This window comes from Trachurus japonicus, chromosome 6 (assembly GCF_045865225.1).
Source record: "Trachurus japonicus isolate A0001 chromosome 6, Traja_1.0".
Classification (NCBI taxonomy): domain Eukaryota; kingdom Metazoa; phylum Chordata; class Actinopteri; order Carangiformes; family Carangidae; genus Trachurus; species Trachurus japonicus.
Genome location: NC_140912.1, coordinates 27,228,303 through 27,296,454, shown reverse-complemented (window position 1 = coordinate 27,296,454; position 68,152 = coordinate 27,228,303). Strand labels below are relative to the sequence as shown.

The 68,152-nt window shown below is 40.5% G+C and overlaps 2 protein-coding genes and 1 non-coding gene across 3 annotated transcripts in view; all 3 read left to right on the top strand.

The window, feature by feature from the left end:
• The first annotated feature begins 7,545 nt into the window (after positions 1 to 7,545).
• Positions 7,546 to 57,974, top strand: tead1a (TEA domain family member 1a). The gene is made up of 12 exons (XM_085780079.1): positions 7,546 to 7,814; positions 25,760 to 26,093; positions 35,942 to 36,006; positions 37,395 to 37,457; positions 43,007 to 43,138; positions 43,377 to 43,426; positions 45,143 to 45,204; positions 47,193 to 47,320; positions 48,969 to 49,142; positions 54,321 to 54,461; positions 55,063 to 55,215; positions 56,347 to 57,974. Exons 2-12 carry the CDS (start codon positions 25,889 to 25,891, stop codon positions 56,458 to 56,460), a joined length of 1,287 nt encoding a protein of 428 aa, XP_085636205.1. The 5' UTR covers positions 7,546 to 7,814; positions 25,760 to 25,888; the 3' UTR covers positions 56,461 to 57,974.
• LOC146986315 (small nucleolar RNA SNORA35) lies at positions 53,436 to 53,565 on the top strand. The gene has a single exon (XR_015036095.1). It is a non-coding gene; the product is annotated as a small nucleolar RNA SNORA35 (small nucleolar RNA).
• A 10,091-nt stretch (positions 57,975 to 68,065) lies between the features above and the next one.
• Positions 68,066 to 68,152, top strand: part of rassf10a (Ras association domain family member 10a) — a 1,832-nt gene continuing 1,745 nt past the window's right edge. The window contains exon 1 of the mRNA XM_085780078.1: positions 68,066 to 68,152. This exon is cut by the window's right edge and continues 1,745 nt beyond it. Coding sequence (XP_085636204.1) covers positions 68,147 to 68,152 — 6 coding nt within the window. The 5' untranslated portion in view covers positions 68,066 to 68,146.

Below are 68,152 nucleotides of genomic sequence, written 5' to 3'. Positions count from 1 at the left end.
AACTCTTTGTATGAGCTTAGGGTTAGGGTTGATTAATTGTGATATAAAGATATGGACCGCCGCCGCTGCTTTGACGTTTTATACAAACCAAATGAGAAATATGTGAAGGACACAACTTTCAACACAGCACTGAGAGAAAGCTTATTGAATTTTTACACATTGAGTGGAAAATGGTAAAAGAAATTGGTCCGATATTGTTAAAACTGGAATAAATCCATAAGAAATTATATATTTTTAGAGTGTATGTTGTCCTACAGCTATAGGATTGCATTATCTCGTTGTATTTGTTGTGTACTTGTTGATATGCAAACAGAAGAAGGTTCAAAGAGGCAATCAGCAGCAACAAGCTGATCATCTCAAAGGTCTTCATCACACCGTGTCATATCAGCTCCACCGGCCTGATTAGGCTGATGAGGTGGAGCGTGACTCTAGTGAAACAAGTTTACATCTTCAACATGAGAACTCGAGTCCTCACCAGACGGCAATGGTAACGAACAGAGAGCATTAAGAGGATAAAAATGGAGAGAGAAAGGGAAACGTGGCCAAAGGAGATAAAACTGATTTGGAAATAAATAAATAAAAAAGAAGCAATAAATAATCATAAAGTAAAATAACATGTACTGCTTTTCAGACATCCATGGAGTTGTTTTTCCACTCAAGACGTTTTCAGAATACAGTAATCATAAATGAACATTTTTATAAAGCCGTGCGGTGGATGCATTCATCCTTGGTCCTCTTGTATAAGAGAAGGGGGGCCTTTCACAAACACAAAAATGTACACATACACACACTCGACTGAAGGTTACATTGAAAAACACACACAAACAAACTTTTCTGAATATGGCTGCTAATTTGAAGAAGGACGGAGGTGAGCAACAATCATAAAGCTCAAGGTTTTAGAGTGAGAATACATCGCTATAACACAACTGAACGCTGCTGCTGCTGCTGCTGCTGCTGCTGCTGCTGCTGCTGCTCCCCCTCTCTCTGTCTACCAGACTCATCTTGTATAAAGGAATAAATTCCATCAGGTTAAAGTTTTAATTAATTTACGCTCAAGTGTTGCTTAAATTGTGCATTTTCTTTATTTAAGGTTAAGGTTAAGGTTAAGGTTACTTTATTGGTCTTCACCAGGGAGAAATTTGTCATATTTTTGTCATAATTTGACATATAGGCTACATACAGTATATGTTTGTATACAGTACATATAGAAACGTCACATTAGCAGTTTGGTTGATAGAGGCACAAAGAAATGTTTGTTTGAGCCTGCACAGAGGATTATTTCAGATCCACTAGCTGGGTTTGGTTTTCTAGAGATGTCAAAGTTTGGTAGATTTTTAATTCTTAATCAGGTCATCAACTTGTAACACGTTCACTCTTCTTCTTCCTGTTCTTCTCCTTTATGCTTTCCACGAACAACACAAACATCATAGAGAGAGACAATGAGCATCCTTGTCTAAGTCACCTTTTAACAAGCTTGATTACGAGCCAAGACTGTGAACGCAGCTTTGATCTGAGAACACAGCGACACACTTGGCAACGTTTTGTCCAGCGATACGTCCCACAGGACCCGTCAGAGGGGACACACACACACACACACACACACACACAACAGCACAGGACAGGACACTCATGGGCTTGTTTCAGATCTACAGCTCATTTGTTTTCATATATTTATCAAATTTAGTGGATTTCTGAAAATATGATGGTAATTTGTCATTTCTTTAGGTCCCCTTTTGGTGTCCCCATCCCATAATGCCCCACACCTGTGCTCATAGTGTAGGTGGTGTTTATCATTTAATTTCAAGTGAACAGTCTATTTTAGCAATTAGCACTATGTTAGTCTACGTTATTGCTAGCGTGCACTTGCTCACGTTATCATTGGATAACTTTTTTTAGTGTAAGTCATTGTTTTCCTGCATTATTGTTAGCTTATGTTAGCATTAGCTTACATTATAATTAACTTTTGTAATTATTATCTTACAATAGTGTTTCCTTATGTTACTACACAGAGGCCGTGTCGTGTTTACATTCATGTTAACAAAACACGCATAGCTTACATTAGCGATTATATTTTAGCTTAAATTAGTTTATGTTAGTTAACATTATCATTAGCCCATGTTAGCTTATTATCAATAGTTTACTTCATGGTAGCTCATATTATTGTTATTATTAGCCTATGTGAGCATTAGCTTAACATTAACTTTTGTAACTTATTATTATTTATTTTTTGGTTATGTTACTACACAGAGGTCGTGTTGTGTTTACATCTACATTTATGTTAACAAAACACACATAGCTTACATTAGCTTAGTTTACATTATCATTAGCCCATGTTAGCTTATAATATCATTAGTTTACTCTATCTTTGGCACATGGTAGCTTACATTATTGTTCATTTATTAGCTAATGTTATTATTAGCCTATGTTAGCATTAGCTTAACATTATTGTAAACATGTTAAGATCTTACATTATCGTTTAAAACTTCCTTTGCCTGCACTACTACATTTGACTTCATATGGTTTTAAAAGTGCATTCATATTCAAATCACATACGATTTTGTGTTAGCCTTCATAAAACATTTTAAAAAGCCAATTTATTCAGATATCTTATATTCTACATTGTTTACATCCTCTTTATCTGATGTATCTGCATCATCTTTTATTCTTTGCTTGCTTGCAGACCTGTTCTTGATGGATTTTGCTGGTTCATTGTTATATTAGAAAACCATTGACTAGAGCTCCACCTGTTGCATGTGCATCTATTCTCATTTATACATGATACAAAACATTTAGATTGAATAAGAAAAAAAAAACTTTCTTTCTCCTTCATGCTAATTTAATATAACTTGATTTTCTTAGGGCGCAAGAAATGATTCTCTCACTCTGTGTACTTAACCTTGTGCTAATGTAGCCTTTAATTCTTCCACTGTGCTAAAGAAATCTGAGGTCGCCAGTTTCACTTTATGGACTAATAAGTGACTCTGGGGCTCATTCAAACTCGAGGCCAGCATGTAAAAATTGATGTAATACCTGTAAACACTTCTCTTCAGAACGGTAGCTATTAAATGCATGTCTGGGAGGATTTTTTAAAGATGTATTAGGCTACATTCAAGCTATTCAAAGAGCTGCTCAATGACTAAGCAAGGAGGTCTGGTGTCTGCCTGCCTGGGTGCGCTGCATTTCTGCGCCTCTACATAAAATGTCATCCTAAACTCGGCTCAGATGGATCTGGTCAAACCCATGTGCAGAGAGTCCACACCCTGATTGTTTAGATTGCTCCACAGACCACAAGAGGGCTCTTACTGACATTTTTGCATCCGTGAACACTGACATGCTGCGCTCCATCTTTATTTTCTCCTCTGTCATTTCAGGCGGAGAAGAGACCAAAATATTAAATTATACACAGATTGAGATAGATGCAAAGATTAGAAGGTTCCAGTTAAAGCTGCGTTGCCCAAAGTAGAGCTCGCTGGACGGATCCGTCCTCTCCACAGAATTATTTCTGGCACATTAGAGGGAGCGACAGCAGTGTTTTTGATCTTTTTATGTCACACAGACACACGCACTAATGTTATGTTTTTAAGTATCTAAGTAAGCTAATGGTACTTTTGATACATTTCCAATTTACAGTTAAATGGCGTTTTTTTTCTTTATATATAATAATAATAATAACAACTTTTATTTATATAGCGCTTTTCATACATGGCCATGCAACTCAAAGTGCTTTACATTTAGAGACAATAAAAAAGAAAGAAAAGAAGATAAATAAATAAAAATAAATGAGAACAAACAATACAAGTCAATTTTTATAAGTCAAGAAGGATATGTTTATATGCACATATATTGACTATCTATGTAGGACTGTATGTACATATTAAACAAAATCATAAAATTATGAATGAAACATTTCAGAGGATGGAACAATTTTATATATTAACATTTATACTTATTGTAGATATATGTTACATTGACCCATGTCAAAGCCTGTTGATATTATACAATAGAGAGTGTTGTAAGTCTAATAAGAAAAACATATTCACACCACATGGAGTCCAGTGTGTGTGTGTTTGTGTGTGTGTGTGTGTGGGCAGTGGTGGACAGTAACGGAGTAAATTTACTTGAGTACTGTACTTAAGTACATATCCAGAGGATTTGTACTTTACTTGAGTATTAGATTTCTTTGGTATTTATTACTCTTACTTGAATACATTTCCAAGACAAATATTTTTACTTTTACTCAAGTTAATTTCTGGGAAGGCTGAAAAGTACTCGTTACTTTCAGGTCTCCTCTTTTTTTTTTTTTCCTAAAATCCTCTTGGACACAAGCTGTGTTTGTCAAAGAAGGAAACTCTAACCCCTAAAAGCAGCACATCAGTGCAGGTGGTTTTTAATTCTGAGAAACAAGAGTTAAAAGGTCCTTAAATTAATTTAGAAGAAAAAATTATAGTCGTTAATTGATGTGAAAAATAAGACATTTACTCTTACTTTTACTTGAAGTAAATTTAAAAGCATGAACCTTTAAAAGCAAGTACTTTTTTTACTCTTACTCGAGTAACATGTCGACTGAGCTACTTTTACTTGTAACAGAGTAAATTTTGACCAGTAGGCCTAGTATTTGTACTCTTACTCAAGTACTGGGGTCGAATACTCTGTCCGTCTCTGTGTGTGGGTATGTTTGTACACATCTGCGAGAATTTTTACCTGACACACACACAAAACACAGACACAGCTGCTGCCATGTGGAGTGCAGCAGTCTGCAGACTCGGCCCGGGCTGCGCTGAGCTGCGTTGAGCTGTGGTGTCGGGTTGCAGGAGGTGTTCCTGCTGCCTGTGACCTGGGCATATCTGTGTGTTTGCTTTATGTCACAGCCCCTCCCTCCAGAGAGATGTCAGTCCAGCAGTGCCTGCCTGAGGGGGATGAAACCTGAGATAGGCAGAGGTTAGTAGTAAACAACAACTCCTTTGTGAAGCGGCGGTGGAGGGCTGCTGCACTGCTGCTTTCAAAGATCTGAGACACAGACAAAGATTTTCTGGTTAGGGCAGCGGCTGTGACGAGACCCACCACCACCTCCTCCTCCTGAGTGTTTTACCCCTCGAGGGTCAGTCTGGGCGGAGGTCCACGACAGAATAAGTTAAATCCCACTGCCTCTTCATTTAGAGCAGATGAACAGAGTCAGATCAAATTAAAAAATACACAATTAGAAGATTTAGATGATTTCCAATAAGCTATAAACACAAATAATAGCTAACTGATATTATTTTTAGCTCACATTATCATTATCTTATGTATTCTTTAACTTGTGTTATTATTGTATGTTATAATCGGCTTATCATTACATTTTCATTCGCTTTCATTGCCAATAGCTTATGATATAAATAGCTTATATTGTCATTATATTATGTTATTGTTAGCTTATGTTACTGTTATCATAAATTATCATTAGGCTTACATTAAAGCAGAAGTAAGCGATCCGGTCGTTTTGGCTAATGCTGCGTTCCAGGCAGGCTTTTGAAACCGTAAGTTACAGCTTCAAGTCACGACTTATGACTTTGTAGCGTTCCAGGCAACCAGCAACTCGTGTTTCTCCGACCTGTTGCCTGTGAAAGTCACTATAACGGCCACTCGTAACTTCCGACCCGTGAACTCGCACCAGATCGAACTGGTACCACTTCACAGGTCGGAAAAACACGAGTTACGGGTTGCCTTGAACGCACCATAACGTCTTGTCAGCCGATGGAGTTAGCAGCCCCCGCCCTCGTCATGGATCTATTGGTCCTCATCCCTACGTCACCACATTCACGCGCATCCCTTGGCTGCACACACAGCCCTTCATGCCGTTCTCTCTCCTCATTGGATAAAAATTGTAGGATACGAGAAAAGTTTTCTCCTCAGCTCAGAGCAGAGCAGAGTGACTGAGAGACCCGTGTTTCGGTCCAAACACTCTATGTAAGTGATTGCTGTCGGAAGATATAACTATTTAAGACTTATATTAACACAAAAATATCGCTTACTTCTGCTTTAATGTCAGTGTACATTATTGTTATGACACAATCATTAGCCATAGTTGTTAGCTTGCATGTGATTATGTTATCAATTTTCCCGCTGACGTTAAAATGTACATATTTTATGTTATTATTAGCTTTTGTTATCATAAGTTTATGCTATCTTCTTCTTTTTGAACATTTTGTTTATTTATATATATGTATATACTTTAATATGTACAGTATGTAAGTATATTTCTGTGTATATATACTATATATATCAGATTTATACTTACATACAGAATATACTTACATACATATTAAAGTACAGTAAGATCATAACATAAAATAGAAAAATAAATAATAAAATAGCACAGTGCATAGTGAAAATACCTTGACAAACTGATAAAAGGAAAAATCAAATAAAATACAAATAGATTTCTTTAGTCATCAGCTACATCTTGCAGTTTTGGTGCGACTCTTCTATCATCAATGTCTGTTGTGTTCAGATGCTCAATCAGATTACCTCATATTCTATCTGGCCTTTATTTTAGATTGTACATTATTTTCTCGTTGGTGATACAAGAGGTCAGTTCGATGCTATGTCTTATTTTATAATTTGCTTTTGTTTACTTCATTACATTATCATCAGCTTAGCAACATGTTGTTGTGTTACGATTTCTCCAAGTCACTGAAATATAGAATACTAGCCACTTAGCAGGCTAATAGTTGTACTTTGCTCTGATGAATCTCTGAAAGAAATCAATACAGTCCTCTGAACTGGGTTTATAATAAGGACATGAGTTGTAGTTGAACTATTCTTTGGAAAATATTGAAGACTTTAAGTAAAAATCTGTGAATTTTCACTTCGATTCACATCTTGAAACGTCTGAGTTCAGATAAAACATTGTGTTTAAAGTGAGATTATCACTTGTGTAACAGTAACACAGGCAGATAAGAGCTGGTATAGGAACAACAATAGTTTGCAAACAGCTGCGACTGCAAACGTGAGTGTATTGAATTGTGCAAAGGTTGTTTTTATTGCTCATGATTGATTGACTTTCTATTTGTGGAGGGGGGAGATGTGCTGTTGTGTTTTTTCTTTCAAAATTCAAATACTTTGCTAGGGGCTTATTCTTTATTTTAATAATTTAAAATACAATCAAATGTATTCCTATTTTATTATCTCTTTATTTATTTTTTTCATTTATTTTTTTCAACATTACCTATTTGTGGATTCACTTTGTCCCACATTGTGTTTGTTTGTAGCTGTAAAACTTTTCCATGCACCTCGGACAAAGCCTTTGTCACTGTATATTCTGTGTAAACTTTATTTGATTCGTTGCCAGCTGCTCCTCCGTGCACAGCAGACTGTTTTCACCCCCCACCACCCTCCCTCCCTCCCTCCCCTCCACCACTGAATAGAGTTTGGGCGCTCCACTCTTTTCTTTTGTTGTTAAACGCAGGGCCATACAGTCCAGCCCCCTTCCCCCTCGCTCTCCTTCTCTTTCTTTTTTTTTTTTTTCCACCACCACCCATCCTCCCATCTCTCACTCACTCTATTTCATCCATCCAGGGTGACGCCAGCCCCTCTCACCCCGCCCCGTTCAACTCAGTCCACTGCGTTCATTTCATTCCTGCTCCCATTCCGCGCATATTTCGCATCCTTGGAGAGACGCTGCGCATTTTACGCACTCAGCGCGCCGCGATTCTTCCATCAAAACCCAAACCCGAGCGGAGCCTGGAGTTGGCGGAGGGCTTCCCGATGCTGTGGCGACTTCGATCCGGGGAAAAGTGCGGGAATTAATCCATAAAACAGGCGTGCGAATCGAGGTAAGTTCCTAAAGGAGGAATCCCCCCCTCACTCTCTTCTCTCTCGCTCTTTCCCTTCCTCCTCCTCCTCCTCCTCCTTCTTCTCCCTTCAAGCCGGAGACCTCCGCGTCTGCTTTAAAAGCCTCCGGACGTTTCTCTCTTTTTTTAAAGAAAACCCCCCGAAGTGATCACTGAAGCTCAAATTAAAACAATTTTACGAGCGAAATCGACACACGGATCCCTCTTAAACAAGTCCAACAAGCTGAGTGTCGCTTCGCTTCGCCGTGTGGAGTGAGTGAGTGTGTATGTGTGAGTGTGAGTGTGTGTGAGAGCTCCAGAGCCGGGGGGATGTCGCTTTCACTACAGTTTTTATTTCCCTTCCTCCCGACACCACCAAAAACAAAACCAGGGTTTCTGTCCACTTGCGCACTCAGGAGGCTCAGGTTTTAGTCCAGCGAGGGCTTCACGTCCTGGATCTGAATGTTAGAAAGAAGATAGAATAAAAAATTAAAAAGAAAGCCGAAACAGGGATGAAAACAATTGCGGCTGCAGCGCTGGGAGGCAGCTTAACAAAGCTGGGAGTGAATGGGGGACTTGTTGCATCGGCGGGGTTTTCTCTTCCTCCACGGCCAGGCCCCAGTCACAGGAGCAGGCCACGGGCTGATGACACACACGGTGCTGCTGCTGCTGGTTGTTGTGGTGTTTACTCACCCACTGCACGGGTTTAGCTGATTATAATAAGCTCAATAAGGACGCGATCATACCGGCTGCAGCTGCTGATTTGTCAATGTGGAAAAAATATACATCCAGTCATTTTTTTTAGAAGCAGTTTAATGTGAGAAATCAGATTATAAATCAATGCAAAATCCCACATCCTACACGTTTTTAAGTTAGTGGTGACTTATTTGTTTATTTATTATATATTATCACTATTATTATTAGTATAATGTGCCACATATGGGCTCATCATCATCATTATCATATTGCTTCTTAGCGTGCATTTCCTTTTCCTTTTATATATTGATTAAAGGGCAGCTCTTGTCCTTTCATAACAAGAGATATGAGGCAATGCAGGACTCAAAAAAAAAAAAAAACAACCCACAATGTAATTAGTGGAGAAAATTACAGCCTTTAGGAATAAACGTAGCTAGTAGCCTAGATCCATCTGTCAGATGATGATGATGATGGGGAGGGAGGGGTGTGTTAGAGATGCACTGAGCAGTCCTCTTTTTGATGTGGCTTAATTAAATAGTTAAATGGAGATAAATGTTTTGCTAATGAGATGCTGCTCTCCCAGGGAAGTAATTACAATCTCAGGGAGTTTAAGACTTTAAAAAACCCCAAAACAAAACAACTAACTGTTGTTTTATGATGTTTTTGATTATCGTCTCAGTTGCTCTGTTTTTGTGAATAGAAACAGAGTCTTTGTCACTCAGGTGCCTTGTTGTGTTTTGTCTTGTAGCTTAAATTTTCAGGCTTTTATATTTACTGTATATATGTGAGAAATGACTGAAATGATTCATGATGATCAGAGTCGTTGCTTTGCCACAGTAGCAGTGAAATCAATCACAATGCGATTTAACTGTCTTTTATAATAACAGGAAAAAATGTCACATTGATTTTTCTTTTTTCTTTCTTTTGAACGTGTCTGAAGTGTTTCATTATATGTCTGACTTAAGAAAGGTGCTTGTATGAAGGAGTTTTTGGTTTGTGTGTGTCAGCTACACACACACGTTGTCATTTTCATTTTTGTAGATTTAAAGAAGTGACACAATCGAGTTTTTAATGTTAAAAAGGTTTTGAGATGGTTTCACTTCAGTCGTGATTTGGGAGCAAATCGCTTCTTTTTTTCTTTTTTTTGTTTTGTTTTGTTATTCTCACTCTCTGCTCCAGTGTCGGATAAATCAGGCAAGTCCTTAAAAGTGTATAGCACTGTGTGTCTGTGTGTGTGTGTCTGTGTGTGTGTGTGTGTCATTGTCTTTGCTGTGTCTCGGCCGGTGAGCGTACAAAGCTTTGTCAGTCACTCTGGGCAAACAGCCCCCCATCGTCCCCTCTCCCACCCCCAGAGTCTCTGCCTCTCCAGTCCGTTGACATCTGTTTTGAGTGTTTCATGCACCTGTAGAGACTGGGGAAGTGTGTGTGTGTGTGTGTGTGTGTGTGTGTGTGTGTGTGTGTGTGTGTGTGTCAGAGAGAGAGAGAGGGGAGAGAGAGGAGGAGATGAAGGGAGGTGCAGAATGCAAATCCAGGCGTTTGTTCTGGCCTAAGCAACGCAGACTGACTGACTAACGACCATTTGGTTGGTGTGTGTGTGTGTGTGTGTGTGTGTGTGTCTTTGCCTCTTGCTGTCCAGGCCAGGCAGGCCCATTGTTGCGGCAGCAACAGGCGTCGGTGGATGAGGACGCACCATATGGCCTCTGTGTGCTTTAGTCACAACCGCTGTGTATGTGCACAAGTGTGTGTGTGTTAGTGTGTGTGTGTGTTTTTGTGTGTGTGTGTGTGTGTTCATGTACTTCACCAATGCTGCTACAATATGGTGGAGTTTGGAGCGACCGCCTTCCTCCTTGTTGTTTCATCTGTCGTCTCATTTCTAGACAGGAGGGAAAAATCCGGCACACAGATTTTTAAGGGAGTGGATTAGCAGGAGTCTAATCTTCTTCTTCCCGGCATGAAATGATGTCTTGTGACGTCCAGATGTGGTTTCTCTCTCTCTCTCTCTCTCTCTTTCTATTTTTTATTTTAATCTTTATTAAAAAATATTGTTTTTTTTGTTTGTTTTTGTATTTTTTTTAAAGGAAGCTAAATGTGCTGAGAGTGGTAGAGAGAGGAAACATCGGCTCAGAGTTTGGATGAATCAACAGGTGATACAGTGAGTCCTGGAAATGAAGGGATGCTTCAGGCTGCGTGTGTGTGTGTGTGTCTCTCTGTGTGTGTGTTCTCACTGATATCACAGAATAATCTATTTTAAAACACACTTCCCTTTTTTTTCTCCCCATTTTTAGATTTTTAAACCGGCTCCTACAGCGTCTCTGCAGTCCGGGTTTGATTCCTTGTGTTTTGTTTTTTTGTTTTTTTTTACACATTCAAGCTTGTGCAGTTTGTTAAGATTTTGTTGCTCACAAACACACACACACACACACACACATACACGTGTTGATTTCTCCCCCTGCGTCGGGGGCCGTAGCCGAGGGGCAGGAGGAGAAATCAGCATTAATGTGATTGTTGTTATTTTCTGTTTTAAATGTGTAAAAAGAAGAAAAGGAGCTCGTTGTGTGTAATGAAATTTTAGGAGGCAGAGCCGGTTTATTAGAGCAACAATGCTGAGTGTGTGTGTGTGTGTGTGAGGGGTGAGTAGGTGGGTGGGTGGGTTTGGGAGGGCAGGGGGGCATTAGGGAGGGGTGGAGGAGGAGGAGGAGGAGGAGGGAGGTGAGGTGGGGTGGGGTGGGGTAGGCTTTGTTTAGGTGATGGGGGAACAATAGGCATCCTCTTGGGTGGGGTGGGGTAGAGTGGTGGTGGTTGGGAGGAGGAGGGGGGGGGGGTAGTTGTTGTGCAGGGGAGCTGAGGGGGGGGGGGGCAGTTCTGTGGCTGCAGGAGGCCAGTGGAGCCTGTGCTGGCTTGTCTCCGTCCGTCTGTCTCCCTCTCTCCCTCTCTTGTGTCCACACTAATGCAGCTCGGTCCCTGAACGCACCGTCCTCATATGTGAGCAGAGATCACATGACTCACTCTGTGTGTGTGTGTGTGTGTGTGTGTGTGTGTGTCACAGTGTGTGTGTGTGACTCATTATCATACAGGTGATTCTGCAACATGTCGTGTAAAGCAGCAGTGATGCATCCTGATGTGTGAGTGTGTGAAGAGAAAGAGACACGGCTGTAAGAAAAGACTAGATCAATATAATCTGCTAACCATGATAAATGACATGTTGCTTTTTCCTATAGAGACGTGGTGTCAGTTTAAATAGAGCGTGGACGTAGTGGTGGTGGAGGTGAGACTGTGTGTGTGTGTGTGTGTGTGTGTATGTGCATGTGTGTGTATGAGGACATTCAAATGTTAAAGAGCCGTAAACTGTCAGTTTCAGTTTCTCTTAAAGTAAGAAACTCCCTCAGCACCACAATGAAACAAACAAGCTGCGATGACACATCCAGGACAGTGTCACTGTCTAATGTTCATTTTAAAGGGATGATGTCATGTAACGTGTGTCAGAGCCTGATCAATGTATCGGCCTGGTCAGAGTATCAGCTGATATTAGTCGTTATTGGTGAGTCAGCCGATACACGAGACTGAAACAAAGCACAGAAATACACAAGTTATGTATTGAAACTGTGTTAAAACTCCATAAATTGTAGTTGTCAAGCCCTCACTGTGTATCCAGTTTGCAGTAAAGAAATAAACAAAAGTAAAGGAACCGTAAGAAATTAAAATTCTGAAAATACTTCATCTCATTTCATCCAACGTCCTGTCTCTTTCAGGCCGTAATGTGAATAGTTAATGGAACAACACTGGACCGGAGATGAACTCTTTAGAAACACTGATGTGTTTGCCAGATCCGCGACCTCTTACAAACATGGCCGCCATTTTTTCTCTTTCCTTAAAATCAGTCTTAGATCTTTTCTTTTTCTTTTTCTTTTTCTTCTGTTTCTCTGCCAGAACGAATGAAAGAGATTAAAACACCTGTGGAGTTTCTGTTACTCTACACAAATCACAATTGTTTAGTGTTTTTTTGTTGTGTTAAATTCAGTTTTTTTCAAACATGGAGATAAAAAGCCACTTTTTCTAGGAGAGAAAAACAAACAAATGAAAACAATATAAAGCATTAACGGTTTCCGCACTTTTCTCTGATAAGCTACAGTTGTTATGTTTTTTTTGTTTTTTTCAATTCCACGTTTCCCCAGATTTTTGGTGAGTGAATAGTGAAATACTTTTTCTTATATAGCACAGAGAAGCTAAATGAAGGCCTCAGCTATACTCTACCTAACCTGCAGTATTATCTTTCTTTTTACATTTCTATATGGTCCAATTGGAGAAATATTGATGCCCCTGTCAAATTTATTAATCTACTCTTGTATGGGGTAACACCAACTTTAGCCAACCGTCGTATACACGAGTTGTTTTTGGCACAATGTACACACAACATGACCATGGCCCTCATTTATGCTGAACTAAAAGCTTAAACAGCTGGGTTACATAAAAATTCAGCCAATTCACACTAAAAGCATATTTTGCACTTGGCCGGTCATGTTTATTCTGGATGTAGAGTTAGACATTTTAACATGGAAGTCTATGGGAATTGACTCACTTTTGGAGCCACGCCCTAGTGGTCATTTGAGGAACTGCAGTTGTTGAGCTAACGTCGTCCACGTTGGCTTACTTTTTTTTTAGCCCCTGAAGTTGCCGCTTGGTAGGCTACTAACGGATGTGGACACGAGCTCGACCCTCCATGGGAAGTGTGTGAATCGACCTTATGTTTCCTGATCTCAGCAGGAAGGGAGCGGGGAGTCTAGGTTTCAACTACTTCCTGCTTACGCTCCTGGTCGGAGAGGAATCGGCATTATAAACACTGTGCTGAGCAGGACAACAGCTGACTCCGCTCTATGATTATTACTGTGGAAAAATGTTTTATTAGTCACTAACCTCAGTTTTTGCCTGACCTGGTGATGATTCATTGTGTGCTGTGTAGTTCTCTGATAACCTTTCTGAGCTCGAACTCAAAAACTAAAAAAAAAAGCAAATGATCATGTAGGCCAAGTTACAAAATCATTTTTAACGATTGAACAGCTTGTACTTTTCCTACAGCTGGTAATCGTTGACACTGCCCTTTTTGTCTTTTTTAGATGCTATTTGTAACTGTGACTGATAGGATACCAAAAAATAACACAAAAATAATCCGGTCTACAATTAGTTGGTGAGACAATTTAACATTTAAAACACAAAATAACACATCTTATTTGTTAGCAGATAAACAACACCCCAACTAAATTCATTATACCAATAGTTGCCCTAATACTGTACAGTCTTATTTAGCAAATTAGCTAACGAGCTAACATTAATCAACATTAAATCAAATCAAATCAAAGTTTATTTATATAGCATTTTACAGCATCTAAATGATGATAAAGTGCTTTAGGCTACATACAGGGGTGCAAACTTGTCACCTTTCGGCGAAATTCGCCGTTTTGGATCCCAAATTGGTCATTTGTGTGATTCGTGTAAATCCGCAATAAAAAAAAAATTGAGAGGGGGGGGGGGGGTCCGGCGAGGCGAGGCAAGCCCAGCCGAGCCGAGCCAATGCACCTGTCTCTTTAAGGCGCATGCACCTTCTCTGGATGACAACGAGTGGTGGCAGCGCTCCTCTTCTGTCCGGCAATACACACCTGAAGCTTCACTTTTAATACAGACTAACTAACGCGACTTTTTGAGCATGGCGAGTGAAAGAGTCGGAGCTAGAAGATGCGCCAGCAGCGTTGTGTAGGTGCTGTATGGGACCGCGTGTGTGTGATGATCGCTTCCAATTAGCGATTAGCGCGTTTAGCTTTTATTAGCGCTGCAGCGCGACCTCAGCAGCAGTAGGAGGAGGAGGAGGTTGCCTGACTGTGGCAGGACTCCTCTGCCTCTGTTTCACTTTATGTTGCTGGTAAATAATGTGGTTGTAAAAGTAGGCTAGTAGGCTAAAGTTAAATTATTTAGTATGCACTAATTAAAGGGGCAGAGCTTTAAGAGATATTTTAGCTTTTATATTTTATAAGATATATTTTTTGTAAGAACCACAATTAATAAATATAGGTTATATATTTCAGTGAATATCTAATTGTTCTTAGCATTTGTTAGATAACTTTATTTGCCCAATAAATTAAAACATGTTGGAACTATCGATGTCTCCTCTCTTGCCACCAGAATCTCATCTACTTTTAACCTCAGACTGTCACAATGATGTATCAGATGTCAGACTGCCTCATTCTTTAAGTTTTAACCTGAATATAGAGACATGATTGATTTTCCCAACGATCAAAGTATACGAAACCGAACCGAAAACCATGACCACAAAACCGTGAACCGAACCGTTTGCTTGAACATCTTTTAATATTGCCGCTTAATATGTTTTATGTACTAGTCTATGGCATTTTTAAGCTTCATGTGTGTTATTGGACAGAAAGAGCAGCGCTACCTCGGAGCATAGCCTACGTACAGAAAACACATTACATCAATAAATAAATGTTTCACAATGAACCAATCAGTCTGTATTAAATTTTATTTAGTTTGAAGGCAAGGTTTGCAAGGTTCATCTGATGGACATCGAGGGACAGATTCTCCAAGTTTTGCACAGCTTTTGCTCATGCTAAACCTGCATAGGCTGAAGACCCCCTTCACATGTTTCAAAACCAAACACAGAGAGACAGGTTGTGCAGGTTTAACAGGAGCAAAAGCTGTGCAAACCTGAGTAAATCTGGACCCTAGTCTCATGCTAAAATTGACTGTAAATTCACCTTTAAAGTTGGTTTTTAAAAACATTTCCCCGGGGGAGCATGCCCCCGGACCCCCCTAGGGGGTCGGTATCTTGTCACCTTTTTTACCCCTGATGAGTTTGCACCCCTGTACATAAAAGAAGAATTAAAACTTACACACAGCAAGAATTAGCTAGACAAAGCCTAACTCTAATGTCATGTTCTTGTTTCTTTTTTATTTGTGCTAACTGCTAATAGGCCTACATTTTAATGTTCATTACTAGCATCTAAGTTAAACTTGCCAATAATAAAGTATCAATGTCTGTTGTTTTGTGCTACAACCTTATTTTGCCTTCTGGCTAATAAAGCCTATAGCTAACGTAAACAAACATTAGCTCGTCTTCTTAGTGCCAGAAAATTGATTTGACTTATTTACTTGTATCATTAGGTTTACATATTAACACTTATCACTAGCTCACAATATTGAATAGCTTAAGATCACTTAGCCTAGATAGATAGATAGATAGATAGATAGATAGATAGATAGATAGATAGATAGATAGATAGATAGATAGATAGATAGATAGATTTAAACAATAAATAAGTAAAACATGAATTAATAAAAACAACAGATAAAAATGGTCAATGAATAAAGGAGAATAAAATTAAAATAGGTTAGGGAGGATGTTTGTTGAGTTGGATTGAGATGCTAGTTTACTGAGCTAAAAGGCAACAGGTTTGTTGCTATGGAGTTGGCTACATCCCATGTTAACCTCTTGTGTTTGCTAATAAGTTGGTAGTGAAACCAGCTAATGCTTCATAGCCTGCTCGTCTTCTGTAATAGTAAACTCTATCAGTGATTATGTGATTTGAATTGAGGGGATATAGCTATGTCCAACATTCATTGAGGTTCATTGACGTTCAGTTTCACCTTGGAGTAACTCGGTGTCGGTGATCTTATAGTAGCTACGAGTGCTTTTGCTTCTTGGCTTGTTAGACTTTATTGTAGGTTGTCACTGTGTTCTCGGATCTCAGCACTTTTGTTGTCAGTGCTCTGTTATCAGCCAAACCACAGAAATAGGACCCAAGTGGTAATAAAACGGAAATATCCTTTAATCCTCCATTCTGGTGGATTTTTTCCCCCCCCTGCTGTCGTAGGACTACACACTTTCAACTGTAAATCTTTGGATAACTACACAAAACACTGACTGTTTTATCCCACTTTTTGTTTTCTGTCTCAGAGTCAATCCCAACTGTGCTTTGTCCCAGTCTGTGATATAAAGCCGAGTTATGTCAGAGGCCTACGTTTTTTTTTTGTTTTGTTTTTTGGCAGAGGAACAGGAAATAATCAGACTGTTCTGTGGTTAAATCCAGATCCATCCCTTAAGAAGCAGCACGTTTTTTAGAGGATGCACGGCTGCTGTAACCTCTCTGTCTCCGTTAACCTGCATCTGTCTAAATAAAACAGTACCCAAGTTCTAATGGACCGCAGATGGTAAAACACAGTTCAGGGGCTAATTCATTTTCTCAGAGCCTGTACAGAGTGTAACTGTAGTAGTAGAGAGAGAGAGAGGCTGTTCAGCGTTATACAGCGAATAGAGCAGAATATCTTTATTGGCATTGTCAACTCGAGTAGCTACAAGAAATTGGGTGCAAACCTCACTGCTGCAAGGAAACATGAAAGTAAGGGCACATATGTAGGTATGTGTGTGTGTTTGTAAAAAAAAAAATTAAAAAAATAGTATAAAAGAGCTATAAAAGGAAAATGAGACATCCCACATTCAGCCGGTGGGTTATTATTGCATTATATAGTGATATTGAACATTTTTCTGTGTGGAATAGGACTCTCTCTCTCACACACACACACACACACGCACACACACACTCGTACATAATGCACATGTGGTTTATGTTTCCGCACAATGATCCTGAGTTCACACTTATTAAATGGTGTTGGTATTGCTGTAACCTCCCCAGGCCTCTCTTTCCACTGGTGTGCGTGCATGTGTGTGTGTGTGTGTCTGTGTGTGTATATGTATGTGCATGCGTGTGTGTGTGTGTGTCTCTGTGTGTGTATATGTATATGCATGTGCATGTGTGTGTGTGTGTGTGACAGTGTACTTGTGACAGTAAACCCTCCCAGGAAGAGGCCAGATAATGGCTCGGTCTGACTCTGCAAAAAAAAAAAAAAAAGAAAAACTAGTGGAAGTGGAATAAGAGATAGAGAGAGAGAGAGGGATGTGGAGCAGGGAGAAGAGCTGCTATAGCTAAACCTTTTACCGTCACATTTCCAGGAGGAAATAAGCACTTCAGTGTATCAGTGTGCAATCTGTGACCAATTACTGTGTGTGTGCATAAATGGTAATGCCTCTGTGAGAAGAGATGGTGAAATAATGAGGAGTGCACACTGTGAATCACAGCCTCTTCACCACTCATAAAGCAAATCTCTCCCTCACTTTCTCTGTCTTTCTCAAGTACGTATTAGCGCGGAGAAAGAGTAAAAGACGCTTTTGCTGGTTTTCTTTTCACTGATGCTGCTTTTTTTCACGAGGCGCCATGAATATCTGCCTTTGTTTTTTTTTTTGAAGAACATGAAATCGGGTCAGAACTAATCAAACCAACTCGAGACTTTCATAAAGGTGATTATTTGTTGTTTCTTTCTTCCCCACCATTGAATTATGCAAGATGAACTAATCAGTAATGGATTAATTGAAATCGTGATCATCAGATCCAGAAAGAGTGAATGCAGCGAGGAGACGTGCGTCAGAGCCGAGACAAAAACCACAAGTAGTAATGGAGTACGACAGGACAAAGACGGCATTGGAAACGGGAGATCCACTCAGTCTGCACGGGAAGTTTTTGTGCCGTCCGACTCGAGTGATCGTATCGATATAATCCATGTGAGGCTGCAGAGGCCAGTTACAAAATAAACTCGACACTAGTGAGCAGAAACTACTTCTGATTCAGTTTCAACAAACATCGTCTCCAGTTCGTCTGTAAAAATGAAAAGTGAAGCTTGTTTTTCTCCCCAACCGTCCGTGTGGTCGTGGATTGTTTAAAGTGTCACAGTTCAGGTAATGATTCGGTAAAAACACAATAATGACTTTGGAGTTTTTGTCACGTGGTTGTGAAGTCGTGTTACTTAGAAAAACTCAAACACACAACTCGTGTGTGAAGAGACAGAGGTGGTCGAGTTATCGTATCCTCGTACGACCTCGTGTCTGATCGACCCAGTGAAGAGAGTTTGGATCCAGATGAGGACAAACGAAGTTTCACAAAGTTTTGTGGAGTCGGCTCCCATAGCAACATATTGAATGGATAGATGGATGGATAGACGGATCTATGGATGGATGGATGGACGAATGGATGGATAAATAGATGTATGAATGGATAGATAGATGTATGGATGGATGGATGGATGGGTAGATGGATGGATGGCTGCTCATCTGAGGTTTTTTTTATTCATTTATTGATGTGTTTAACAGTGTTTGGTGTTAATGAGAATTAAATATGAGTGAAAAACCTGGAAGTGATGATTTTTAAGATCAGATTGAATCCAGTTCTTCTACGGCTACGAAACTGGGTCTAATTATTATTATTATTAAGAATAACAATGATAATATACAATCTGACCAAAAGATCACATGACTATCTTTTCACAACAGTAATTGTGCGTCAGGTTTCCTGTCACTTCACCTTTTTAAAAAATGGCAAATTTCTGAGTCGTTTTTCTGCTTTTATCCTGAAAGTTTGTGTCTTTTTTCCACCTCTTTGACACTTGCGCTGTTTGATGTTTGTACACAATGCTGTTTTGAGTGTTTCTATATTTCTGATGTAGTATTTTAATTATGATGATGGATGTGAAAGATGATGGTTGTTGTCTTCATTTTTAGGGATTTAGAAACAATAGAAACAATAATATTAACATAGATGAATTAGATTTGTTTATTTGAAATTGTGAAGAACACTAAACTTTAACTTGTCGGCTTATAACATATATACATTGAAATAGTGTTTCTGCACTATAATATCTACAGTAATAAGCTGATCTGGATCAATACATACGGAGTTAACCAAACTCTACTGGTCACATGACTGAATGTTTTAAAAGCAGTCGTCCATCACTGTATGTGCAGCACTTGAGAGCTCTCCTACTATATTATTAATCTCATTCATCACTATACAGTTCAGTTTTGAAGCTCACAAAAACATCACATGTAAAAGCATTTAATGTCCCCAAAACACAGTTAGTTTGAAGTGAGGACTTCAGGGACAGACAGCAGATCAGCTCTTAAATACACCGACTGTTTGAATAACATGAGGCGTACTTGAATGGTTTTACCTTGCAAGAAGTGATGTGTGTCCGTGGCGGCGGCGGCGGCTGTTAAAGAGGTGATGATAAATGAAGCACCCCTGAATCTGCTCACATATTGAATACTCATGAGTAAAAGATGAGCTCAGATGAGTCTTATGGTCCTTGATGGAAAAATAATAATAATAAAAAAGGGGGAAAAAAAGTCTTCAGATGGAGAATAAATCTGTTTGTGTCGTAAAGAACCATAAAGTGGAACAATGTTTACTTTGTGGATTATCAGAAAATCCTCTTGTATAAAAACCTGCATGTGTGTGTGTGTGTGTGTGTGTGTGTGTGTGTTGGAAATGGATAAAACAGATGCCGTTGAATGGTCCAACAGAAGAGAGAGTGACTGGGCTGAGATAACAGTCAACTTGTCCACCAGCAGGACCCCCCGCTGTCACACACACACACACACACACACACACACACACATAAGAGTCCAGGTCGCCTCCCTCTTTCCCTTCCTCCCTTCCCCCGTTAAGTAACGTTTACATTTCATGGAGCCCTGTGTGTTGCATGCATGTAACACAAACAACAAACATGCATGTAGTTGGCGTGTGCGGCGGCGGCGGCGGCGAGGAGCTGCAGGAGGGAGGACGAGCAGCGAGCGGCTCAGAGGGAGAGAGAGCGTCAGAGTCCAAGGCAGCTGCAGGATTGTGGCCGTCTGCCCTGTGTGTTTTCTCCTGAGGGCTGGCACTGACACCATGAAGCCTGCTGTCCTGGCTGGAGTGGCCCGGGCGCCGTGTGTGCGTGTGCGTGTGTGTGTGTGCACTGATGGTGCAGAGGAGTCACCCAGTAGTTGTATAGTCAGTTGATTGTTGTGCGACTAATGTATCTCTCCAGTGTCCATCTGCTGCTGGGCCCCTCGCTCACTTCTACCTCACTGTACTGACCGAGGCCCCATGCAGGAAATAGTCCGACCCATTTACATCTTGCATTTAACATTATTGTGTTTTTAGTTTGTAGTTTTTTGATATACGTTGCAACTGTTCAAAAATATTTACTTTTAAAGAGGCCCCGAGGAGTTTGCGTTTGGTCTCACATAATAAGAGTCTCATATTAATGTGGATGAATCTACGTTACCCACTTGTTAATGGGTCCATTTTCCTTAAATATATCGTTTTGTCTTTATAGTTATTTTGTTATTATTACTTAGTGGTCGACTCCCCCAGTATTTCCTGGTTTCCTGGTTTCCCGGACGGTCATGGGAATAACTAGCCTCGTAAACCAGCCTCTCGCGGAAGTGCATTTCATTTCATTCCGTGGGAGAGTCTGGCCTCATCCCCATTCTAAGCGTTTGGACTGAAACCCTCAGAAGGCCGAGCCAATCAGCGTCGTCGCTGTGATTGACACAGCACGTTGGCCAATCAGGGACCAACTGGTGCAAAGCCCCGTCACTACACCAACTTGCTGATTGGCTGAATGGGGTTGTCTGTCAACGCTACTACCAAAGATATTAAACCGCTAAATTGCTACTACTCCCGCCCAGCTCCCACCCACCCCAAACGCTTACAGGGGGGATGAGGCCAGACTCTCCCGAGAAATGAAATGAAATGCATTTCCGCGAGAGGCTGGTTTACGAGGCTAAGGAATAACGCCGCCGAATCGCTAGTTTGCATCGTTTATGGCCGGAACTACGACGGTATCTGATCGTCTTCTAACCTCCAACTTTCGTTCTTGATTAATGAAAACATTCTTGGCAAATGTTTTCGCTTTCGTCCGTCTTGTGCCGGTCCAATAATTTCACCGTGCACGCAGAGGCTCATGGGAAATGTAGTGTGAAAACACTTTGCTTTCCAAAACTCCTCTTTGTCACTTTAATGAGGACGCGATGAGGAAACAGCGATGGAAGTTTGACGTTTCTGTTTGTTTCATCTGGCTGTTTTTACAAAGATGAATGGTAATTTGCGATCAGGCGATTGTGTCATAATAATTGTGACAAGTCTAGTCGCCGGTCTATTGAATATAGAGATGAACAGGACTTCAGAAACCAGAGTCCATCTGTGGCAAATTGAATTACTAATTGGAAAGACAGTGAATCTGTGGATCAGATCTAAGGTTTTAAAACTCCTGAAGCTCCGACTGCTTCCGGCAAAACAACGACCTGGATAAATATAAAGTTTGGAGTGTGAAGTTTGGTTGAGCGGTGAGAGAACCTGCCTGAGGGACGACACGACCATCTCATGCAGCGCTCTCCGCCATCTATCAGGCCTTTATGATGGAGCGGCTTGAACAGAAGCCACTTTGACTAAAAGGCATATGACAGGCTGCTGTTTGCCAAATGATATTTAGAGGACTCTGAGAGCATGAGGACGGGAAAAAAATCTGATGAGACAAAAATTGAATTCCTCGAGCAAAGAAGAAATCCAAACAGGACGTCTGGAAAACATCATCCATCCTGCACGGTGAAGGACGGCGGTGGTGGCGGCTGCTTTTTATGTCCTGAAGGTTGGAGGACGAATGAATGTAGGAGAGACACGGTCGAGACAAGACTGACTGACTGAAACCTCTGGGAACATCTGTGCAGAGATCTGGAGATTGACAGGCAGAATTTGGACATTCATCCATTCATAATCAAACCTACAAATCACTTAAGTGTACAAAACAAAATCAAAGGGATCAGAAAACGTCCTGAAGACAATGTAGTTGTTCTGGTACGGGGACGGTTTTGGGTTATTTCCTCCTCCGGGGTCGTGTGAGGTCGTTACGAATGAATGGACGGGACATTCCCAGAGCTGTGTGTGAATCTGCCACTGAGACAAACCAATATCTGTTTTGATCTTTACAGCACTTTGCTTTGGCACTACATCTCTGTCGACCGCTGGACGACACCATATCCCTACGCACCGGTAGTGCACCGGTGGAGCTCAGTGTGTTACGCTGCGAATTCATTATAGTCTCAAGGTGAAATCGTGGCAGTGACATTTCAGTCTGATTAATAATCAGCTCTTAGTACCAGTTAGAGTTGGTTCAGTATGAGGACTACATCATCTTAAAGGGATAGTACATTTTGGCAACTTCTCCTATCACCATAATTCCTATAGTCATAGCAGTAGGTTCATACCTTTAATTATCGGTGCTATTTCGAGCTATTTTTACAATGGAGGTGAACGGTACAGGTCCCCTGTCCCTCATCAAACTCATCAAATACACAATCCAACAACTCCAAAACGCTCTGGTGGACAAGTTGTGACCTGTACATTCACCACGCTATGACATAATCATGTATAATTATGTAACATTACGATACATGATGATACACTCTGAACTACTTATCTCTCCGCCCAGCAGCCGTGTCTGGAATGTAGTTCCAGCTACATTTGCCTCTAAAACAACTCTGTCTCGTAACGTTACATGATTATCTCATAGCGTGGTGAATGTGCAGGTCACAACTTGTCCACCAGAGCGTTTTGGAGTTGTTGGATTGTGTATTTGATGAGTTTGATGAGGGACAGGGGACCTGTACCGTTCACCTCCATTGTGTTCACTGAGCAGCTCATGTCTCTGCCCCGCTGATCTCAAAACAACATGCACCGATAATTAAAGGTACTATCCCTTTAAAGCTCCTCCTTTCCTCTTATGGCTTTATTCAGCTCAGTGTTTTGGACGGTGGCCCAGAGGGCTCAATGCATTGAGTCCTAAAGTGTTTCCTAGAAAACAAAAGTGTATCTGTGACGGTGATGTTGGTGGTTTCCTGGGTTTGAATCCTTTTGCATCACATCATTATATTGATAAAGATGTTTCTTTTTTTTTAAGCTTTTGCAGCATGATTGTGTTTTTTCTTTAGTAAAAGATCTAGTGCATTGACCTCTTGGGCCACCGTAGTTTTGACTTTCCACCGAACACCTCCACTCTTCCCTCTTTGAAACTTTGCTTTGCTGTCTCAGCTCCTCCCGAAACCAGACGACACAAAGTTTTCTGTTACTTATTTGAATGTTTCGCTGCACGGCCGATCGTGGTGACAACACAACAGGATTTATTGTAACGTTTGTTTATATTTACAGAAAAAAAATGTCGTCTACAGTATCACTTACGTAGTTCATGCAAATTCTTTTTCAGAGCCCAGAGCCGGTCCCTGTTTGCATTATATACCGTTGACTGAGGATTATGTGGATTTACACCACAGTGCGTATTCAAAAGATGAATTTTTACTTCCTTTTTTTAAATTAAACTTCTTGTGAACGCTGTGACCTTCTGAGCGGCGGTGCAGATTCACAGCACCTGCATGCAGAGCAGTGAAGGGTAATAATAGCGGCCACTCAGGCCGAACTTGGTGTTTTGAAGGCCGTCGCTCTGTGATAAAAAAAATAGCACTTTGGAGTGGTGCAGATACTATAGAGACTAAATGTAGCTGTGGGGATTTTAAAGCTCATTGAAGCTTAAGCGGAGGTGGTTCATTGTCATCGCTTCGGCAAAGAGGTCGAACCTTTTATTACCGGCTCTGCGGTAAAATTACTGAAATATTCATATCATGTGAATAAGAAGTCCACTATATTTCTGTCACCTAAAAATCTTGAAGCTGCCACCTTGAGACCTCAATTTGTATTATTATATTTTCTCTAAGGGAACCTATAAAGGATTATTTGAATGTTCGGAGCTGCTTTTTGTGCTGCAATTGATTATTTCCTATTGTAGCTCCTATTTATTTACACATTCAGAAGTCGTGTTTCCATGCAACCGAAACCAAACTCAACATTTTTTTGGTCTTAAGCTCTTTCTCCGATAAACACTCAGTTGAAACTTTGTCGTTTGGAGCCTGACAGAGGAGTTAACCTGATGGGTGATGGGTTTTCTTTAAATTTGTCCCTCTGGGTGACCCTTATTCACAACACACTCGCACATTTGATCCGTTTTTAACATAAAACGCTGTTAGTGCGGTTGCTAATCTGCGTGTGATCAGATCAGGAGGCTTTATAAAAGGCCGTCGACAGAACATACAGATGGAGAGACGCTCAGATTTAAGTCTCACTCACTGCAGGAGTGATGTTAAAAAACACCAAAAAGAAAAAAGTCTCCACGGATGTTTTCATCCTTTTATTTCCGCTTTGAATCGGAGATGATGATCTCAGAGATTATTTTGCAAGAGGGGAAACTTCCCACAGTTGCGTATTCACAAACACAGTCACTCTTGGTGCGGAGGAAACAAATCGTATACAGCCTGTTGGATGAATGAATCCTTGTTTGAATGGAAAACTGCAGAGAGAGGGAGAGAGGGAGAGAGGAGGGAGGAGGGGAAGAAAGCAAGGGTGGTATAAGCTGGAGAGGAAACGGAAATGAGGGTGAATAGAACAAGCACAGAGAGAGAGAGAGAGAGAGGGCAAAGTCCAGTAGAAACCAGTGGATCCCGTTCATCGCACAAATGTTTCTGTTGCTGTGTGTGTGTGTGTGTGTTTTATCTCCAGGTGTTAAAAACTCTGTGAGTGGAGCTCAAGTGTGTGGACGAGGTTAAAACGTATCCAAAATGTTGCCTGCTGCTCTGCACGCTTCATTTGCATGTGTGCGTGTGCACACTGTCAAGTGTAATTGTGTTAAAATTAGCCAAGCAGACACACACACACACACACATACACTGACACACACACATATACACATGCTGACAGACACACACACACTTCACATTGCAGGCCTGTGCAGGCTGTGGTGAGGGACAGTGCACGGGGAAGTGTGAACAGTAGAAGACCAGACAAAATGACATGTGTTCGCCCAAGGAGCTGGCACTGGGATTCTGTGTGTGTGTGTGTGTGTGTGTGTGTGTGTGTGTGTGTGTGTGTGTGTTGTGTGTGTGTGCGTGCATATGTCAGTGTGTGTGTGGTGTATACTGCGCCAACCCTGTTGTTTACTGTGGGGGATTTCAGAAGAATTGTAGGCAGCTGGCAGACCCTCGCACTTTGCTTTTTTTTTATACCTCCTTTTTAAATCTGCTTCTCTCTGTCTGTCTGTCTCTTCCTCTGTCTCTCTGTCTGTCTGTCTCTGTCATGTGGACACGACACTGGGCTTCCACAACACACAACAGTTTAACAAAATAGGCAATTTCCCACTTGAAAAGAAGCAATAATTTCCCTCCCGCAGCAGCTGGGATTCAGGTTTAGGACACGTTGATCAGGACGTTAAGCTGCAACTTGAAATATGTTTTTTTTCCTGAGCAGGACTCACATGTTTTTTGTTTCTCATCTCAGGTTCCTGCTGCAGTCTGGAGTTTTGGGGGGATCGGACCAAAGCGCCAGCCACTTCCTGTGTTGTTACACACCACCACCACCACCACCATCGGCATCGGTCCACCTGTAGCTCTTCGCTGAACCGTCGGGATGGAGCGCAGCAGCTGGAGCGGCAGCGAGAGCGCCGGCGAGGACATGGACAGACTGAGCGACTCGGGAGGGGACAAGACCATGGACGGAGACCCCGAGGGGGTGTGGAGCCCCGACATCGAGCAGAGCTTCCAGGAGGCGCTGGCCATCTACCCGCCCTGTGGGAGGAGGAAGATTATACTGTCGGACGAGGGGAAGATGTACGGTGAGTGACCTGAAGGAGGTTTTTTACTGTTGGAAATGGAAGAAAATAATGAAAAATATCCAACTTGAATATTATAAAGATAGAGAAAACATGAAAGTGGAGAAACCTGTGGATTCATAAAGTATTCAGACCCAGTCACACTCTGCTTTCATGGGTAAAGTTGCATTTATTGGCCATAATCTAAAGTAAATGTCTCATATTGCTAAAATCAAAGTTATGTTCATAGATTTTTTTGCAAAAGAGAAAAAGTCTCGGTTAAGTTTTGCACATGGATTTGACAGTTTGGACGGTCTGTGGTTTGTCCTGAAGCCTCTCTAACATTGTCTTAAATGAAGCGAAGCTAGTTCAGGCAGCCGACTTCGAATTTGCATAATGCTACCCCTACCTGTGAGTATCGGTACCGTAGAGGGGGCGGGGCAAGCAGTGGTTCATTTGCATTTAAAGGGACAGGCACTGAAACCAGCCGTTCTGAACAGGGCTGTTTTGAGAGGATGAAAAGAGCTGTGATGTTTGATCCGTGGGGTATTTTGACCATAGGATGCCATAGATATGTCTTTAAGACACCTGGGAACTATTTTAATTTGTGGAAAAGGGGCGAGATACGTCTCCTTTAAGATGGGTGACTTGCCCATCGTCCTCTTCGCCTGTCTATGACACAGCAGCATTACACACCACCGCCCCAACATCCACCTGTCGGCTCTGGGTTAAGATATTCGCTCATCACTCCCATATACTAAATGCAATAAACATTTTAATCATGAGTTTCTGACCAAACTGCACGTTTTGGGTCAGTGTCACATTAAGAAGTGAAGAGACCGAAGCTGCAACCACCAGGTGATGAGCACTGGTGGCGTTCACCAGACGTGTTGTTTGTTTTGAGTTCGGCTCAAAGAGTTAAATGTTTAAACTTTCACCTCCTGCTCTCTGTGTCCTCAAACGTCTCCATGGTGTCTTCAGTCCAACCATGACGGTCTGGTTTATGGTGCGGTGGCGATGAAGCTCTGGTTGGGCCCATGGTTAAACTTCTGAAGTTATGTCATTGTGGATTATTGCATGTGAGTTTATGGACAAATATTACATTGAAATCTACAAAATGACAACATTTGCGTATAATGAGGGGGTCTGAATACTTTCTGAATTCTCTGTGTTGATTCTCTTCATTCATTACAGCAGCATCAAATACAATAGATTTGTTGTTTGTATGGTTATATAAATAGATGGACCATATCTATATCTATCTATCTATCTATCTATCTATCTATCTATATATCTATCTATATATATACTGGTATATAAATAGATACACACATACACACACAGTGTGACCAGGCTTTTTATTGTCACTAATTCACACAGTGAGCTGTGGCAGAATGTCACATCTCTGCTGCAAAGTGTTATAAACACATCCAGTGATTGGCTGAGCTGTTGAAGTGTGTCGCCGTGGTGTGTCAGACTTGAGAATGACTGTGTGTGTGTGTGTGTGTGTGTGTGTGTGTGTGTGTGTGTGTGTGTGTGTGTGTGTGTGTGCGCATATGTTTGTGTGTGTGTGTGTGTGTGTGTGTGTGTGTCTGTGTGTGTGTGTGTGTGTGTGTGTGTGTGAGGGCCGTCTCACAGGGCAGAGAGACGGGAAGAAAAGATAAACTGTAAAAGAGGAAACAGAGGCGAGCTATAGGTGCATCATGTGTATGTGTGAATGAGCGTGACATTGAGGGGGAGAGTATATATATGTGTGTGTGTGTGTGTGTGTGTGTGTGTGTGTGTGTGTGTGTGTGAACTAATAGAGTGATGAACAGATGGTCCTCTGGCTGCCACCAGCTGCGCCTCCCTCCCTCTCTCTTTCACTCTCTCTCTCTCTCTCTCTGCAGAGTGCACTCTGGTGATTTCTTCATACTGCTCTGAGTTTTAGGCCTCTGAGTATTAAATTAAATCCCAGATATTAGATCCTCCTTTAGTCCTTTCCTTTTTTCTTTTTTCTCTCTATCGATGAAGTCTTGCCTTGATGGACACACAAACACACTCTACAAGTTTGTGGACATCTAAAGAGTTTATTCATATCTGAGCTTTAGGTTAATGATGTTAAAGGCGACCATCTCCATCTATTTAAAGCTGCACTTACACATCTCTGTATTTGTATAAATAAAAAATAAAAAATGAATCCATGGTGAGATTCAGATCTTTGGAATCACTTTTTGCATCTTTTTTGTTTTTGTGCTCCACCACACCTCTGATGTTTTGGTTTTCTGTCTCTCTCTCTCTCTCGGCCTCGTTTCCAGCAGCAGGAAGTCGTGTTCAGAGAGGAAACCGACATCAGACAAAACAATCTGATGAGATGATAAATAAAAAAAAACACAACACGTCCATTTGTTACAGCTTGAACAGAAAAAAAAAACTCCAAATGCAGCTTGAAAAAAAAAAAAAACAGTAAAGGAAAAGTGTGACTGTCATTATCACAGGTGTCTCTGTCCGCACACTTGTGTTTGTACTTGAACGCACCACGACACCAGTGTGGAGGTCACACTCCCCTAAAAACTCCTGTTCAAGCTCCTTTTTGTGTTATCGATCAACCTGCCAATCAATCAGACCTCTCCTCTCCTCCTTTCTCCTCTCCTCTCCTCCTTTCTCCTCTCCTCTCCTCTCCTCCTCTCCTCTCCTCTCCTCTCCTCTCCTCTCCTCTCCTCTCCTCTCCTCTCCTATATCCTCTCCTCTCCTCTCCTCCTTTCTCCTCTCCTCTCCTCTCCTCTCCTCTCCTCTCCTCTCCTCTCCTCTCCTCTCCTCTCCTCTCCTCTCCTCCTTTCTCCTCTCCTCTCCTCCTCTCTCCTCTCCTCTCCTCCTCTCTCCTCTCCTCCTCTGTCCTCTCCTCCCCTCCTCTCCTCTCCTCTCCTCTCCTCTCCTATATCCTTTCCTCTCCTCTCCTCTCCCCTCCCCTCCTCTCCTCTTCTCTCCTCTCCTATATCCTCTCCTCTCCTCTCCTCTCCTCTCTTCTCTTCTCCTCTCCTCTTCTCTCCTCCCCCTCTCTCCTCTCCTCTTCTCTCCTCCTCCTCTCTCCTCTCCTCTCCTCTCCTCTCTTCTCCTCTTCTCTCCTCCTCCTCTCTCCTCTCCTCTCCTCTCTTCTCCTCTCCTCTCTCCTCTTCTCTCCTCCTCCTCTCCTCTCCTCTTCTCTCCTCCTCCTCTCTCCTCCTCTCCTCTCCTCTCCTCTCTTCTCCTCTTCTCTCCTCCTCCTCTCTCCTCTCCTCTCCTCTCTTCTCCTCTCCTCTCTCCTCTTCTCTCCTCCTCCTCTCTCCTCTCCTCTTCTCTCCTCCTCCTCTCTCCTCCTCTCTCCTCTCCTCTCCTCTCCTATATCCTCTCCTCTCCTCCTTTCTCCTCTCCTCTCCTCCTCTCCTCTCCTCCCCTCTCCTCTCCTCTCCTCCTCTGTCCTCTCCTCCCCTCCTCTCCTCTCCTATATCCTCTCCTCTCCTATATCCTCTCCTCTCCTCTCCTCCTCTTTTTTTTGTTTTACCTTGTTGACTCTGAGCTCAGGTTGTTGACATGTTCATCACTGCGACCTAATTAGAGACAGTGTGTTATAGAGACAGTGTCTGTTTTCAGAGGCAGAGAAGGGGGAAAAAAAGGGGCAGAAATGGCGAGAAGGAAGGAAGGAGGATGAGCAGCGTTTGGCGTCGAGGCCGAGGGGGGGGTTAATCGTTGCTTGAACATCTGTGCAAAAAAAAAAAAAAAAAACAGAATTATGAAACAGCATCTAGTTCTTAGGTCTTATTTTTGGCTCATGATGGGTTTTTTTGCAGAAGAGGACGTTTTTTATTCATGCATGCTGCTTCATTTGACTTGAGCCTTTTTTATTTTGTGTTTTTCTACACGCAACCTTGGGCTTACTTTTCTTTTTTTTCTTTTTTTTGAAAGTACATTATTTCCCTGCCTATTCAAACCCAGCTCTGTCATTAATGGTAGTTTTTCTTGTGTAGATTCCTTGGGCATTATATTAAAGGTAAAATGAGTGGCAGGTGAGTAGTCCCACAGAAAAGAAAAGAGGGTAATATCTGATGGTTTGGTGCTGCACCTACGAGTCGACGTGGGTCTAAAAATACCCCCCACTGGTTCCAGGGAAATGGACTGAAATAGAAAAGAAGGAGAAAAATGTGCAAAAAGTGCCGGGATGAACTTAGCAGGAGAGAGAGAGGCGTTGAGAAATCATAAATGGATGTGTATAAAAGGGAGCGCGAATGAAAAGGTGAATAATAGCGCCATTATCCTTGGCAAAGGTACATCAGAGGTACAATGTAATGGGCAGTGGCTTTGTCCCCCGACACACACACATGGTATGGATCCACCGGACAAAAATATATAAAAAAAAGAAGAAAAAAAAAGTTATTTAATAGGTATTGAACCTTCCTCCGCCTGTTAAGCTGTGGATCAGGGACGTGTTGAAAACAGACGTATTACAGACGTCTCCTGCATACAGAGAAAGGCGGCGGCGGCGGCTATGGGAGCCAAGGTGTAGGCTGTGGCATTGACACACACACACACACACACACACACACACACAGACGACAAATATTTCTTCAGACATCTTCAGTATGTGTCGTATTAAAGTATCTCCTTCTGTGTGAGAAACGTGTCTTTACCTTCCTTCCACTTCCTCCATGAAAAACTTAATCAAATTCTTTTTTTGTGATAAAGCCGAGCTGTCGCCTCTCTCTTCACTTTTCCATCAGAGTTGGAAGTTTTAAGTTTGTTTCTGGGCGATGTGTCGAATATATGTGATTTTTTTTATTTTATTTTGAAGATCAGATGCTTATATACTGAAGTGGAGCTCTACTCAGGTTTTATACAATATGTGAAATAAGAGTTGTGTTGAGTGTTTTGTGGTTGCAGATCGAGGCCTCGTTGTTTGGTAAGGCAAAACAATCGATGAAAAACTGTCCCTGAAGGCAACGTGCATCAGCGGTTTTGCATGAATTCTCGTAACGTTACGTTATTATCTCATAGCGTGGTGAATGTGCAGGTCACAACTTGTCCACCAGAGCGTTTTGGAGTTGTTGGATTGTGTATTTGATGAGTTTGATGAGGGAAACCAAGAAATCCCATTAGTCTCCGTAGCGTAGCTCTGAGCAGCTCGCGGCTCCGCTCCGTCTGCCGTTCTAAGAATAGCTTGCCTTGCAGCAATGGGCCAACTTGCCAAAATGTTGAACTATCCCTTTAAAGATTCAAAATCATTTTCATAAATCCCATTTACTGTTTTCCCTGACATGACTTTAGCTCTGGCGCTGTATCGGTTTGCTACCCAGATATTAGTTAGAGATGCATGCAGTAGGAAACGTAATAGAAAAAGTAATTCAACAGGTTATTTGAAAACATGTTGGATGTTTTCAAGTTTTCTTTTTCGTTCCATACATGTTCAAAAGTCTCATGATCGGACCTCCACGTAGTTGTTTGTCATGAGTTCTGATTAAAAACAGATGAAATGGTCCAAGTCGTCCCACTGACGCTTACACAGACGTTGATCACAGTCCTCAGTCTGTTGGCTTGTCCATTATACTGTAATATAATGTGAACTCACAAACCAGCTCGTACGTCGTCTAGACCAGCTGAAGGTTTTCACAGCGACAGGCAGGATTTAAAATGTAGGGGAGGGATGTAAAAATCTGAGAAACCGTTTTATTTCTGTCACGAAATTAGGAAACTCCCTCGATTTGCAGGAAGATTTGGCATCGATTTTGATTTAAAACACACAGATGATAACTTTTTTGACACGAATTTGGCGAATACCAACAGATAAATGAACAATTAAAATGGAAAAACAGGATAAAGGCTGATTTCACAAGTTGTATTGACTGTGAAGCAATTTGGAGAATTTTCAATCAGAAATTTCCAGTCTAAACAGTGTTTCTTTCATGTCATTTCACCTTAAGTTTTATTTATTTTGTTAAAATTACATTCATTAAGTTGTTTTTCATCCATTTTAGAGGCAGAGCTGATGTTTCACCACCTTTTATGAAGTGTTCACAGTGAATGAGTCACAACCTGCAGCCTGAGAAACGATCAACTCATCTTCAAAACCCGTTCTTTATGACCTGCATCAGTTTAACAAAGTGTTCTTGATTATATATTGATAATAAAAAAACATATACAGACGACTATTACTCAAGTGATACGATCAGTATACGTTGCAGCTTCAACAGTTGGTGTAAAAAACAAAGTCTATTTCCCTACCACACCTGGATCCACATGTGTAATAGTTTGTATCCGACCTGCAGCTGGATGATGTCTCCAGCTGTTTCTCTGGGTCAGTGACCGTTTCCCAGGCTTCAGTTGTTGTTGTTTTTTATATCCTCTAAAACAGGAAACAGCAGCAGCAGCAGAAGTTTGTTTCTTATAAACAGTGATTCACCGTGTGGTCAGTGAAGGGGACAGAGACACAGAGACCGAGGGCGGCAAACAAACGAGCCAAGACAACGACTTCTAAACACTTTAATTGTCCTGCCGCTGTTGAAACAGGGAACAAACGTCGTAGTCGTACTCTCTCCGGTCACTGGGGCCACAGTCCGGCGATGCACGGTTCAACCTCACTCTGCAAGGAGTTTTCTTTCTTTTACGAAGCAGCTGAAGCTCTTAATCACTGAGCGTAGAACTGAACTCTAAATCTTTCCAAGAATATTTGTCTTATTTCTTGTCAAAATGTCTCATTTTTAGTCAAAAGTAATCTCTTTCCACTCACCACCTAGAAATGTACTTGTTTTTAGATAATTTTCACTTGTTTCAAACTAATTTTCACTTGAAATAAGCAGAAAAATCTGCCAGTGAAAGCACGTTTTTTTTTTGTGCTTGTAATAAGGAAGAAAAACTTGCTCCACTATCAGATTTTTCTACTTATTTCAAGTGAAAATATGCTTGAAAGAAGTAAAAAAGTGTTTTAAAACAAGCTACTCTTTATGCAATGAGTCTCATCTTAGATATAATTAGATTTGTTTTGACTAGAAATGATATTTTGACTATAGGATAAATATTCTTGGTATGATTTTGAGTTTTTGCAGTGAGGACAACTGCTGCAGCGGCGACAGACAGCGCTGTACTCTTAAAGACACAGCCAAGCCAACAAAGCCACATAAGCATTGGTTTTGTTCCCATGAGTATTTCCACTCATCCTCGATGACAGGTGACAAATTAGACGACGCTGTGACTCGAGTGTAAAGACAGAGAGACAGAGAGAGTTACAGTTACATCTCACTTCTGTCACTTTGTCTGGATTTGAGGTTTTTCTGCATCTCGCCGCTGCACGACGCCTGCTGTGTTTTTGTTTTGTTTTGGCACTTTAATACATTTTAATAGGCTACTTTCTTCAGATGTTGGTAATGCTCGTACTGTCCTTTTCATTTATTTATTTATTTATTAACCTTATTAGCGAATTACCCTACCTTTTTTTTTCACTGACTGTCTTCTGCGTCTTCTCTTTTTTTTTTTAACTGTTGCTGTTTTGGACACCTTAATCTCCCTGTTGGGATAAGTAAAGGTTTCAATCAATCAATCAATCAATCAATCAATCAATCAAAACACAGACATTTAGATAACAGTGATGCGTTCATTGTCTGAATTTGAGGTTTTTCTGCATCTCGTCGCCGCTGCACGCCACGTTTCTGATTCTGACATTTTTTTGTCTTTATCTTTACTGATGCATGTTTATAGAGTCCATGTTTTTTTTTGTTTTTTTTTCTACCGTGGTGTCGTTGTCTCTAGTGGCTGCAGCCTGGAGGAGGAGGGGGAGGGGGGGGGGGGGGCTTCTGTTAGTCACAGTTAATGACCATCTGACTTTGGCCTTGAAGTCTTTCACTGGGCAAGTAGAGAAGAAGAAGGAGGAGGGGGGGGGGGGCAACAGAGAGGAGAAGAGGGAGGGAAGCCCATTCACTACGAGAGGAGGAGGGAGAGGGAGGGAACAGAGGATGGATGGAAGAGAGAGGGAGGGAAAAGGAAGGAAGGAGGGAGACGGAGGGAGGAAAGGGCCTGTGTGTGTGTGTGTTGGAGAGTTTTTGAGAAGGGGGGGGGGGGGGGGGGTGGGAGAGCGAGAGCGAGGGATGTGTGCCGCAGGGTTAGTGAAGGATGATAATTCACCGTTAAGCCTCCTAGAAAGACCAGCTGGCCCCTCTGGAGTCAGATGTCAGGCTCCGCAGCCAGGACCCACTCTGTGTGTGTGTGTGTGTGTGTGTGTGTGTGTGTGTGTGTTTTGGCACTCATGCATGTATATATATATGTATGTGTGTGTGTGTGTGTGTGTGTGTGTGTGTGCGTGTTGTGTGTGTGTATGTGTTGACGTCAGCCGCAGCTTTTGACTGCTAGAAGGAAAACACCTGCATGGGGAGCTGTAGATTTTATCAGTCTAAGCTCTCTATCTCAGTGAGAGTGGGACTGGTCAGGACACACACACACCATATACACACACACACACACACACACACACACACACACACACACACACACACACATGCACACACACCATCTGCTAGTTAGTTAGGGCTATTGTTGTGAGCCATTTGGGTGGTGTGTAGAGGTTTGGCTTTGTGCTGATCTTGACCATCAGTTGGCCAGCTGGCCTGACTTTGGTTTTCCACTTGGTTGGAACAGAAAACAGAGCAGGAGACGAACCAAAGCAAAGCAAAGCAAAACCCAGCCGCCGAGCCACAAATGTGCTTGTTAGGAAATAAAATAACAGTTAAATTACTCAATTTCCCCAAATATGTTCTAGAAAGAAAAAAAACTGAAAAAATAATAAATCCCACTCCCATCTTTTGGATGAGATCTATGCACAGCTCCACTATACTTCCTGAACTTAATGCTGCTCCTTTCTTTCCTGTCTTACATTATTGGATAAACTGATTAATCCAGGTGTGTCTAAGTAGTCACAATGGTAAAACACACCTGGATTAATTCAGCTTGTCCAATAATAATAAAGGAGCAGCATTAAGTTCAGGAAGTAGTGGAGCTGTGCATAGAGCCCATTGGTACTGGTGCGATGCCTCTGCTGTGCTGCTCTGTTACTGTAATGTGCTGACTAATCAGTGTTATACATAGGCTACATACATACATGTGCTAGACACACACACACAGAGACACACACAGACACACACATATGCACTGAATGTTATAAACACTTTTCTCTGTAACAGGTTTTCTGGAAGTAACGTCGGGGTTTTCTGCTTCTTTTCTCTCTCTCTCTCTTGTCTCCCTCACTAATTTATACTCGCCAGGTCATGCTGAGTCTGCTGTGCTCCCTATTGAATGGGTTGAATTATTCAGCATTGTAAGCGTGTGTGTGTGTGTGCATGTGTGTGTGCGTGTGTATGTGTGTGTGTGTGTTGTGTGTGTGTGCGCGCATATGTGAACACACATAAGCATGGGTACAGCTGGCCTGCTGGTTCCTTTAATCAGGGGACGGCCGGTCTGCATGAATGCCTGTATTGTTGGGTCATGTGTATTCAGGGCCATGGCGTGTGTGATTTGTGTGTGTGTGTGTGTGTGTGTGTGTGTGTGTGTGTGTGTGTGTGTGTGAGCATGTGCAGAGAGGGCTCAACAGGGGTATCGGTGATTACAGTGCTAGTATGTGAAACTGCACGTCACAAGGTCGCTGGGTCAACAGCACTAAATCAGGCACTAAGTTGTTTGTCAGGGTCATATGATGCAGGCTGTTTGTCAGAGAGAGAGAGAGAGAGAGAGAGAGAGAGAGAGAGAGAGAGAGAGAGATAGAGATAGTTCAGATAGGGTCCCGTGTGTGTGTGTGTGCTTGTGCGTGTGTGCGTGTGTTAAGAGAGAGAAAACAGCATGCATAATGTTTCATCAGTGTGTTCTGTGTCTGTTCCCTGCAGGCCGAAATGAGCTGATAGCCAGATACATCAAGCTCCGAACGGGCAAAACGCGGACGAGGAAACAGGTAATAATGATAATAATATTATTATTATTATGAATAATAATATGATAATATTAATAAATGAATAACAAACAGAGTGAAGGGGGTTGATATTAGTCGCCACAAGAACTTCAGGGATCCTGAAAAATCATATCAGTTAACAAATGTTTTGAGTTTTTGTTCCATCTCTGGTTGCCAGTTTGGACGGCACCAGCGTTGCCAGGTTTGGTGTTTTTCCAACTCTCTGAGCGGGTAAAAAGAAAACTGTCGTTTTGAGTTGTTTTCTTAAACCCATAAACTGTCACTTAGTTTTTTAAACTGTCATGAAAGTAAAAGAGATGTAAAGAGGAGGAGGAGTCAGAGGCTACTTAATGAACGACTGTGTTGTGGATGTACCATAGATTCAAGATTCAATTGACATATCAACATGTAAATATTTTAGTCATACTGTCATTATATTTGTCAAATATTACAGTACAAGTCAGGATTTTATGGGAATTATCATTATAACTGGAAAAGAAAATGTAAAATTGGTCATGAAGATGTCGTTTTTTTGTGTTTTATATTGGCTAAATTGGATATTTCAATTGATCCTATTGAGATCTCATTAATATTAACTATTAATCATTAATATATTTACATATAAACAATGTGTATCTTTGTTTATTCGTGCTGCTCCTCCTCCTGCGGCGAAATTAACTATATAAAACATTATATAACCTTAAAATCCACATAAACTTTTTACTCATTAATGTCATTTACAGACTCTTTATTATCAACATGTTAATCAAGAACCACATCAGAACTTCTTTATGTTCGTGGTGTCAACAGCAGATTTAATGTAGGAATCTGGGGAGGTTTTAAACGTGTAAATAGAGTAAAAAAAAAAAAAGAGCAGAGTTTCACATGTGAGTCACACGTGTGTTTAGGTTTTGTGTGTCTGTCGTACAGTGAAGTCGTCGTAGTGTCTTGGCTCTCGGCCTGTTCCCAGGTGTCTGTTCGCTCTCTCCAAAGATGTAGACGGGTCTATTCACTGTTGTCAGGGGAGGAGTGTGTGTGTGTGTGTGTGTGTGTGTGTGTGTGTGTACCCTTCCAGTGTGGTGGCAACAGTCCTTTCATAACCATGGCAACTCACTGTTTGGTCCTTCCTCCTCTCTTTTCTACCCTCCAACTCCCCTTTCTTTTACTCTCCTCTACTCCCCTCTCATCCTTTCCTCCCCCTCCTCTCCTTCTTTCCTCCTCCTCCTCCCCCGCATCCATTCCTCCCCATCCTCCTCCTCTCCTCTTTTCTGCTATCCTCTCCTTTCCTCTTCCTTCTATCCTCCTCCTCCTTTCCTTTCCTCCTCCTCCTCTCCTCTCATCTTCTTCTTTCCTCCTCCTCCTCTCCTCTCCTCTCCTCTCCTCTCCTCCAGGTATCCAGTCATATTCAGGTTTTAGCCAGAAGAAAATCCAGGGAGTTTCAGTCCAAACTAAAGGTAAGGCTTCTGACTGCACTGTGGGAAACAAACAAACAGGAAGTGCTGTGGGTTTTTTTTGTTTTTTTTTACATTATACTTTTTAGGACCAAACACATCTGACCAGTGGATTAGTTCTAGACTTACAGTACTGTAACATGCACAAACAGGTTTGTGCTGTTGTTTTGACTGACGGACTGACTGAATGCATTGCTCACAGCTCTTACAATCAATTAGGACAAAACATGATGAACACACTGCTGTGTTTTTGTTTTGTTTTGGCACTTTAATGCATTTTAACACTTTCTTCAGAAGTTGGTTATGCCTCTCTGGTACTGTCCTTTCTTTCATTTAACCTTATTACATAGTGAATTAGGCTACCCTTCTTTAACCAATTAGCCAGCTTTTTTTAAATGACTGTCTTGTTCTGCGTCTTCTTTTTTTTTAACTGTTGCGGTCTTAATCTCCCTATTGGGATAAGTAAAGGTTTCAATCAATCAATCAAAACGCAGACATTTAGACAACAGTGATGCGTTAACAGTCACTTCCTGGTTGGATGTTACCAGCCTCGGCTAAACAACACAAGTGTCACTGGCCTTGTTGTCTCTGCTAGCTGCTGTTGTCCTGTTCATTTCTGCGTTCAATGGATTTCTCAACGAGCCGCGTGTCCTCCATGTTTGTTTACTCTCTGTAGAGTCGTGTCGACTGTCGTGTCGACCTGGTTGCCTAGCAACATGGTTCACGGTTCCAATCACTTCCGCTCACACAGGTAGCTAGCAGGTTAGCAGTTAGCAGTTAGCCGCTGTAGCCTTATGTTGTGTTGTTGGTGGTGGCAGGAGGCTAATAAATAAAGCGAGTCGCAGTTTAACTCAACTCACTGCATCTGTGGAAATCACTAAACATTTACACTCCTTAAACTGATACTTTAAGGAGATAATTCTGGTTATATCGGCCGAAGTTTCAGCTCTGATAGTGGTCTCCACACAGGAGGTTGACATGGTAACGCCGTTTTAAAGCCAAGGGGAACTATCCAAGAGCCCGTCCAGACGGATACAGATTTACTGCTAATAGTTTGAATAGAGTGGGGGAGCTTTCCGTCTTCTTCTCTGTTTTTGGTGTTTATGTGTAGCTGTAGCAGCATTAGAGCACCACACACGCTCCATACAGGACTGGAGTAGCATATACAGCGTTTTGAGTCGTTTTCAGTGGATCCGTGTGTACGCAGATATTTCTTGAAACGATGCCGTGTTTACGGAGATGTTTTTCAAAACAGACAAGAAAAAGAACGTATTGGGGGGAAGCTCCGTTTCTGTGTGGACAAGGCCAAAGTCTGGTCGCTCTTCCTCTGTTTTGCTAACCCTCCTCTTGGCCATGTGCCGTTTTCAACAAAGCTGTTGAGAAATCCATGGAGCGATAGTCTTATCTGTCGTAAACAAGAGATTATGGGTTACGGAGTGCGTTTGTGTTGCGGTGTCACCAAGAGGAGAGCTGGGACACCGGGTCGGAGGCTCTGATCTTACAAGGTTGGTTTTCAGGCCAAAGAGACGCTAGGTGGAAGGCAGAGAGCCTCCATTCTCCCTGTAACAAGTTATTTAACCATCACAATTACTCCTAAGCTCTTTAATCAAGGTAAAAATCTTGCATATTTACTCTTTAACGCTGCCCAGTTCCCACTACGCTCAGTAACTGCCTCCTATATCACAGTAGTGGAGCGTTTTACAGCTTTCTATGGGAAACCACTGGGGACAAAAGAGGTTACTGTGACTAAAATGTGTTTAACAGGCGACTTGTAATGCACTTTTTTTTTTTTCGTGGAGTTTTGGAAGATTAATCAGCTATCAGCTTTTTTTTTCTGCCACAAACTATCACCATTATATTGATATTAGGTGTAGTCAGACCCCCTCTGACTGTCGTCTGGGTGATTTGATCTCAGATGCATCATGTTGGGAATGTTCACATCTGTATTTAGATCTGAGACATGTGAGACAGATGTTAACACCTGGTCTGAACACCACACACACACACACACACACACACACACACACACACACACACACACACACACACACACACACATAGCAGCAGCAGCAGCTTGTTAACTTTCCCCTGTGACTGGATGGATGCCTGTCACAGTGACTCCCGTATCCTAGGTGTCTAATTAGACCTCCCTCCTCCTCCTCCTCCTTCTTCTTTTCCTCCTCATCCTGTCATTCTCTTACATCCATACATTCATTTGCTCTCCTCCTCCTCCTCCTCCTCCTCCCTCCTTCTTCTTCTTACACTCCCTCTCTCCACCCTCCTTTCAGTCTATTAATCTCTCTCCCTCCTCCTCGTCTCCTCCCTCTCTCTCCCTCCGTCTTGTTCTACCTCTCTGTTGGTTGTAATTAACTTCATGTAGAGCAACAAAGGAGCGCTTGTTTTCCGAGAAGAGCAGTCAGTCAGAAGTCCGAGAGGAAACAAAGCAGCGACTGAACTGATGTTTTTGCGATCATCAAATTAATGACAGATGGTCGATTTTAAAAAGTAAATTTTATATCTCCGGTTGCTGTCATGTCTCACACCGTAAACTAAGGTGCATTAAAAAATATATTTAAAAGGGACGTTTTTACATTCAGTTAAACTGTTGCTTCAAAAAATTATATTGTGTAACATGACAAATACTGAGCTGCATATTAAAGAGAGATCACGACCTTCAGGAGGCACATTTGCATTAGAGGCTGATAACACTGCTGTTGTGTAACCTTTAAAACAATACCAACATACTATCAGAAATATGCTCCCAGGCACCTGTTAAAGTAATATTAATCACATACGCATATCATTACGGCTTCATCGCAATACTGTTGTCACTGTGTGGATCATCTGTCCAATGGATTCAAATAAACACATTAGAAACTCACATTTGAGAAGATGAAATTAGCAAATGTTTTGTCTTTTCATCGGCAGGTGATCTAAAAACCAAAACAACCAAATTTAGCTGTATAGCAAATGTAACATAAGATTTTATTTATCAATGTAGCTGCAAAATCAAACCGTGTTTCCAAAGAGACCAGCAGCAACAACGATAGAAAAAGAAATACAAGATAAAAAAACATAAAAATATAGAAACATTTTGTATTTAGGAAGTCTCCTCAAATGTGTGTGTATGTGTAGTTTATTCCTGATTAATTTTGATACTATGGTGGCCATGACAACTCAATGCACTGCAACTTATGTAAAACACACGTAAAGACACAAATGTGCTATAAATTCAGAAAACAGCATCATCAATTTGACTCAACATGAGCTGCAAAAACTCACAACACAAAGGTTAACAGTAAATATTTGCATTAACATCTGAATTATGTGATATTGACGTTTAAATAAACCAAAACAATCTTATATGAGACGTGTACTTAATGGATTTACAGGTGCTGTTGTCAAACTGATGATGTGATTTTTGCACGTTTACGTCTTTGCATGTGTTTTCTGAAGTTGCAGTGTGTTGCCCTCTCAAGGCCACCGTAGAAAACAGTCCCCGACAAACTACAGCACACCGGACGTTTCTAGAAAAGAAAAATGTAGAAAAACACCTGATTTAATTAATAAATCATCTTACACACATATGTATATGTATTTTCTCCATTATATCTATTTCCCATTTAAACTAAAAAGCGCACATGGGTCGATTTGTTTCAAAGAAATGAGCTCCGGTCAAGGATGTTATCACAGCCATATGGTTCCTGGTATTTAATATGAGGATCCACCATGATTCCCATCTCAGTACCTCCTATAATGTTATTACCTCCCCGAGGAGGAGAGATTTCTCTCAGTGCCAATTAACTTGAGTGAAGCTGCCAATTAGTGACTCTCCAGCTATTGCACAGCCTGTAATTCCATTTCATTCAGCTGTTTTTCTGCCTCATGTTGAATATTACTGCGAGTGAACGAGTGTTACTGCGAATGCTCCGATGTTACAAAGTAATAATAATAAAGCCACAAGAAGTTTCGGACTTCGGCTGTGAATCTGCTCGGTGTGATCTGTGTTTGGTCAGAGGTAACGGCCCGTAACGCTGATGATGATCAGTGACCACATTTAGATTCGCTGCGCAACTGTTGTTGCTGTGACGTCGCCTAGAACTTTACTTTACTTTACTTTATTTGTTTATTTGGATGGGACAGTGCACATCAATATACATATAAAAACATGTAAATGTGCCGGATTATAGCATCAGTGCTAATTTCAATCCGGAGTCCCAAAACATAAAAACTAGAACAACTAGATACAGCGCCCTCCTCCCGTTGCCCATGCTCCGATTTCTTTTCCCCCAGTGGCCATTCGTGGTATTGCAACAGAAAAATCCCCTCTGGCCCAAATTGTTAATTACCAATATTTGTATATGTATATTTTTAAGTCCAGCACTTTAAATCTTTCAAAAAGTTTTCCAAAGACCAGAAAAAAACACAGAAAAGTCTCTTTTCCCAGGGTGACGTCACATTTCATATAATAGATCCATACGTATGCGCCCAGGCGAGCGATAGAAATGAATGGGCGCCGTTTTCAATCCAGTATCCTGTTTATATAATTCAGATTATATAGATTTGCACTATACTATTAGGAGCAAAGTGACCCCCTAATTTAAAATTTTAGGAGCACAAGCAGAAAATTTAGTGGCATACACCGTAAATCGACTTGCACAGCAAATATTCACATTTCTTTTTCATTCATGATCCTCACACACATCGGCCCGCTGCCACCTGTAATGACAGATTTCAGGGTCTTTGAGTCGCCACTTCTATGTTAAAAGAAAAAAACAGCAAATTTACTAGTTGCACATGCGCACAGAGATGAAAGATTTACTTGCACTGTCTCAGGCCTGGCTCATGTACGGCTCCTGTGTTTGCTGCTATCTCTGGGTGCATGTCATTGACCGAGCGAATTGATGAATTATGGGTTGTCCTGTCTTTGTGTTTGTCTTTGCAACCGGTTGATTGAATTCACCCAATTTGGGATCAATAAAGATGCTCTAACATCTAAGATCCATGATAGGAACACAGTGAAGTTGTTTTTACTTGAATTTACTTTACTTTACTACGCTGATTTCTGATTTCAAACAAACTCTGAAACTTCTTTTCAATGTGCAAAGTTTCTGTCTTTCTTTCTTTCTTTCTTTCTTTCTTTCTTTCTTTCTTTCTTTCTTTCTTTTTTTCTCTGCACAGTGTTGTTGCACTGTACTGTCGCTAAATTACCCGCTCCATACTGGGCGGTTCACTCACAAATGGCTGTGTGGTAATTTGTGTGTAATCACAATAAAGTAGCAGGAGACGCCAGTGTGATCACAACCCGGTCTGATAATGACGGACGGCGAGCGAAATGACAACAATTATGAGTTTTTTCCCCTCGAGCTCTTGATTGTCTGACAGAGTTTAGATTCCATTACTCAAGATTCAAACGCTCATTTTCACGACTGTCCGGCTTGTCATCGCTCAGCGGGACGCTCTGTGTGAGGGATATGAAGTGTATCCGTCATGATTATATTCACAGTGTGTGTTTTGTTTTGTTTTGTGTGTTGGTGTGTGTTGGTGTGCAGGACCAGAATGCCAAGGAGAAAGCTCTGCAGAGCATCTCCTCCATGTCCTCGGCTCAGATCGTCTCGGCCACTGCCATCCACAGCAAGCTCCTGCCTGGGATCGTCCGGGCCAGCTTCCCTGGCAACCCACAGGTAACACAAACACAAACACAAACACGCTGTATTTACATGTATTCTCCTCAAATAAACACAGGGAAACACAAGGACATGAATAATAATAAGGCGTTTTTTTTTGTTTTTTTGTTGTTGTTGCTGTTTTTTTCACCCCCACAATCTGGACACCACATATGCTCGCACATATTCGCTGTGTTGCATTCAAGGCTTGCAGTCCACTGTAATAATATGAGTGTGTGTGTGTGTGTGTTTTCAGCTGTGGCAGGGGATGATCCCCGGGGGACAGTCCAGCTCCGCCACAGAGGAGTAAGTCACTCTCACCTCCTGCATCACACATCTGCTCCTGTTACTGATTGTCAGATTGTCAGTGTGTCACAGCTTTGACGTGGGATTTTAACCGGTTAATGTGCGACCGGTCGTAAATTAAATTCTGTTTACCTCCGGGCTCGACTCCTGGGTAGCCACAGAGATAGGTTAGTTAGTTATCTTTAATTTAATTATTATATAATCTGTCCCTTTGTTTTGCTCACTGGGCGATTAGAGGTTAAAGGTTAAAAGTGCCAATGCTCAGGTCGTTATTGAGATTTAATTGTTATTTTAACCTTCTCTTTTAATGTTTTCCTCTCATGATATCTTATTTCGACATTTTGTGGTTCGAAAAGGACGATTAATAAGTCTCTGGGTTTTTTTTATGCTTAAATTTGTATTAGTTTTTATCACAAAAATAACAAAATATAACAACAGCACAATACAATATCAATGAAACACACAGCCAGACACTTGGTATCCTCTAACGATACAATATGTAAGGATTTTGAACAGGGGTTGCTACTCTTTAATACTAATATACTTACTTAGTTACTTAGTTTATACAACATGTATCATATGGAAAGCAAATTACCTTTTTATAGCCTTTCAAATAGAATTTAAGTGACACAAATAAGCCTCTGTTTTATAAAAAAAAAAAAAAGGGGGGGGGAGAAGTGGTAAGAAAAGGAGATTTTATTCAACTTTGACGCAGCCTAGGGTTTCCTAATCTTGGCACGGTGATGATCTCAGTGGTGGAGCCTGTATCAGATGTTGTAAGGACTTTAAACCAGTGGTTCCCAACCTTTTTTGGCTCGTAACCCCTTTTTGACATCACAAATTTCTGGCATCCCTACGATCACATGACTGCAAGTGATCGCAGCCGTCAATCAAGATACGTCAGCTCAGATATTTTTATATGCTTTGAACTTGATTTATATTCGAGAAAGTGAAAGTATAGAATACAGTTGTTGTGTTGTGTTTTTAATGATGATTTCAAAAAGAATAATAATTAGTTAAAAATATATTTATATTTCTATCAATTACTAGAGATTTCAGGCGACCCCATTTGAATTCCAGGCGACCCCACATGGGTTCCCGACCCCAAGGTTGAGAAACACTGCTATAAACCCTTGTGTGTTGATACTTTAACAGAGTTTCTAAAGGTAAATAAACAAAAAAATAAATCAATTCAGCTGCATCTCATCAGCCTGTCAGTCCAGGAGGCTGTTGCTGTTAAGTTTCTCATTTCCCTGTTTGTCGCGAATGGAAATGTCACAGAAAAACAGATAAAACAAACATCAAAGTGTCGTCTTGATTGAACATTTAAACAGAGCGTTATTTCTGCCGATTGACTCAAAGAACTGACTCTGACTATGAAGAACTGGATGCACAGGTTCAGTTTGCTCCTCGGCTCTTACACCAGTCTGTGCGAGGAGGAGCTCGTTGTGCTCGTTTCATCACCAGCTGCTGTTACATGACCGTGTGAGGATGACGGTGATGATGATGATGATGACGAACATAATGGTAGTAAATGGTGTGGCTTTGACTGGACTCAGAGACTCCTCTTGACCTCCGTGCTGCTCTCAAGACACAGACCAGTGGATTCCTGTCTTGTCTTGTCTTGTCGACAATGAGCGCGTACGATGTGATTGGCCCCGGCTGCGTCTCCTTTCACTGCTCTCCTTTCCTGACTCGTCTCTTCTCCTCTTTCAGCATCAAGCCGTTCTCTCAGCAAGCCTACAATGTGCAGACAGCAGGGACCACCACAATCTCAGGTGAGAAGGACCGCGCTGCAATTAGTTTCCTTTCTGTGAGGCAGACAGGCGGTCAGTGTCTCCTGCCATTTAGTGCAGCTGCTTCTCCACGGGGGAGGGTCTCCGAGCCCAGACAGAGAGCCGCATGACGAGGTTATAGGGAGGAAAAGAGGTGTCCGGCTGACTTTTCTTACACGATTTATTATTATTTATTTCTCCTAGTTTTTGTTCTTATAATTACCAAAAAGAAGAAATGTAATCTGTGCTGCCATTGTTAGCAGTGAGTCCTGTCCTCATATACGACCGTAAAGGTCACTAGCTGACTTCCTGTTTGACAGTCTGGTCGTTTGCCGTCACCACATCTGGTCAAATTAAAGAAAACCTGCTGTAAAGGCAGACAGACAAGACAATGTGTGTGTGTGTGTGTGTGTGTGTGTGTGTGTGTGTGTGTGTGTGTGTGTGTGTGTGTGTATGCAAGGGCTTGAAATGACTCAGCAAGTCCCTGAAATAACATGAACAAAAAAAAAGTGCAGCAGTGGTTTCAAACCTTGTTCCAACTCACGATCCACTTGAAAATCCACAAAACACATCTGATCCTGTAACAATATACGGAGGCCAAATAATGCCTCCTCAGAGCGCTCTCTATTTTTTTTGCATGTTTTTTTATTGTGATTATACAGTCAGGGTTGGAGTGAAAGCAGTGCAGGCTCAATTCTTCTATTTTGTTTGATGGAGGAGTGAAAGACTTCTTCAGACTCCTTCCTTTTATTAAATCCTCCTGTTGTTAACCAGCTGTTATCTATTTGATACTTCAGTTCCAGCCAAGAACAAGATACAAGTTCATATTATTGTCTTTAATACAGGAATAATAAAAGAAAAAATACTTTTTTTTTATTACTTTTATTTGAAGTGCCGATATATTTGTGTTTTTTTTTAACTCAAAAACCATCTCATTTTCATTTATTAGTTTATTTGTAATGGGACTCCTCATCAACAATAATAATTTGTATGCCAGATTTAGCTCAAGAGCTACTTTCCATCTCTACATGTAGTTTAACATCTCCTCTCTCTGGTTTCTCTCTGGAGCTTTAGCAACAATAGGTCATTCAGCCAATCAGAGGAGAGCGGGCCCTGAACCTCTCTTCTGATTGGCTGAGTGTTTTCTGACTGATTAAAATAAAAATAGAGCAGATTCCAGGAAAAACATTCAGAGAAACCAAATCCTGCAAGTGTTGGATGGTGGGTCTAAGTGGGCGGGGCTTGACGACTGCTTTGTTGTGACATCACAAAGTTACAGGAAGTCCTGACGGCTCGTTTTAAAGCTCAGTTTCTGAATAAAGGCTGTGTGGATTAGCTTTCATACTGTAACTGTATTAATATACAACATAAACCTGCTTTATAACGAAAAGATGAGGACGTCTGACTGAATACAGTATGGGACATTCAAAATATTTTGATTTATAACATTTAAAAACATTAGTTTTCATTCAGTTATGTTTTATAATCAGATTATTTCACCAGAGTCTGAACAAAGCAGCTGATTATGATGAGTTTATAACAACGCTGCTCTTCAGGAATTATGATTTGTTTCTATAAATGGGAGTTTTGTTTTGTTTTGGAGGGGGCAAGTTTTCAGTCTGCAGTCATCTAGGGGATTTCACAACGTCCTCATCATTGCCACCGTTTTTTTTTAAATATCTACTTTCATTTTACTGATTCACTACACACACACACACACACACACACACACACATAGACACACACACACACACACACACACACACACACACCGGCACACACACACACACCTCAGTCACAGGCTTTGTCCACGAGACGCCAGTAATGGCACAAATTTTTACACATTGGGAGCAAAGAATAATGCTTTCTATTATTCGCTAGCTGCTTTAACCCTGGTAAATAGCATGATTGTACATGATGACTGTGGTGAAGTGAGGTTAAACCGTGTGTGTGTGTGTGTGTGTGTGTGTGTGTGTCGGTTGGTTGTCTAGGCTACGAGCCTCCCACTACAGCCCAAACACACAGAGAGCCAGCGTGGCAGGGTCGCTCCATCGGCACCACCAAACTACGACTGGTGGAGTTTTCATCTTTCCTGGAGTCACAGAGAGACCAGGAGGCCGTGAGTAACACACACACACACACACACACACACACACACACACACACACTACAGTACGCACTCCCTATTGTCCCATAAAGCGAGATGACAGATAACCCCACGGCAGAGAACAGCGTTAAAGCCCTTTGTGTGTCTGTGTGTATGAATAACCTTTGTGAAGCCGTCTCTCTGCTCGGCCTATCTGTCATCCTGCCACACCGTGGACGCGCTGTCATCTTTCTACCTCGGCCGCACAGACAGCTGGCATTCATCTTGTTGTGGCTTTTTCTGTTTGGACAGTAAAGAAAGAAAGACAAAAAAACAAAACACTGTCGTACAGTGACATTGAAAGAAAAGATGCTTTTGTTAACAACATGTGTTACATACGTGGAGAAATGCCCTTAACAACATGTAAAGGTGGACCAGTCATGATTAAATAAACATATTACATTTAATAAGTTTAGACCAAAAACAGTGGGAATGGAAAAATAGAAATAGAAAAACTTTATTGTCCAGCCAAGGCAGGAAATTCATCTGGTCTCAACCAGTTACATAAAAAAACAAACTTGTAAACAGAGATTACACAAAACAAACATGTCAACAAAGATACATCGAACACACAGGAAGCATCTACATGGGTCACATGCAGACACCTGTTTTTTTTCTATACAGAAAGAATCAAATTTATCAAGTTTATCTGGACACAGAATAAAAAAAGGACAAAAATCAAAACAGTAAATACAAGACAACAACGCATAATAAAACAACATAATCAAAACTTAACAATTATTTAAGTTCTAAAGGAGTGGGAAGAAGCCGAAGCTTATTAAATATAAATAAATAAAACTATGATGTTGCACCTGACCTTTGATTTTTCTGATCAATTACTAGTGAAGACATTCATTAACTTGCTGTTACATGTTTATGATAGAAATTTAACTATTTAAATGCATCTTTTGAGGTGATGAAGAAGGTTTAAGTGACAATATTAAAACTGTGCTACATTACAGAGAAATACATAATGAAGCTTTAGGTCAATAAATCAAACAAAAAGCCATTCGTATTTGCTTTTATTTAGATGGGACAGTGCACATTGATGACAGAACATACAAATATAACGAATTGTAGCAAAACTGCTAATTTCCATCCGTAGTCCCATTTACATTAAAACAGTTTAAAACAACACTTCAATACATATAATAGAAATGATCCTTAATGATTTGGAACAACGATTAAGGAGAATATTAGTATGAGCAGCTGTGCTAAGTGGCTAACGTTACGATTCAGATGATAAGCTATGTGTGTTTGGAGCTGTTCTCTGTGGTCAAAACTAAACTAAAATAGCAAAATTATTTTATTATTACAGAATATGCAAATAAAAGATGGCGTCCAGTTACTCTGGAGTTAACCTAAATGTCAAAATGAATGAAAACCAGTCCACAGGAAACACTGCATCTCTCTTTCTGTTGCTATTGTCTTATCTGATAATAATATTTTTAAAAATAGACCGAGTAAACTAGCGCCAAATCATGAAATGTACAATAGAGTTAAATGAACAGCACATACTCTCTCTTACTCTCATCACACATTCAAACACAAGCACACACATAGACGACAGTTCAACTATCTCCATCCCCGTCCTCACCCTTTCTCCTCCTCGTTCCTTCAGTACAACAAGCACCTATTCGTGCACATCAGCCAGAGCAGTCCGAGCTACAGCGACCCGCTGCTGGAGTGCGTGGACATCCGGCAGATCTACGACAAGTTCCCCGAGAAGAAGGGCGGCCTCAAGGAGCTGTTCGCCAAGGGCCCGCAAAACGCTTTCTACCTGATCAAGTTCTGGGTGAGAAAGACAACACACACACACACACACACACACACACACAAACATACACTACTTCGTACCACTACTACATACTACTTCCTGTTTCTGTCCCTGTGGTATAGGGTTGACTGAGTACGATTGAGACACTTTTTGCTTTTCCATTTTTGAACAGATATTGCAAAAAAAAAACTATAGGCTACACTGAAAATAAGTGATTTTTCATGCTGTTTAATTTGTTTGTATACTAAGTTATTACTGATGAATATAATTTATTATTTGTTTATTTTTTCCACAATCAGGTCATAAACATGAGGTGCATTTTTACCATGGTCCCGTCTCAACTATACGTGTACAGTTGAGACGGTACCTTGGTACAGTTGAGACACCTATTGAAACCCATTGATGATGACTGAACATCAATTGTAAATGCAATAAAAACAGTGGAATATTATTGTATTATTAATATAAATATTATTATATTATAATTATATAACATAAAATTATAATATTAATAATAACACCGTTCAGGTATCACAAATATTAGTTTTTTTTCTCATTTTCTTTGTTTTTTTGGTCTTATTATGACTTATAACATGTTATCGTTAGCCTACACTGCACAACTTAACAGTGATGTGATGTAATACAACTCTATCAGGGTACAGCTGACCACTTTGTGTATTTCTCTAGATTGTGCAGTGAGTGAGTTTTTAGGGCACAAAATAATGTTTGCAATGATATAAGTTATGTTTGATGGTCACAAAAGGATAATAAGCTATTCGTTGTGGAAGGGACATGGTAAAGTGGAATTCTTACCTTAGTAAAAAAGACTTTTGCTGATATCTTTGGACTGGAGATGCTAAAGCTCTTCAAATTTCCCACAACCAAAGAGGACGCTAATATGCATGTGCTGAGCAGGCAAGATATTACTGTAAGGGAAGGGTGTTTCAACTGTACACATGTCTCAACTATACTCACTCCACCCTAGTGGTTTGTTTTTTTATTTTATTTTATTTCATCTCTACACACAGGCTTCTTTTTTCTTTTTCTGTTTTCTCTCTTAAGTCTGAATTCAGTTTTCATAGTGAGAGCAGCGTTAAGCACGAGGGGCCGGCTGGTTGTTCCTGTATTTTTCCACTCAGCGCCATATCTTAGCTGTACTTACAAGTGTGTGTGTGTTTGAGTGTGTGTGTGTGTGTGTGTGTGTTGTGTGTGTGTGTGTGTTTGAGTGTGTGTGTGTGTGTGTGTGTGTGTGTGTGTGTGTGTGTGTGTGTGTGTGTGTGTGTGTTCTGTCTTTCCACCTGGGATATGGAGGTGGTGGGTTGATGAAAGCACAGTCGCTTTGTTTGAACACCTGCTCACCTCCTGATTCACGGGTTGCTCTGTCCCCACCTGTGTGTGTGTGTGTGTCTGTGTGTTTGCCTGTGTGTGTGTTTGCCTCTGTGTGTGTGTGTGTGTGTGTGTGTGTTCCACTTTACTGTTAGTGCTGCAGTAGGACACCAAAGGACTTTCAAAAATCCCGGCAACAACAACAGCAGCAGCAGCAACAGAGCAGCTCATCACACATTCAGGCTGCAGACCCTGTGTGTGTTAATCACAGAGCAGCAGCAGATTTTACACTCGGGATTCACAGTAACTTTTTTTTTTTTTTATACGTCTGTAATTTTCACCTGTAGTGTTAGAAGAGATTTAAAAAGAAAAAGGCTTGTAGGGTGAGAACCTCACTCATGTTTTATTTGTGAATGTAAAGTAAGATAATGAGCCGACTGGAGCGTTATCTTTAGCTTTGACAGCATCCAAAACAAACCTCTGTAGTAGTAGAGCAGTGGTGGGCACGTTACTTTAAAAAGTAATTAGTTATAGTTACTGGTTACTTTCCCCAAAAAGTAGTAGTAGTAACTGAATTACTAGATTCAAGATTCAAGAAATTTATTTAGCCTTTTTGTGCACAGCAAGCTGGGAGTTCCCCCCAGGTCAGACTTGAAGTATTATTAAAAAGTTTTAAAGACTTGTTAAAAATGGTGAGTCAAGACAAAAGTAAATAAGGAAAAAACATTTCAAACAATTCATGACCTACATTATAAAAGTAACTAATTACCAGGAACAGTACAATAGTGAGTGAGTTGGTTAGTTTAGATTTCGGTTTTAAGAAATCTAAATTTTAAAATACGGTTGTGTATGTCTTGTTTTTGAACAGTTTAAATACAGTTTATTTACTACATTGGTTAATTTCAGATTTTTTCCGACTAGTTGAAGTGAAAATAGTGTAGGCTATAGCCTATAACGTAGCCTACTACACTTTAACGGGTGTATTATTTTGTGACAGGACTTCTTGAGTAAAGTAACGGTGGGTTAACGGTAACAGCGTTGTAACGGGGGAAACAGTAACTTTTTTGTTTACCCGTTAATGAAAAAAGTAGCGCTGTTAGTAACGCTGTTATTCCCATCTCTGCCGTAGAGTAGGGAGAAAAGCTACAGAGCAGATGAAGAGACACATACATAGTATAGTTTTATCTTTATTGGCTTTTGAATTGGTCCTGGTTTAAGTTGCAACCACGAGAAGCCACAAAATCACAGTAATATGAAAATATTTCTTTATTGGCTTTGGAAATAACACAGTTAGCCGTTCCTCTGTTGCCGTCTTCCCTGTACCTGGTTTTGTACCTGTCTGTCACTCAAAATGGCCACACCCTCAATTATGCAGAACAAAAGGTTTTTGGGTAAATTATATAAAAAATACACTCCATTCAGTTGTGTTGAAGTAGGAAATTAGCCATTGGAGAGTCTGTTTGGCGCCTCTGGTGGTCAGTTGAGGAACTGCAGTTTTTCTGCCACCTCCTCTTTATTCTTGCTGTAGTAGGCTGTGCAGTTAAAGTTACTGGACGTGGGATTATTATCGGACAGGAGATGTTGGTCTGTGAGGTTGGGGTCAGTTTATAGTGTGAGTGAAGAGGTGAAGAGGTGAAGAGGTGCAGCTCCTCGCAGCATGAAAACAAACAAGTGTGTCATGTAGAGAGCTTCCCCTCTGAATTTAATTAAAAAGCTCTCTAATCTACAACAATGGTGTGTGTGTCTGATTGTCTGCTGCATTAAAAGAGCACAGTTTGCTGTATGTGTGTGTGCGTGCAAGTGGGTGACTTAGCATATTGTGTGTGTGTGTGTGTGTGTCGTCAGCCCCTGAGACACTCAGTGCTCCTTAGAGAGCTCATTACAAATAGTACAAACCCTTCTCCACGGCTCTCAGCCTGTAATCCAGGTGCAGCATGTTCTCGCTGTTCGGATGAAACATTTTCAAACTTTTAAACGTCACAAGAATAATGTTTTCACACCGTTGCATCTGCTATTATTATTATTTATTTTTTTGTTCAGAAAGCAGGTTATTATCTCACTGTTTGTACAGTTTTACCAAAGCGACGTTGAGCATGAGCAAAACAAGCTGCTACAGTTTCAGCTACGAGCAACAAAAAAGTAAAACAGAAATGTAAAACCCAGTTCGAACAGTTTACAGCAACACAAAAGTTCCTGCTCCTTTTTGTGCATGTTTTGAGATCTTCTTCCTCCTCAGTGTAATGGAGGGAAAATCATTTTGCTGTTGGTGTTCACAGCACTCAACGCTTACAACAACCAGCCGTCTGCAGGTGTCAAGCCAAAAAAAATTGTAGAAACTTTAGAAACTGAAATTTATTTTAAATTCTAGTGATCTCGAAAAGTTTCTCTGGCAAAGAATGAAATAAACATGCAATCTGTGGTTTGTATATTTCCATGTAAACACCACTTCAACAAACAGCTGGTGGGGGAAAAAAACAGATGTAGAGAATGAGTGTGATGCAGATAGTTTGGACAAAGATGATTTAACAGCCTCAAATCTGCTTAATAAGAAACTAAAGGAGGAAACTACTGAAGCAGCATCTTCATCCAGTGATAAGTAAAACTTATCTCTATAATACTGGGTTGAATTTGAGAATAAACACCATTTTTTCTGATTCCCTGTTTGATGAGAAAAGCCCTTATTCAGAGCAGGTTTTTAACAGGTCACTCTGCCTCATGAACAGCAGATTATTAAGGATCTAAATTAACAAATATGGTTTGATATGTCTATTGTGTAACAGTTTATTTACTATATTTTCAAAAATACAGAGGAATACACTGGTGTAAAGTATTGAAGGTAATAAGAGGAAGAGGTAAAGCTGGTATAAAACATGATTAAATGATAAAAATAAGATTTACATGAAGTGATTATGAAGGTACAGAGTCGTTAGGAACCTGAGGAGTAGAAAATTATTAAATAGACAAAATAAAGAAACATTTGAAACATCGCACTGCTATGTGACTGGACTTCCTGTCTCGTGGTTTTCCAGTCTCATTCCAGTGCCAGATAAACCTCAGTTAGCAGAAGGGTTGAGCCAAACCACTGGCTCCCCCCTTTCGAAGGCTGAGAACAAACATTAAAAAAATGAAAATAAGAGTCATTTGACGGATAAAAAAATCCCATATAAAATTCACCATATAAGATAAGATAAGATAAGATAAGATTGCCTTTATTGTCATTGAAAATAATTCAACAAAATGTACATTGCCCCACAATGGTACAACATATAACATGTAATAATGAAAACATGTAATAACAGAAGACAAGATAAGGAAATAGTCATAAAAACATAAAAGACATATACATACTATACGTCCCTTTACCTGATCAAGGTTATAGTTTATGTACTTTGAAGAGTTTAGAAGAATATATGAATATACACATACAGTATATATATTTTTTTCTGTTTATTTTGTTTTATTTCTTTATTTTGCTTTATTTTTCAAGTTATTCTGTTGTATTTCACTATAAAATTCACAAATTGTGTGGGATTGCGCTAATTTCTAAAAAATAAATATGTGTAACAGAATCTGAACCAATAATCTGTGCAGTCCTGCAATAAAGTATTTTTAAAAAAAGAAAGAAAAAAAAGGTTATAGTAGCCTATATACTGTTTTTTGATTGTTGCCCTCAGCCTCTTTCTGATGCTGTAATGTGACCGACTCTCCAGCAGAGGGCGCCGTTGACCAGCTGTGGCAACACAAAGCCTCCGTCCTCATTGATTATATCCAATAATCAAATCCAACAGCAGCCCCAGTATAGTATATAGGCCTGTAGGTTATTGATTATGTTGTTAATCGTGTTGTTTTCTGCTGTGCGTTTTTTTCCAGGCGGACTTGAACTACAACGTGCAGGACGACCCGGCGGCCTTCTACGGCGTCACCAGCCAGTACGAGAGCTCGGAGAACATGACCATCACCTGCTCCACCAAGGTCTGCTCGTTCGGCAAGCAGGTGGTCGAGAAGGTGGAGGTGAGGAGGAGGGATTTTTATTTTTAATTCTCATCTTGAAGTGTGGTTTGTAGACGCAACATTAGAAACAACCTTTTTCATGGATGTTGATGTACGCTGTGCTGAAAAAACTTAATATTTGCTCCTCGTACTTTGTCAATTTATGGTTTCGTGCTCACAGAAAGTGACAGGTTTTATTTTATTAAGTTAAATTAAATTCAAAGAACCATTTAAAAGTCATTTAATTCACAAAATATAACATAAATCTTTCAGTTTTGTGATGCTTCATATCATAAAGTTGTGTATTAAACTCAGTGCAGCAGTGTCTCCAAAACGACTGCATCCTACATTTCCCATAATGCAACCTGCTTTTCATGTTTTCCTTTGTAAATCCCCACATTTCCCACACTCGTCTCCTCTTGTTGTACAACCAGATAATTCATCTCAGTCCTCAGTGTTTGGCAAAGTCTCTTCAGACGACGTTGTACAAACTGAGGTCGTGACTAACGAGACGATTCTGAACTTGGTTGGAAACCCCCGTTAATGATCAGTTTTACCACATGTGATGTGATTTGATAATGAAATCATCCTCTTCCTGTTTCTCTCCCCCCCACTGACCCAGACGGAGTACGCGAGGTTTGAAAACGGGCGCTTCGTCTACAGAATCAGTCGCTCCCCGATGTGCGAATACATGATCAACTTCATCCACAAACTCAAACACCTGCCGGAGAAATACATGATGAACAGCGTCCTGGAGAACTTCACTATTCTGCTGGTGAGCTCGCCACTCAGTGTGTGTGTGTCTGTGTGTGTGTGTGTGTAGTATTACAGCCGGGGTCTGCAACCTTTTTTTTTGTCTTTGATCAACTTTTTACAGAAGAATGTACAAAAGATTAGACATCATATACAAAGTTTTCCGCCCTCTCCATATAGTGGGTGCATACAGACAGAAATTCATGTATACATTTGAAGGGAGGTATAAAAGTAAAACCCCTATATAATATGTTCATAGCAACTCCCTATGAACTTCTCACTCAGGATCTCTCCCGGGTCTGCAAACTTTTTAACTTTTTTTTTTTTCTTCAATTTATTTATTTTGCACGAACATATCATAACAAGAACATAATCAAAAACCCAATTTGTTACAAATAAAAACAAGAGAAAAAGGAATAATTAAATGACTTGGAGTTACAGATTGAAATTTGAAAACAATATTGATCTTGACCATATGCAACAACATTTTAAAGATATTTTTCTCCATTATTTGCACAAATTATGAACGGATCAACAAAGACAAAAACATGAGGAAAACATGGATTTAGGAGAAAAAAATGATTTTGGATGGGGGGAAAAGCATCAATATGAATGTAACTGCTTTTTTCTCATCCAAAATCCTTTTTTTCCTCCCAAATCCACATTTTCCTCGCATTTTTGTCTTTGTTGATATGGAAACAGTCCTGAGCTCGACAGTCGACTAGTAAGGTCTACCCAGGAAGCTAGACTAAACAGAGGTGTTGTGTGGTAAGGAAGTTACGTAAAGGAACTGGTGGATGTTGCAAAGCATTTGTAGTGATATTCTGAGCATATATAGAGGTCAAAGTCGCGGTTAGAAGAACTGCCCCCATTACTTCACTGTTTAACTGTAGCGCAGCTAGCAGGAGGAGAGCTAGGTCCGGGCTGCACATATTGTTCTCTGATTTTTTCCTACTGTATGGTCGCACTCGGGGACCTAGAGCTGTAGAGCGTTACTTAGAAAATGACCGTAATTCTCCTTTAACAGATTATTTTAAATGCTGCTGAGTGCCAGTGATGATGATGCTGCAGAAAACATGTCTTAGGGTTACTAAACACTGTATTATAATATAAAAATATGATTTTAAAATCTTTTTTCTTTGTGTGTGTGCAGGTGGTGAGCAACAGAGACACTCAGGAGACTTTGCTGTGTATGGCGTGTGTGTTCGAGGTGTCCAACAACGAGCACGGAGCACAGCACCACATCTATCGACTCGTCAAGGAATAACACACACACACACACTTATACATATAAATATATATATAAATATATACACATCACACGGACACACACACACACACACACACACACACACACACACACATATTGCCTTTGTTTGGTGACACTGGAGGTAAAAAAAGCCCCAAACAACCTCAGAGACAGAGACAGAGACACTGGCTGCGTCTTCGCTGCTGCTGCTGCAACAAGAGGCGGTTTTTAATTAACATCAGATGTGACACAGTTTTAACGCAGCAGAGCCTCCGTCACCCCCCCGACCCCCCCTCACCCACCCAGCAGGAGCGTTTCAACACGAAATATTAACTCCAACCTGAGTATTAGATGCTCATTAGCTGGAAATATAAAAAAAAATAACAAAGAAGAAGCACAGTGGCAGTGCAGCCGTAGAAACACATTCAAACCGACCTGGGTGTTTTTGTTCTTTTTTTATTTTTGTTTTTTTTGTTTTTTTTGCCCTAGCGAGAACATCCTGACTCACACATCACCGGGAGACGTCGGGTCTCCTGCTAATTGGTTTTTACTTTCCCACTTTCACTCCTCAGAAGATTCAGATTTCGCTGTTGTGATGATGGAAAGAACAACAGTCTTTTCTTTTTTTTTTTCCTGTCATTTGGAGGAAACTCAAACAAGATTTTCAAGATTTTTATTTTATTTTGTATTTTCTGCCCCCTGTGAAATAAGTGTGTGCGTGCGTGTGTGTATGTATGTGTGGGCGCGTGTGTGTGTTACCTGCCAAGATATTGACGGACACTGAAGGTCAGACCCTGTGTATGATCAATAACCAGAGAAGGAAAAAAAAACATAATAATAATAATAACAATAACACTACTGCATTATCATATAGTACGATATAGAGGTGGATTTATACAGAAGAGCCACTGCAAATTGTGTGAGCTTGCACAAAAAAAGAGGCTTGTCCCAAAGAGAAGAGAAAATCAAATTTTTACCTTTTGTATGTTTTCATCTAAAAAAGAAAAAAAAAAAGAAAAAATGAATAGCTTCTAAACTTTGGGAAATTGTTTATTGATAGTAGCATATAGATTATATTTTAATTCCAGGAACACTATCTAAAATTTATGTCAATAAGAAACTATAAGTGAAATTGAACAATTCAGGTACTTTTTTTTTGTGCAACAGGTAAATCAAAATCTTTGTCGAAGTTATAATCCTCAAGGTGTCAGTCCTGGTTGATTTGGTCGTTAAAATACATCTTTGTTTCCTGTTGCTCTTTCACAATAAAAGCCAGCAAGCAAGCAAGAGCATAAAGAACGCGACGGCTGGTGTGAGTGAAATAAAATAAAAATAGAATAATTAACATTTATTTTATATTTGAGCCAAAGACTGAATTTGATTTGATTAAAAAAATCTTGAGGATTATAACTTGAAACATTTTGTGGTCAGTCCATTGGAGAGCACTGTGAACCTTCTGAGCTATACAACAACAACAACAACAACGTCCTTCATGGTGTTTTCAAGGAAAAGAGACGTTTAATGTGGTTAAATGAAAAATAAAACAGCTAAAAATAAATATGTGATCTGAAAATTAAAGGAATAGTTCAACATTTTGGCAAATTGGCCCACTGCCATAATTGCTATAGTTTTAGCAGTGGGTTCGTTACCTTTAATTGTCGGTACAAACTATTTTTAGAACGGCGGAGCAGAGCCGCAAGCTGCTCAGAGCTACGCTACGGAGGCTAATGGGATTTCTTGGTTTCCCTCATCAAACTCATCAAATACACAATCCAACAACTCCAAAACGCTCTGGTGGACAAGTTGTGACCTGCACATTCACCACGCTGTGAGATAATAACAGAACGTTACGAGACAGAGTTGTTTTAGAGGTAAATGCAGAGACTGCTTGCTGCACATCAGCGGTTTTGCATGAATTTGCCTCTAAAACAACTCTGTCTGGTAACGTTCTGTTATTATCTTATAGTGTGGTGAATGTGCAGGTCACAACTTGTCCACCAGAGCGTTTTGGAGTTGTTGGATTGTGTATTTGATGAGTTTGATGAGGGAAACCAAGAAATCCCAAGAGCCTCCGTAGCGTAGCTCTGGGCAGCTCGCGGCTCTGCTCCGCCGTTCTAAAAACAGCTTGCACCGACAATTAAAGGTAACGAACCTACTGCTATGACTATAGGAATTATGGCAATGGGCCAATTTGCCAAAATGTTGAACTATCCCTTTAAGCCTAGCTTAGTTCAATATTCTTATACCAGCTAACTTGAGCTTTAACTCGTCCGTACTGACGCCTGAAATGTCGCCACCACCGTGTTTAAATTGAAGTTTTCCCACCGCCTGTTCAGTGTTAACAGTTTAAAACACAGTTCCCTTTAATCCCTGGACGACTGGTTACAACGCTGCGTCATCAGAAGTGATTTATGAAACAGAAACCAAATAAAATAAAATGTTGAAGTGAAGTGTACTGTAGCAGGTGTCGACCGCCGGTCCGTCCGTGTCATGCTCCGACCGCAGCATGAAGTGCCTTTGGTTTGGAAACAGAAGTTTTTTCCGTAGATGGTGGTTAGAAATATACAAAGAGACGATAGGAAGGTTATCATGTCACACGCTCCAGCACTCGGTGTGTTTCTAGCTGTAATTTTATAGACAGGCAGCAGTTTAATAACCTGTGTTTATTTCCTTATGCGGAGACTCGCTCTGGTTCACTCTGTATCTGATGGATCTAATGTTCTGTTTATGTGGCATGGACAGTTTTCACATGACGGGGCCTCATTCATTAAATGCAACAATTATAATGACACAAGACCAGTTTTATCTTCACATCCCTGCAGTAAAATTATTGAAAAATAAACAATTACTGGGCCATTATTGATTATAGAGTTCATAGTAGCAAAAATGTTCATTCAACATTTTGGAAAATGCACTTATTCATTTTCAGGCTAAGAATGAGATGAGAAGACAAAGTCATGATAAACATGAAGATACAGCCGGAGCTTTGTTCAGTGCAATAACTGAAAATGAGAAAGAGCTCATCTGGCTCCGTTATCGTACCAGGCCGACTAATAAATATGTCAAATGGGAGTTGTTTAATCCATAAAAAAATGAAAAGTTAATTTCCATTCAAGTGAAGAAGTTTGTTTTATTGATAAAAGTGAAAATACTTAAGCTCCGACAAACAACAGGTCTGTTTCCAAGCCTTAATGCTGAAATAATCTAAGATAAATGGCCTCATATTTTACTCTTTAAACACGTGTACTTGGTCTATTAACATAGCTACGGCATCAGTCTTCTGCTCTAACTCTTGGCAGCTTCTGTTATAAACAACATTATCTTACAATAAGATCAAATTATGGCTATTGACACCTGGTATCAGACCTCTGAACTCCTTTTAGGTGATTGTAGTCAATGTTGACACTCCAAACACTCAGAATAAAAACTCATTTGGACATAAAAACACTTTTTAAAACACTTGCACATTAATGAATGAGGCCGAGTCGATCAGCAAACTGTCATGACTCCAGTGTGTGACGACCAGAAGATCCAGGATCATTGTGTTTGGGGTGACTTCTCCTACTTCTATTTTACTAAACGTGAAAACAGCCATCTTCTAATCAGAGCTGGCCATCTGTTCAATATTTGGTCTTTAATGAGGAACGACTCAGATCTGACTCAGAGGACTTTCCACCCTTGTGCCTAAAAAAAAAAAAAGTATTGAGATTAGTCATCATCGTCTTAAACCTGCTATATTTTGACTCTTATTTATCTGAGGACTCGTCCTGTGGGCGTCTGTCTGGGTCCTCGTCCGGTAAAAACGCCACTCGTCGTCTCATGAATCATATGAGCAGGTGAATTCTTGCAGCTTTTCCCCCCCAGAGTCACGTCTCTCACAACAACAACAACAACAACAACACGGTATAGTAAAGTTTGTCGTTTTTTGCAGACAGACCGCTCACGTACATGGTAATCTTAATAACACGCAGCCTCAGAGGACTGATCTTTGCAATAATAATAATAAACCCTCTTGTCTGGACGTTTATCTACCACCTGCTTACCAAAGACAGTCGCCAGCCATGCAACACAAAACAACACACACAGAGGGGGAAAAAATAAAGAGAGTACAGTAGAATAACTTACAAGCTTCTGCCAAAAAAGAAAAAAGAAGAAGGAACAGGACTATCAACTTAGATAAACATACGAAGGTTATTTACTTAAAAACAAATCAAAGGTTTGAATTTGACCTGTCTCAGCTAATAAGGACACCGTCTATCATCTTGTTTGGCAGACTGAAGAAACCCTGTATCAGAAGGAAACTGTGATTTATTTAAACGCCCTTGAACTCACCTTTTTTTATTATTATTATTATTTTTTAGGGCTTTTTACTGTTTAACGTCTACTCACACTAATAATGATAATTTAAAAGAAAAAGCCCCACGAAGAGCAGTGTATACATTCAAACTGCAGTGAACTGCTGAGTTTCTGAATCATTGTTGTCCGTGTTGTCAATGTTATCTCGTACGTACGTGCAAGTTGGATATTTATCTTCTTTTTTTTTTCCGAAAACCTCGTGTGGCACAGAAATCCTGTCTGTAATCAATTCCAAAATGGCCTTGAATCCTTTCACTCCAGTGCATGTGCAATGCATCTGTGTGTGTGTGCACTGAGGGTTTTTTTTGATAAGGTGCTTTGTATAAAGGTGACAATAACGTTTATTACAGATGTTGTGTATATCTTTGATATTCTAATGTTTATCCTATTTTGCAAAGAAGAGAGTACATTTAGGAAAAAAAAAAATCCAAGAGCTAGTGATGTGTGTCTGTTGGTACTGCACAGGGTCTGATCTTTGCTTTGTAACCTTTTTTTTTTTTCTCCCCCCCTCATGGCTAAAAGTATGTTAGATATTTTCTAGCTTTGTAGAGACTTTGTACGCATATGCTATTCAGTTTAAATAAATGGTCAGTTCCAAACTGTGCACTGGGGTTGGTCTTCACTCATTTTTTGATTGTACAGGTATGGTGTTGTTTCTGCGGGGCAAATATGCCTGACGCGCCTCCTACAGCGCCTTGTCTTACATCTTACTTTTTGTGCATATTTCTATATTTTGTGTATGCATTATGTTCTCATTTTCATTAACCATCTTTTATCACTCATTTTTAATTAGTAAATGGAGTTTGTTACGAGTTTTTTTTTAAACTGTTGCAGTTCTCAACCTGGAAAACATCGTTTCACATTCTGCAGGTTGATTTCACTTTATGTGACTTCAAAAAACTCACATCCATGTTCTCATGATGCCGTTTAAGTTAAAAATATATAGGTATATATATTTTCCAACAACCCACTGACACTTTGAGTTACTTCTTTTCTATTGAAATGAATCAGGTTCAGAGCAGTCTGTGTTTAAAGTTTCCCTCCAAGTGTCTTTTAAACTTGAAAACTTGAAAAAAATACTTGATTTAGCTCCTTAAAGCTGGCATTTATTTAGTTTCTGACATATACAGCAGCACATTCATGCTATTTTTTTTTGTTGTTGTTTGTTTTTTTTTTTATATATTTTTGGTCCTTTACTGCAAAAAGAAGACAAAAAGTCATATTTCATAAGTATCAATATGATGTACTTCATACAAGAACAATGCGAAGCAGCAAAGTACTTCAAGGCCTCTTAGCCTGATAGTTTTTTATTTCATTTTAATAAGACTTTTATTTGTCCATTTTCTCTCTGGTGTCCATGAAGCTCTCCAAAAGGAAAACGGAGAAAGATAGAGTCTAAAGAAATAATTTATATATTTTTTAAAAACCTTTAAAACATTTTGATACCTATAAGACACCTTTTGGTTTTGCCTTTGGTTAAAAACAGACATACTAAGTCTCTGAGGAAGCCACTCAAACTGTGAGGGAAATAGAAGAAGAGGAGGAGTAACAGCAGACAGAGATCTGGCTCTGTGGATCTTTGTGGTTGATTAAAAACTCAGACTTTTTTCTTTTTCTTAAAAAAAAAAAAAAAAAGCAAACAACAACAAAAACTTCATTTTTGTGATCCCTGGGATTAAAGGAAAATAGACAACGGAGGACTGAACAGGTAAGACTCAACACTTCCCTGCTGCTCCCTGTGGCTTGTAAATATTGACCAATCATGCTTGTAATTAGCGCAAAGTGAGCAAAATATTTGAGCTGCAGAGGCTCTGCAGAGATTTAACAAGGTCTACAGCTTCTTCATGTTGTTTACTCTGAAGGTTTAGCACAGTTTGGTTTGTTTGGCTTGTAGCTGATTAGCCTCGTCCGTGTTAGCAGCTACTGACACAGACTTTAACTTCAGCTCAGGGTTTGGTCAGTGATGCGGTTTAGGTTGGAAACAGGTGGAAGAGAAGATGGTTTAAGTTGAAGGAGACATCACAGAGGACAAAGCAGTCAGCAGCATGGTTGGTTAGCATCTCTTTATTTATGTGTTTGTTTGAACCATAGACTGTAGAAGTTTGAACAGGTGGGTCTTTAGCAGCAGCCGAGTATAACTATGGAGGAAGACGTGTTGATGTGATCTTATTGATGTTCATTTTCATGTGTGTGTTTTATAAAAGTAGCTAAATATTAAAAGATAAAAAGCTGTTGAACCACAGAGCAGTTTGTTTGGGTGAGGCTGGTTTTCATTTACAATAGTTTCATTGATATAATTGCTGTGTTTAAACTGTTCTTTTTTGTATTAGATTTAGATTAGATTATTAAAGACCTGTTCATACTCCACAAGAACAGAGAAACTTGTTCTCTCTCCCCCAGCTGCAGCTTGTTCTTGACACATCAGCAGAACTTCTAACACGTCCAAAAACACAACAACATACCTCCTTTTTAAATTATGCTTAGGCCCTTTTGCGCTAGTATTACATTGCATTTCAAGTATGTATTGTATTGAATTTAAATTATGTACAATAGTACTTTTGTCTTGGCTGTTCCTTTGCACCAGTAGTGTATTTTTTTTTTATTGTTTTAGACATTGTAGGATATATTTCCTCTTTGTATCTTATTTATTTCCTTTGCATGTTTCCTTTTGGACCTACCTACCCACCTACCTACCTACCTACCCACCCACCTACCTACCTACCTACCTACCCACCTACCTACCTACCTACCCACCTACCTACCTACCTACCCACCTACCTACCCACCTACCTACCTACCTACCTACCTACCTACCTACCCACCTACCCACCTACCTACCTACCTACCTACCTACCTACCTACCCACCTACCCACCTACCTACCCACCTACCTACCTACCTACCCACCTACCTACCCACCTACCTACCTACCTACCTACCTACCTACCTACCCACCCACCTACCTACCTACCTACCCACCTACCTACCTACCTACCCACCTACCCACCTACCCACCCACCTACCTACCCACCCACCCACCTACCTACCCACCCACCTACCTACCTACCTACCTACCTACAGTGTAATGGTGTCCAACAACTCTTGTGCGATTGGTCAGAAATTAGAAGTTCTGCACTTGAGTTTCGCGTGAAGTGATGAACTGAACTCTGTTCTTGTCGTTCTTGCCACCTTGAGAAAACAAACACATTTCTCTGTTCTTGTGGAGTCTGTACAGGCCTTGACTGTGACATAAAGCTGCACTTTGACTATATGGACATACAGAGATGGTGACAGGGAGTCTATCCAGTCGGCTGCAGAGGATATTTGACATTTTTTCGGTGTGTAGTGTGTTGTGTATAGCTCTCAAAGTGACATGACACAAGTAGACACAGTTTCGTACTGACACTCCATGCTGGTAGATAAAGGTGTTAAAAAATAATGGAGAACGAGTTACATGTCATGTTACAAGCTGAGGATTCAGTGAGATTCATGTCTGACAGCAGAGGATGAAATGTTGTGTTTAAATATTTGGCCTGTGATGATTTACACTGTGTCACTGTTGCTGAGAGAAGCTGTTTGATTATTTTTGTCCTAAAATAGTTCAGTCTAAATGAGGTAAACGTGGCTCCAGCCTCTGTAATACCTGTTATGAACACCAGGGGGCACCATGCTCACAAAAATGCATTGCTCACCTCTGCTCATTCATATTCATTAGCCATTAAGATAATAGTATTATTTCACCTCTCAGGAAATTTAATGGGTTGCACATTTAGTTGACATTAAAAAGCTTTTTGCAAACACAAAGTGATTCTCTGGAGATTAATTATAATCTATGTGGCAGATTTTATTTTCAATCAGCGATGAACCCTGTGATTTTTAATCAGTTTTTGTGCCTCGGCCTTGCTTTTGTGTTCACCGCCCTTGTGCACCAAACCTTTACCAGCTGGTCTGAGGTCAGACGGACCTGATGACCTCACAGGAAGTGAGATCAGAGATAAAAAAGAAGAAGGAAAGCACTCGGTGTTGTGTCTCATCTTTATCTTTATCTTTATCCAAACGAAGTGCACACTGACTGCACGCTCGCTCTGAATGTGTGTGGACATGCTGCTGTGAGTAATACTGTATGTTTATGTCTGCTATACACACACACACACACACACACACACACACATGCATTAGTGTGTTGTCACATTCCCAGATGGTTTTCTAAGCAGTTATTTTACCAACAAACTCGGCCCGGGCCGTCACTCTGAGCCGAGGTTACAGCACACAAACAGACTAATGGTGGCTGGTGGGGATAAACACCCCCCTCCCCATTAATGTAGTGCAGCAGTGGCACACAACAAAACACTCTTAATGCAGATAAATAAACAGATAAATCCTTTTATGAGTTTCATCAACCACATTCTGGCCCTGAAAGAGTTGACAGAGCAGATTAGGGGGTCAGACGCTGTACGGGAGCTCTGCAGGATTTCCCTCTGCTTTATGCTCTCGCTGCAGCTGAGCTCAGAGACGTTCAGCCGTGTGCACCGGATTATGAAGATGAAGCTGTACAACAATGAACGCTGCTGCTGCAGTGAAACACTGCTGAGTAAGAGCTGCAGACCAGCTCCTCCAGCTCCTCCAGCTCCTCTCTGCTGGGTCTCTGCTGGGTCTCTGCTTTGGCCTCGAACCTGCGCTCAGTGTAGCTCTAATACACAACACAACACAGTACGGTGGCCCTGAAGGGTCAAAGCTCTGACTGCAACAAGAAAACAGATGCATATCCGTCTGTCTGTTTGTCTGTCTATTGTTTTATCTATCGATCATTCTATCTATCTATTGATTGCTATATCACTCTATCGATCTTTCTATCATTTTATCTATCGTTCTATTGATTGTTCTATCTATCAATCTATCTATCAATCTATCTATCTATCTATCTATCTATCTATCTATCTATCTATCTATCTATCTATCTATCTATCTATCTATCTATCTATCTATCTATCTATCTATCTATCTATCTATCTATCTATCTATCTATCTATCTATCTATCTATTATTCTAATCTTCTATCTATCTATCTATCTATCTATCTATTATTCTAATGTTCGATCTATCTGTCTATCTATCTATCTATCTATCTATCTATCTATCTATCTATCTATCTATCTATCTATCTATCTATCTATCTGTCTGTCTATCTATCTATCTATCTATCTATCTATCTATCATTCTAATGTTCTATCTATCTATCTATCTATCTATCTATCTGTCTGTCTATCTATCTATCTATCTATCTATCTATCTATCATTCTAATGTTCTATCTATCTATCTATCTATCTATCTATCTATCTATCTATCTATCTATCTATCTATCTATCTATCTATTATTCTAATGTTCGATCTATCTATCTATCTATCTATCTATCTATCATTCTAATGTTCTATCTATCTATCTATCTATCTATCTATCTATCTATCTATCTATCTATCTATCATTCTAATGTTCTATCTATCTATCTATCTATCTATCTATCTATCTATCTATCTATCTATCTATCTATCTATTATTCTAATGTTCGATCTATCTATCTATCTATCTATCTATCTATCATTCTAATGTTCTATCTATCTATCTATCTATCTATCTATCTATCTATCTATCTATCATTCTAATGTTCTATCTATCTATCTATCTATCTATCTATCTATCTATCTATCTATCTATCTATTATTCTAATGTTCGATCTATCTATCTATCTATCTATCTATCTATCATTCTAATGTTCTATCTATCTATCTATCTATCTATCTATCTATCTATCTATCTATCTATCTATCTATCTATCTATCATTCTAATGTTCTATCTATCTATCTATCTATCTATCTATCTATCTATCTATCTATCTATCTATTATTCTAATGTTCGATCTATCTATCTATCTATCTATCTATCTATCTATCTATCTATCTATCTATCTATCTATCTATCTATCTATCTATCATTCTAATGTTCTATCTATCTATCTATCTATCTATCTATCTATCTATCTATCTATCTATCTATCTATCTATTATTCTAATGTTCGATCTATCTATCTATCTATCTATCTATCTATCTATCTATCTATCTATCTATCTATCTATCTATCTATCTATCTATCTATCAATTTTTATCCTCCCTAAAAACATGTCTGTTGACTGTTACAGATGTTTGTTGATAATGAACACGATCTAACGACGTCGTCCTGTCTGGGAGGTTTTGGTTGGACATCAAACATGTTCGGTGCAGAAACTCATCGGTCAGAGTCGAGAGACGAAGATAAAGACGAATCCAAACCTGTTGACCATAAAAAGCCTTCATGATGCTCGCTGGTGTGTAATCTCATTTTCTATCAGTTATCAACGCTTGAAATCTAATCAGTCTTGTTGACCTTTGACATTGAGGACACAGCACCAGGAAGAACAACAAGGAGCTGAAGTTGTTGTTGCTCTGATCGTGTGTGTGTGTGTGTGTGTGTGTGTGTGTGTGTGTGTGTGTGTGTGTGTGTGTGTGTGTGTGTGTGTGTGTGTGTGTGTGCGTGCTTGTGTGTGTGTGTGTGGAGCAGAGAAAGTTCAGTTCAGTCTGAGGAAACAGAATCAATGTTTCATATTCATTCATTAAAATCAGGCTGAGACTCCAACTGTCTGTCTGTGTGTGTGTGTGTGTGTGTGTGTGTGTGTGTGTGTGTGTGTGTGCGCGCGCGCGCGCGCGTGTGTGTGTGTGTGTGTGTGTGTGTGTGTGTGTGTGTGTGTGTGTGTGTGTGTGTGTGTGTGTGTGTGTGACGGGGAGCCAGACGAATCGAGAGGCAGGGAGGCGTGTCCCAGCTGTTCCACCCCCCTCCTCCTCCTCCTCTCCTCCTCTCGGCTCTGTCCCACACAGCGGAGCGGAGCAGCCTGTCCTGTCACAAGGACGCACCTCCACCTCCTCCTCCTCCTCCTCCTCCTCCTCTCTCTCTCTCTCCGCGGCTCAGATCAATCTGCCGGGCAGAGCGGGATGAGGTCCCGGCGGCAGCAGCAGCAGAACACCGGGAAAACAAATGGATGTAATGTTTTTTGGTTTTTATTTCCAGCGCTGATGGTTGTTGAGACCTGACTGGATCGGTGCGCTCCGGTGCGCTCGGACTTTAAAACGCGCACTTTGTTTTTTTGTTTTTGTTTTTTGTGTTTTTCTGGATGAATCTGACTCGTCCATGTCTCGATCATTATGATTAAATTAAAAGCCAGAGACCTGGAGGCAGCTGCTGTCTTGTTTACTTTCTGAGTTGAGCTTCTTTTTTTCTTTTTTTTTCTAACTGAACAAACTTTGTTGCACCGCCGGAGATGGAG

Bases quoted from the DNA above. Each gene is read 5' to 3' on its own strand.
- tead1a (XM_085780079.1), top strand. From the start codon at position 25,889: ATGGAGCGCAGCAGCTGGAGCGGCAGCGAGAGCGCCGGCGAGGACATG. The intron at 43,427-45,142 runs GTAAGTCACTCT...CTCCTCTTTCAG, and splicing joins TCCAGCTCCGCCACAGAGGA to CATCAAGCCGTTCTCTCAGC. The intron at 55,216-56,346 runs GTGAGCTCGCCA...GTGTGTGTGCAG, and splicing joins AGAACTTCACTATTCTGCTG to GTGGTGAGCAACAGAGACAC.